The following is a 72,089-nucleotide window of genomic DNA, read 5'->3' on the forward strand; positions in this document are numbered from 1 at the left end:
TTTTAGCAAGTCTGTTTTAGAAAATGACAAACGTGCACAATAAATCCCCAACTATGGGCACTGGAGCGAACCTCTCCTGCTTCGTGGATGGAATCAGTAGACTGGAAACAACCCAAACTCTACTCTATATGGATGTGTTTTCCATCATGTATGGAGGGGAACCTCCTGCTGCAAAAAGGCAGAAGTTCTGCCTCTGGGGCATGCTTCTGCCTTCCCTAAAAAAGCCCCTCCATTGGAACTCCCTGGAGCTGGAGATTGTGGAGTCACAGGAGTTAGCCAGGCTCAGTCAGATTCTTCATCCATCCAGACACCAATGGTATAAAACACAGGGGGACCTGAAGCTGTAAGGACTTTGATTTTCCTCCCCACACCCACACCTTTGCATTTTGGAAAACCCACGTAGAAGGGAATCCACCCAGGCAGCCAGTCAAGCCAACCCAGAGGAACACAGACTGTATAGGGTTGGAAGACAAGTGACAGTCACACAGATGCTCATTGTCTCCCACAGATCTTAGTGGGCTGCTAGCTAAGGAAGTGGAGCCTCTAGATTCTTCCATGGTGGGAGATTGCCAGAATAGATCTTAGCCAAAAGGCTGAAATGATCAAGTGTTGACCGTGTATTAACTCTTTATCTATAGTTATAAGAGGACGCTGTGCTAAATAAAAGGGACACAATTAGCTCAGCAATACAGTCTAGTTATCAAGGCCAAAATATGTTATATAATTATTAACCACATGAAACTTACATCCTTTCACTAGGCAAGTTACTTACGAAAATCAAGAAAAAGTTACACTAACGATTCTCTATAGGTAAGCTCTCCACTGTTAATCTGCTGGAAGAAGGGGGTGGGGAAAATAAACTTCTTAATACATGCAATATGAATATCCAATCTCAATAGCTTAAGACAGTGGAGGTAATTGCATGTAATACTTATAAGGTACAAAACCCCCAACCCAACAGAATGGTTGCTTTAATAAATCTTGTGCCTAGAAAAACACCAGCACCACCTACCTCCTAAGTTCCTGGTATAGCACAGGGCTCTCTTGTCTCCTTCACAACATTTCTCCCGGTTTTATATTGGTGCCTCTTTACAATGTAAACCCCTCCACATTAGTTACATTGACTTACCCAGGTCAGTCTATTGAATCTTTAGCTCTTCCCTCTTTTTAAGTTAAAGGGAGCTCTGCATAATGCATTTTTTTATTTATACTATATTTCACTCTAGACATGAAATCTTTAAAGGCTTCTACTCTTTGGGCAGTTGCCAGCATTCTAGCTCCATGAGGGAAACAGATAAACCACTGCCATTGAAAGCAATCAGTGCTGAATATATGTAAAAGAAAGAACGGCTTCCAAACAGCAGAGAGACATAAAACAGAGGGCAAGGCTGCTTGTCAGTCATTCTGTAAAAAGAAGAAAACCAGCAAAGGTTTAATATTTCTTTCAAGGTCACTTAAGTCTCATTAGCAATCCTAAGTTTAACCCAGTCCAAAGGACATAGAACCCAAGTCAAGAACAGTATCTCGTTTCATGGAGACAAACATTTCTTCTCACAGTTCCTACAACAAGCTTATCTGGTTTCCTGCAGGACCATAAAAATGTAGGCTTGCCCTCTGTCATTCACCCACAAGCTGGCTGGATATAAAATGGCCACAGAAAAACCCATTAATTCCAGCTGGCACATGGGTTTAGCTAAGGCTTTTCTGGCCTGTCAACTGAAAGGAGAAGAGTCAGAAAAAAACCAATTGCTAATTCTCTGGGCATGTTTCAGAATTTGGTTTCCAGTTTAGAATATTTCTCAGTCCACTGGCACAGTTCTAGAGAAGCTTCCTGAAGTCCATTGCCTGCTTTCCTAAAGTTATTTGAGTTCAGCATGACACTCTGGAATCAGCCGGGTTAGAGACTCTTCTCTTCTTTGTGTAGATCCATCTGTCTGTTGGGTCCAGATGCTTCGGTGCAAAGTTTAAACTTAGCTGCTGCTCCAATAAATGGTGTAGTTATAAGATTAAGTTCTACTGGAGCTACAGATTCAGCTCCCTCTAGTCTCTCTACAAGGGCACATTCTGTGAGCGCTTTCAAAGAGCGCAGCTCTCCCAGATATGGGCTTTCATAGTACAGGAGGCCGTTCACTGAAAAAGAAAAGGAAGGCTTTGTGAAGAGCATGTGTTCTCCGGGTCAGAGTCCTCCAGACAAGATAGAGGAATAAATTATGCCTCATTGAAACTATGTATGAGCTCAACATTTCTCTGCCATCTTTAAACGGTGTGATAACTTTTCCAGAACAGATCCTGACAAGACATTTTTGTTTCCCTTTTAACTTTCCACTGTATTAGGTTTTTGAAAGGGAAATAGATATATCTTCATATTTTATAATTGTGATAATAATTTAATTATTGTGATATAATTGTGAAAATTTCGTATGACCTCTTGTATAACAGGCATAGGATTTGTCTGAATTAATTCCTTTTTGAGCATATCTTTTATAAAAATAGCCAATCTTGATTTTAAAATCACCAGTGATGGAGAATCCAGCACAACCCTTGGTCCGTTGTTTCGACGGACAACTACTCTAGCTGTTAAAAATTTGCCCCCTCTCCCCCCAAAAAGTCCCACAAATGTTTGAATTTTTTGCTTCCAGGTTTTCACCCCTTTTAGGTTGGTTTTCTACAAAAATTCAAATCTTCCACTTTATTGGCACAATTGGTTATGGCAGGTGAATAACCAAGCTTTGTGTTCTCACCAGAAGCAGCTACATGCTCATCCAAGTAAACTGAAACATCGACTTCTGACCAATCACAATTAACAATTAACAATAAAAAGACATAAAATTAAAGAATGCATACAATAAAGGAAATTACCATTTGGAGGGTAAGTTAGTCAGATGTTGTTTGCTACAATTTTTCCACTTCCATATAGCTCTAATAAGCAGCTTGCTGTATTTTGACCCTAAACTGGCCCATGTTCTAGGAGTAGCTTTTTACCAAAGTTTCTGTAAGTTGCAACCTCTCTTTTTGTAGGCCGATCTCATTATGGTGATCCATAGCGAGGTGACCTTTAATCACACCGGGTTGCTCAAGCTGTTGGCCATGATTGCCACCTTTCACTCAGGCTAAATGAGGCAACAATTAAATCCCTCTTTATTTAGTGATAGTTGAAATGATGGAAAACCACTGCCCAAGGATGAGACAACACACAAAGCTGGACAGTGGCTGAGCCATGTTGTCCAAGGGGTTTACCAGTGCAAGGGCTGGTTCCAGGCACCAGCGAACCAAGCAGGTGCCTGGGGCGGCAAGTGCAAAGGGGCAGCAATTAGCCCTTGGCGGCGGCGGGAATTTGGCAGCCGCTCCGTCACAGCGTGTTTCGCGCTCGGTGGCAATTCAGCGGTGGGGACGTGACTGTTCTTCGGCTGCACCATCACTCCGCCTCCTGCAAGTTTTTTTTTTTTGCCGCTTAGGGCGGCAAAAACGCTGGAGCAGACCAGTGCTCTGATAACAAGTGCTGGGGTGGGAGACTGATTTGATTTCAGCTAGGGGGGGAGAGAAGAAGTTACAGAAACACCACAGAAGCACACAGAGAAAACAGCAACAAAGCCAAGACACAGCCAGAGCCACAGTTATGGTGTGACTCTGAGAAAAGTTGAGCAAGCTTTTGTGCAGAGTGTTAGAGGGCTTTCCCTCCACCCTCCCACATCCCTGGTTCTTGTCAAGCAGACAGCGAGCAGAAAAAGACCAGAAGTCCGAAGTGCAGACAATGCGATGTTTATTGGGGTTAATTTCAAGCAAGCATGATTCCAGTTTTCCTACCTACTTCCTGTTTGATCCCATTTTATATAGTAATATTCTCAGCTATCCCTTAACCAATCATTTTACTGAAATCTATCTAACCAATCCTAACGTAACTTAATTCTCTAACCAATTATATCACACTACCCTAAATAAATTACATCTAGCAAAATTAATTATACAGCAGACAGAAACAATTAGAGAACCCGACAGATTAACAATAGAAAAGTGGGGGCCATAAAGATAAAACTATACAGAAATGAGGGTTTCACAACCACAACTATTGATAGGTGATTTCTTCCCAGACAGGTTTCTATCAAACTAAGTTTTCTTTAACCATCTTAAGATCTGTTTCTTTATCTGGGGGTGATGGGCACTATCAGGACAGGATCGTCTTCCAAATAGCCCAATAACACCTTATTTCAATGTGACTTGTTTGGAATGTGAGGATGTGACCATTCGCTTCCCAGTTTATGGCTTCCCCTGCTGCTTAGCCAAAGGCCTTAGCCTAAGAACAAGGCCTCAGCCTATCCTAGTGGGAGAAGGCCCATACACAGGCAGACTTGTGATTTTGCTTCTTTGTTTTATACCTCTGTAACTAGCTAAGTGATAAAAATACACCTAAGTTCTTAAAATATAGGCCTTTACAGGCAGGCCTGCATATCTATATTCTAACACAGATCATTGGTTAGAAAGAGCCTTGGAACTGTGGGCAAAAACCGTCCCCCCACTGTTTGATTCCTACTGTGTTCAGAAAATAGGACTTCAGAAAATACACAGGATTGCATCAAAGAAATACCTGACTCTTTCATCAATTTCTCCCAGCAGAAAAACGGCCAATTGCAAAGGGAATAACGCTTGGACCAGATTACTACAGTGTAGTTTTTATCTACGGCTACCTTTGAAACCCTGAGTGGAGACCATAGCAGAAGTGACTTGCCAAAAGTTTGCAACTGTGAGAGCTGGTGATGCCCGGGCTTCATGCATTGCTCTGGTTAGTCTGTACTTCAGCACGTGCATTTGCTAGGTTCAATTTGATAAAGCTGAATATAGGACTTCTCTATTTGAGGGGCCACCTGCTGCTCTGCCAGCTGCTGCAGGGTTGTCAACCCTTCTCCAAGATGCTATCTGAAGAATGAAAGGCAAAAGCTTCTGTCAAGGGTCTGTAATAGAGTTACTTTGCAGCATCCTTCTGCATGAAACAGGAGGCTGGAGGTCGAGGTGGCTGGAAAGCCTGAAGTGCTGCTTTAAGGGTCTATTCTGGCCTGGAAACACAGATTTTGCTCCCAGCTACTAAAGCTGCTCAGATACCACGGTGATGGGCAGTGTCAGAACCTATGTAGAACAGAACGATTGGCAGTTGGCTGTGGGAGTTTGTTTTGGGGCGCTGCCAAGTGATTTTTCCCATTAAACCTCCTTTGCACTAGTTCTACAATTTGAGGCTTTTCCTGTTAGTTACTGATTTTAAATGCAATTTGCTTAATAAGTCTATAAATGTCTAGAACATATATAAGCCGATGTTACAAATTAAATGGGCAAACAGCACGCCCTTCCCCTGCCCATTTTTTAAAATTACACAACACAGACCAGCCTTAATATTCTGTTCTTTTGGCCTGAGACAAAGAGCAAACCTTCACTCCCTTTGAAGGTTAAAAGTGGGGAAGAGCTGTCTGGAGCTGCTCCTGTCTGATGAGGGGAGGGGGTGGGGGTTGGGGGTGGGGGAACATCCATCCATTAACAGAAGCTATTATAAAACCCTAGATAAATACACTTCATTAAGTGCCTAGCGCTCTGTATAAATAATCAGCAAGAGGAACAATACGCAGTTTGCACAAAGCAATTTGGATCTTTGGGCTTTGGTCTGATGTGTTAGAACTCTGCCATTTACCTTGCTCGTTAAATCTCACCTATCTTTGTATCTATGGGAATCTGTATGTTGAAGCTTGATTAGGGGAATGTTTATCTGGATTTCCACCCATTGCTTCATGTTCTCTATGTATATAGATCTCCCCGCTGTATTTTCCACTGAATGCATCCGATGAAGTGAGCTGTAGCTCACGAAAGCTTATGCTCAAATAAATTGGTTAGTCTCTAAGGTGCCACAAGTCCTCCTTTTCTTTTTGCGAATACAGACTAACACGGCCGCTACTCTGAAACCTAGCTAAGTGTGTATTTCTTAGATAAGCCTCAGTGGCACGTGCTTGTAAATCAGACTGAATTGGGGTGATGCAATTCATTTGTTGTATTCTGAGACCTTTGGTTTCTTTTGACTTAAGAGTGAGAGTTCTAATGTCATGGGCTCCAGTTATGGCTTTTGCAGGACTAGATTAACATCAAGTGCCTGTCGCCCAGGTCCACCTTAACATGAGGTGATTAGAGAAGAGATTAGTTGAGAATGGGTGGAATGGGGAGAAGAAAATGAGAAGCCATTGCTGGAAGAATGTAAAAAGGGATAGGAAGGTGAAGATTGTAAAAAGGGATAGGAAGGTGAAGATAATAGCTGGCAGATAAGCACAAACTGCTCCAAGTGTAGAGAGCAGCACAGGAAGTAAGAAAGTTAGAATGGGAGGAGATGAAGGCAAAATAAGTCAAAAGTATTTGAAGAAGGAAGAGAGAAAGGAAGGAACGTGAAAATGAGAGCAGAGCTGTATGTGAAAGAGATTAAAAGGGTCTCAAGGGCAAGAGCAACGAGTTTGAGCATTGTCTGATAAAAGACAGGAAATAAATTTAAGGATTCAACAGAAGGAGACAGGTTATAGAGTCAGACTTTTGAGCTGAGCACTTATGATACAGAAATGAAATGCTCTTACGTTTCTATAGCCAGACTTCAAATGGTTCCAATGTTCATTTGTGTTAAAAATTCCATTCCTGGGAACCCTTATTCTATTCTATTGATAATTAAACTGCACAAGGTAGAAGAGAAAAAGCATCTCACTCCACAGACTCTTTTTTTCCTTTGTGCTTTTTCAAAAGCTTATGTGGCAGCTCTGGCACAGTTGCCAAGGAAAGCCCTAGAGACACTTCAGTAATGCTGATGATAGCATGGGATTGCTCTGGTGGGATGTGGAAAGCCAAGGATGGTGGGATCAGCATGATAGACACCTCATGATGTGGGATGATGGGACTTTATTTTAATGGTTGTTCCCCTGTTTGCATGAGGCCAGATGTAGACTGACAGGACCACAGGCCAGATTTGCATTCTATAAGCATAGCCCCAATAGACAATGCCTTCTCCTTAGTGCAGATCCTGCCCTTCCAGTCCTCAACCGGCTTCCTCCCTACTGCTGGTACCCAGCTGGCCGCTTCCACACACCCCAAAATTTCAAGTGACTAAAGTAGGATGCAGCGCCATTCAGGTTGGGCCCATCCACCCCTCCATAGATGGAAGCAGAGGGGTGGACAGGACAAATTTGATTAGTGTGAGACCCTGTGCACCAGATTGCAACAATGCCACTCAAATTTGGCCTGTCCGCCCCTCTTTAGCCAGACATGGAGGTGTGGCAGGCCAAACCTGAGTGGCACTGGCGACCCAGTGTGCCAGGTCACAAAGCCACTCAGTTTGAAGGCCCGCTCAGATGGGGCCCTTTTTCACCTCACACCCACCCTGGATGGCCCTGATTGCAAAAAATGAGTACTTCAACCAGGACGGGGGAGAAGACTGGGGGGGCAAAGTGGGACCGTCCTGTGAAACCCTGGACTGTTGGGATGCATGCTCTTCATCTGTCTTGTAAATGGTACCTATACTTTTGACTGGCTGGGCACATTTTTTAATTGTGCCCTGTGTATTTAGGCGTCCCTTTAAGGCTATCATCTTGTAACCGGAGAACCCCTGCCCTGCTGGCAGTGACTGTAGAGCATGAGCTGTTAGGGTATGGAGCAGACAACTGGAGCTCTGCTAATGAAAAAGCATTGATCTCCCAGTTGTGTGTGTGTGTGTAAGCATGGATTTGCTCCCATGTGCATTGCACCCCGCCACCAAATATACAAGCTCTATGCTATAGAGGCTTGGACACTCCCAGCGTCTGCAGAACCTTGGACCAGCCTGCCACTGTGTTAAGCAGAATGGCCTAGCAAACAGTGATGTGTGCTGGAGGTGCTAGAGGATGGAATTGTGATATTAGATGTATATTTGCCATTCTGAACTGATCTGGTAGAACTCCTATTGTACAGCTACTGAAGAAGACATACCGGGTATGTAGCAGTGCAAGGAGCTCTCAAGATTTATGTTATTTCCATGTGTGATGCATGGCTAGAAAGGGTTAAACATCCTGCAAAATAAATAACTCTCAAAAGACATGTGGGGAGATAATGTTTGTGTTTCAGTGTATTTACATATGTATGAGTAGGGTCAAGGATGTAATCAACAGTCCCTGTCTATGCTGTATTCTGATAATTCAGAGGTCAGAAGAACATCCTATCATTTAAATGAATTGTAAACATGGGATATCTCTATATTCATCTCTCTTTGAAATGTATAGCAAATAATCTGTGAATGGTGGAGGAACAAGCAAATTGCCTTATGTTAATTCTTTAGCTAAGTACCGGTGATGGACCTCCTTCAAAGTCATGCTAATTACCTGTTGAACTCCCAGCTTGTCAAAAGACCTGAAATTGTATGAAAGATCCTTGGGTCTGATTCTGTCATCTCAGATCTGCTTAGGCTTCATGGGGGGAAGTTTGAGTCACAAGACTGAGGTCCCAGTTATGCTGGTACACCCTGAATATAAGATTTGGACTTTGGACTATGACCTATGAACTATTTCTGAAAGAACTCTTTGCAGCTACAAAGCTCGCCATCTATGCTATGAATCTGAACCTCAATGAATTGAACTCATGTCTGGATGTATATTGATCTTTTAACCATATGCTCTCTCTCTGTTGTTTTTTAATAAATTTTAGTTTAGTTAATAAGAATTGGCTGTAGCATGTATTTGGGTAAGATCTGGAATATTCAATAAACTGAGAGGTCATGTGTGCAATCCTTTGGGATTGGTAGAAACTTTTCTTTTATATGATGAAATAATATTTACAGAAATTTTCATCATATTTGATGTGGATACCTGGAGGGATGCCTGAGGCTGAATCACTTTAAGGGAACAGTGTTGTTTGGACTTCTGAGTAACCAGTAAGGTAATAAAGAAGCTGTTTTATGCTGGCTTGGTAAATCTAAGTATTGAAATATCCACCAATTTTATGGGGATTACTCACCCTAATCTTTGCAGTTCACCCTAATTGAGTGACCATAGCTGGCTCTCCACTAGGACCCCGGTCACACAGTGTTACACAAAATAGCAAGACTTTGGGGGGGAAATAGCTGGCAATTGTAATAATGTGAGCCAGTAACCTGCTGCATGGCTGGCATGGCATAACACTGATAAACTGGTTCATGTGCATGTCTGATATGACCTTCTGTGAAGTATTGATTCATACATTGCAAGTCAAACTAGAATTCCATGGGATTTGTTTAGAACACTAATAAATCGTTCCTGTGTCTGAGAGTTTGACCTGCTGATCACTTGAGAAATTTAGAAAATTCCAGTCTCCGGCTGGACACTCCCACCTATCCATTATTTTTATCACTCTCTTCCAATCTGTTATTTTTCTTTCCTTATCTTTTGTTTTCCTTCTTGGATTATAATGTTTATTCTAGGTTTTAAGAGAGAAGGACCTACTAACAATTTAAAATGCAAACTGCAAGGCTGGATAAGGATATATTTTATGTCCTTATGTAATTCTGTATATAATATTATGGCAATAAAGTATTATTCTTTAGGTATACATATATATACACACATATATACTCCCCATACAAAACAGCACTCAATTTAAATGGTTTAGGTAGCAGCTCAGCAGTTGAATATAGAATTTATCACAAAAGTAGGTAACCTTCAAACAATGGCTAGCATATCTTTGCACATGTGTAATGTGTACATGAATCTAAATGACTGGGCATGAAAATATCTGGTGTACGAGTGCAAGGACACCTAGCTGGCCATGTTCTCCCTGCACAAAAACCTGAGACCAAAGTCTGCAGCCCTTAGACACTCTCACGTCAGCAAAGAAGAGTCTGCGATTGGCTTTCTGATTTGTTCTTGTCCACAGTGGTTTTGTGTATATAAATTGCTCATAGGTATGTATGCAATAGTGCATGACTTTTTTTGAAAATGGGTGGTTATGTGAGGTCCCACTGATCATTGCAGAATCCAATGATTCCTTTCACTTCTTGGGCACAAACTGTTTTACTTGTAATAAACAGAAGGGGAAGAAATCAAAGTCCATAGCTGAGCCTAGCTCACATACAGCAGCTCACACAACTACTGTTACATTCCTGGCTGGTGGAGTCTTTTGAGTAATTCTTTTGGCTTTCAAATGCCTTCCTTTTTTCTCCCCTTTGCACTTTGTGGAACAGCTTCTTTTCCCATGAAAGCTACAGGAATGCATAGATTATATATTTCTCTTGATAGGCGCTGCCCGCTTACAACACTGAGGCAGAATACAGAGTCTGTTTATCATCTTCTTCTGTGGCCATAAACTTTACAATGCCAAAGACCATAAAAACATAATAAATATAAAATAACAAATGGTCACACTAAATTTAATTCCATAAATTGCCTTCCGTAACATGTATTGTGAAATGCTTTACAGACTCAAAGATAACAAGATATTACATTATTAATGATAAAATAACAATGAATAATCCACTGTCAGCCACCACCTCCCACTTTCAAGCCCCTTATTTAGGTGCCGGAGTATGGGTGCAGAAAGCCTACTTATAGGCAGCCGCTTTATAAAAGAATCTCAGCCAGAGAAGGTAGAAAACATTCAGTGGTAATTGCCATTGTGCTCTCATAGGCTCTCTCTGCTTCACAGACCAGTGGAAGGATAGTACAGTGGGAAGGAAGGTGGGTCTAGTGGTTTAGGCACTAGCTTTGGCATTGGGAAACAGGGTTTCCATTCTTGATTTTGCCACATAACTCCTGTGTGACTTTCAGCAAGTCATCTAAGTCACAGATAAGTGCCTAAGTTAGATCAAGACTAGAAGCTGGATAAAAGGCTGTGATTCAGCTCACGCAGGGGCCACCTAGCCTCTGACGGAATGAGAGGAGACTATATTTATTTACCCTCTTGACTAAGCCGGCATACCCACCCTTGGCCAAAATCATTCGCCTTTCCAGGCTCGTAGAGCCATCCCCACTCCTAGATTCCTAAGGGCCCAATCCTGTAGGGGGCTGAGCATCTCCTTCAATGAGAGTTGAGGACATTCAGCACCTCGAAGGACTAAGTGCTTAAGCTGCACCAGTGGCTCCTAGTGCACTTTCCCAAGCGTGGCTTGCCAAAAGGTGGCCTTCCTTCAAGGTGAGCCTTTGTGTCGGCTCAGCCTGGAGCTATGTGCTCTGTTTCAGCTGCTGCAGATTTCTGCTACCCACTTCCTGGCTGAGGAGTTTGACTGCAAGCTCCTTAACACCAGTGTTCTGCACTGTCTATCCCTTTAGTTGTTGTGGGTGCAATCCAGGGTTACAAGCCAGGCATTCCTGAATGGTCCTGATCCCATTCATTGCCTGTCACCCTATATTCTCCCCCCTTCCCCAAAGGCCAAGTCCTGAGAGATGCTAAGCATGTGCAATTCCCACCAGAGTCACTGGGAGTTGCAAGGGTTTAGCACTTCTAAAATTTGTCCCTAAAACCGGGTGGTAGAGCATTTACACCACTTGCCCCTCTTGGTGCTTTAGATCCAGTTTGGTGGCCTTCAGGGCACACTGCACGGTGCATTTTTTTCCAACAGGCTGTGAAATGGGGTTTTAAATGTAAATCTTCCATATGGCAGAGATGGCTCCTTAAAATTGCTGGGGTTGCAGCTTTTGGGCATCAGGTAGTGAGGTCTGAGAGCCAAACTCCTGATGGACTTCAGCTGAGCTCTGCATAGGCCCAGAGTTGTGCCCATGGGGGAGGAGCTACAGTATCGGGGCCACCATCCCTGAACGTAGCTAGGAAAAACAAGTTCTTGCCCCCATTCACTCACGCTCACATCACCCACACTTGCTTTCTCTTTCACTCACCATCACATCCTCACTTGCTCTCTTTCACCCACTCACATACTCTCTTTTTTTCTCTCTCTCACACACACTCACTTCTTTCTGATGCCTTTCTTGTCCCTTTGTTCCCTGTTTCTTTGTTCTCTTTCCCGTTCATTTTTGTCAATCTCTGCTCTCAAGGAAGTGTTCTGTTTGCCTGCTTCAAAGCGCTGCCCCTCAGATTCCGGGTCAGAGTGCTGAAGCAGAGAGGAGCTTCTTTGTGAAATCCTGCTGGTTAGCGCAGGCCCTCACGGCCACCTCCGCTAGATGTCAACTACACAGAAAGATGGCAAATTACCTACCAGAGTATAAAGGCCCGGACAGTTAAGATAGAATGCATGCCTCCCCTCCCCTCAGCTATATCTTTCTCTCACTGCATCAAGTCCAAATAGCTGAGCTTGGAGCAAGGGCTTGCCTTTATTATGATTTCTATTACAGTAGAGCACACAGGCCCTAACTGAGTTCAGGACCCCATTGTGCTATGGGCTGTACATACACATAGTAGGAGACAGCCCCTACCCAGAAGAGTCACACTCTAAGTAGACAAGCCACACGAAAGGAGAGGAATCAGAAGCACAGCGAGATGAGGTGACTGGCTCAGCATCACACAGCAGGTAGTGGCAGAGTCAGGGTAAACCCCAGGTCTTTTGAGTCCTGACCTAGGGTCCTATCCATGAATGAATGCTCCCCAAGATGATCAACCATTCACTTAAATTGTGACCATGCAACTCCCATGGACTTCAATGGGAGCTGTGCACAATAAATATTAACAACAAGGGGGAAGGAATACAATCCAAAATAGGGAAAGAACAGGCTAAAGAACATTTAGATAAGTCCGCTGTATTCAGGTTGACAGGGCCTGATGAAATTCATCCTTGGGTACTTGAGGAACTAGTTGAAGCAATCCTGGAACTGCTACTGATTATCTGTGAGAACTCATGGAGGATAGATGAGGTTCCAGAGAACTGGAGAAGGACAAACGGTACCTATCTATAAAAAGGGAAACAAAGAGGACACAGGGAAGTATAGACCAGTCAGCCCAACTTCAAAATCTGAAAAGAACTGGAACATATAATTAAATAATCAATTTCTAAGCACCTAGATGACCATGGGGTTATAAGGAATATGGAATATATAAGGAATATATGGATTTATCAAGAACAAATCATGCCAAACCAACCTAAATTGGTTCTTTGACAGGGTTACTGGCCTAATCGATGGGGAAAGCAGTAGATGTGATTTACCTTCATTTTAGTAAGACTTTTGACACTCGGGACAGTCACATGGGCAAACTTGGGAAATGTGGTCTGGATGAAACTACTGTAAAGTGGGTGCAAAACTGGTTGAAAAACCACACCCAAAGAATAGTTATCAATGGTTCGCTGTCAAACTGAGAAGACATATCTAATGGGGTCCCGCAGGGGTCAGTCATGGGTCTGGTACAGTTCACTAGTTCCATTAATGACTTGGATAATGAGGTGGAGAGTATGATTATGAGATCTGCAGAGGGACTGCTAGCACTTTGGAGGACAGAATTAGAATTCAAAAAATCATGGTAAATTAGAGAATTGCACTGAAATCGATGAAATTCAGTAAAGACAAGTGCAAAGTACTACACCTAGGAAGGAAAAATCAAGTGCATAACTAACCAATGGGGAATAACCGAGTAGGTGGTAATACTGCTGAAATGATCTGGAGGTTACAGTGGATCGCAAATTGAATCTGAGGTGACAAAGTGATGCAGCTGGAAAAAAGCATGTATTCTAGGATGTATTAAAGGAGAGTCATATCTAAGACATGGGAAGTAACTGCACTGGTGAGGCCTCAGCTGGAGTAGTGAGTCCAGGTTTTGGTGCCACACTTCAGGAAAGATGTAGACAAACTGGAGAGAGTCCAAAGGAGAGCAACAAAAATGCTAAGTTTAGAAAACCTGACCGATGAGGAAAGGTTAAAAAGAGTGGGCATGTTTAGTCTTGAGAAGAGAAGACTGAGGGGGGACCTGATAACAGTCTTCCAATATGTCGAGGTCTGTTATAAAAAGGATGGTGATCAGCTGTTCTTCATGGCCGCTGAATTTAGGAAAAGAAGCAACTGGATTAATCTGCAGCCAGGGAGATTTAGGTGAGATAATAGGAAAAACTTCTCAACTATAAGGATAGTTACATGCAGGCACAGGCTTCTAAGGGTAAGGGAGGTTGTGGAATCCCCATCACTGGAAGTTTTTAAGAACAGGTTGGACAGACACCTGTCAGGGATGGTCTAGGTACACTTGGTCCTGCCTCATTGCAGAGAGTTGGACTAGGTGCCCTCTTAAGGTGCCTTCTAGCCCTACATTTCTATAATTCAATGCTGCCCACAGAACAACCTGACCCCCTAGAAAAATAGCAGGGCAATGCATGGCTGCTACTGACCCTTAAGACTGTTATAGCCCCTGTTAATTCTGCTACCCCTATCTCCAGGGGGCAGTAGCGGGTGAATCAACATAGCTGCTAGATCTGCACTGCCTCCCTCCTAAAATGTGTGCTGATATGGGGAGAATAACCCCACCATCTATCAAAGATGCTTATGATGCTGTAGTAGCTGAGCACCTCACAATCTCTTCTAATATGTTTACCCTCACCACACCCGTGGTGGCAAGGTGACTTGCCCAGGCTCCCGCTGGATATCTATGGCAGAGTAGGGAATTAAACCCACATATTTGATTAGTGTTCTAACTACTTGATCATCCTTTCTGGCTAGGGCTAGGTACCTCATTCTGTGGTCTTTAAAGTTATTGGGACTCTTTAAGTGACATCAGGGGCAACTGGATTGAACTCCAGTTGTGCTGCCCTCTCTGGAGATGGAGAAGCAGGCAGGATTTGTCTCTGTCCTTCCCACCTCCCCACGGTTTGTGAAGGTAAAGGTCTCTTTCTGTCTCTGTCTGCAGCACCCTGCACATTAAACCATTGGCCATGGTTTCAGCATTCACAGAGCCATGCATCTCACGCTTCCCGTGTTTTGGAGCCACTCTCCAGCCATGATCTATTTACAGGTTCATCTCCACTTCCTGTGATTAGCTGCATTGCAGCAGCTCACATGCCTGTATTTCAGCAGGGGATTAACAGGAGTTGTGAAAGGTGGAACTCGGGCTCAGTCTGTTCCATTACTTGTGTCAAGTCAGCATGCCGCCACCTCGATCTTTCAGATTGCTCTGTAACGGCAATGCATCATGATTATCTAGGCAACTGAACTGTGGCAAATGCTATTAGGTTCTCTCTTCTTAATGGGAGCTGTGTGTAATTAATTCCCCACGTGCCATCTGGGGAGAACACAATTTCCCCCTTCTATCACATTTCCTATTCAAAAGAAGGATGGTTACGTGTTTAGTGCACAGCACTGGGATTTAGGAGATCTGGATTTGTTTCATGGGTGGGCCAAATTTCTTATATTGTGTTTGTCATATAGAGCCAGAATTTCAAAACTATTTAGGTGCCTAAAGATGCTTCACAGGTGCCTCGTGGTTTTTTTAAAAGCACCTATACAGGTTAAGTGCCTAACTCCCATTGATTTCAGTGGGCAGCTCTCTGCATCTTTAGGAGTCTAAATAGCTTTGAAAATAGCTTTGAAAATTTGGCCCTGAACTTCTCTGTGCCTCAGTTTTCCACCTATAAAATGGGATAATCCAATCCAATCCATAGTAGTAAGCCCTTTAGCTGAGAGGAAAGAACTCTCTACTCTTTCCATTGCTGAAAAGGGTAAAAGTGATGCCACAGAGATGGTCATTTGCATAAGCTACCTACCCACAATTCCACTTGTGACCCTTGGAGGTCACCGGATCTATACATGAACTTGGATTTTGGGTGATAGAGGGCTCCAAGAGAGGCTTGAAGCAGGGGAGAAACCCTGTCTGTTGGTAAAGAACTCATTTCCACATTGTCAGGATTCTGTTCAAGGGTCTGAAGTACTCTTGGTTCCCTTTCTCTAAGAATTTTGTGGTGAGACAGCAGCCATAGAGGACAGTAGCAGAGCTGAGTGGGCTCTACCTGTCCAGCACCTTAATGAAGCTGAATTGCTAACTGGGGCTATGTGATGGTGTCTCTAGATTGGACCAGGCAAGGAGCTCCCTTGGGACTCTTGGACTGCTGCTATGAACTGAGGGTGGGATTTGGGGAAGGGTGAGGCCAAGGGACATTGTTCCTGGTGGGTGGGAAGGGAGTTAGAGGGACTGCTGCTAAAGTTACTGGGGGTGTTTGGGATATTTTATTCTTTATTTGCATATCTGTACCATTTCTGGGTTTTCCCACATTTGTGGCCGTGTTCCCTTTCCCTTAGCAAAGATTCCCTAGTTTGTTCACAGACTTGGAGTGCTTGTGAGTGGGGGAGTCCTGACTGCTAAGGGCACCCAGTGAGGGTGCATTAGCTCTCCCAGGTTTCTGGGTCAGGGCTTGAGCCGGTTTTGTTCTTTGTCAAGTGGGACCCTAGATCTATTGAACCCGGCTGAGGCGACTAGTGGGAGGGACACAAAGGGGGCACCAGCTAAAGGGGGGCATGTGATCTCCCCATGTGACTCGTCCCCACCCCCCACATGACCTCATCATGTGACACCCCCGCTCCCCACGTGACTCCCCCCACGTGACTCGTCCCCGCCCCCAGCCCAGAGGCCCCGTGCGCTCCCCGTCCCCTCTCCGTCCCACGTTACCTGGCAGGGTGGGGGTGGGGGCTCTGCTCCAGTCCCCCTGGCATGTGTGGAGCCACTAATGCATTCTCCCAGGGAGCCTCCAGCCACGCTGGCCACTGGGAATGCTGCCCGTGGTGTGGCACGCAGCGGCTGCTTTCTCCCAGGCAGCCTCCGGCCACGCTGCCCGCGGGGGACGCTGCCCGTGGTGCGGCATGCAGCGGCTGCTCTCTATGGACTGTCCCAGGCAGGCAGCGTGGCCAGAAGAGGAGGCCAGAAAAAGAGAGACTCTGGCCCCCCTCTTCCTTTCCAGCTGTGGCCCTGCTCCTTCATCTCCCCGGTTGCCAGCTTTGCTCCCCCACCCCTTGGCATTTTGAGGAGGGTCTTGTGACCCTCCCTCCCCACGGGTCACCATTGGCTGTTGTTAACGCCCTGGCAAGAGGGTTAGACCGGTAGAGACTGCCTTCTCCTAGGTGTAGGAACAGTGCCTGGCACAGTGGGCTCCCAGTCTCAGTAGATGCTACCATAACACAAATAGTTTCAGAAATGAATTAAGAGTTTGTCTACAAATGAAAGTAAATCCACAATTAAGTAGGGTATGAATTTAAAGCGGATTAAGTATTCCTGATTAACTCTGCGTGCTCGCTCTTGTTCTGGAAAAGAGCATCCACACAGGGAGATAATCAGGAATAACTCCCGGTGTAGGCAAGCCCTTAAGCAGCAGGAATCCAGCCCACCTGCGAGGGTTGTATAAATCCCATAGGGTTGTATAAATCCCATCTGGTATTTACGTACCATTAGCTTACGGTAACTGCAGTGCACATAACGGTGTTAATATGGGAAGTGTGAACAATGACTACTTAAGGTGAGGTGGATTTTGATCCAGGAAGCCAGAAACCATGAGCTGGCTGGTTGTCAGAAGCCGTGGTGGCAGAGAAGATGACACCTGAAAGTGGAGAGGCAAAACTTACTTGCAGGCACAGGACTGATTTATAGCAGCAGTAAAGAGCATTTTGGTTTGACTCAAACAGGGGCCTCCCCTGAAGTGAACCACATCTGATCTCTGGGGAATGCAGACTGTGTCATCCAGAGTTGTTGGTTTTGGTGGCTAAACTGAAGCATCCATTGGCTGATCTAAATAAACAGCTACAGAGCCTAATTCTCTGGTGCCCTGCACTTCGTGTTGTCATTTACTCCAATGTAAGGTGTGTGTCAAACTCTGTCATTCTGATTGGATAGCATTTTAGATTCTCTTTGCACTGATGCAATGGAGAATTGCACCCCAGTCTCCTCCCTGCTTCTCTTAACCCTCTATCTGTGCTACAAATACAGGGCTTGTCTACATGGGCACAGTCAGGGAAATTAAACTGAATTAACTTTCCAAGTGGATTAGTTAAACTGCATTAAAACCATTATCAGAGGGGTAGCCATGTTAGTCTGTAGCCACAAAAACAATGAGGAGTCCAGTGGCACCTTAAAGACTAACAGATTTATTTGGGCATAAGCTTTTGTGGGTAAAAAACCCCACTTCTTCAGATGCATGTATGCACACTCTTGTTCAAAATTCATAAACTGGCATTGTGAATTAAGCTAAACCAAATTTAGACCACTTTAATTCTCAATAAGTATCCATATGGGTTCAATGTGGTTTAACGAATCCATTTTAAATGCCCATCCTTTAGTTAATTTGAATTAACTTTCCTGAGTGTCCCCTTGTAGACAAACCCAGTGGTGACAGCCATCTGGTTACAACATGGTTGCCTTAATGATAGGAAGCAGAAGGAGGGTCTTGGGGTTAAGGCACTGAACCTTGACTCAGGTGATCTGGATTCCCTTTCTGACTTTGGATCTATCCTGCTATTATAGAAGCCAATTGGAGAAAGCCGGTATCAAACAAGGATCATGCTAACGCCTCATCAAATGAGCCAGAAATAAATTATGACTTGTCAATAAAACACATTTCATCCAGCTGCCAGCGCAGCTGTTGGCTGGAATCAGGCTGATGTGCCCATGGGGCAGAACAGTCCTGTTAAAATGCCCCTGGGGGCACAGAAGAAGTGGCTCAGACCACACATCAATCTGCCTTGCAGTTGTTCTGAGTTGTTCAGTACCTGGGTGAATCACTGAGAATGCCATGTCTCCTAAGTTACCCCCAACCTGTCAATTGAGCACATTCATTTAGCAGCAGCCACTCATGGGAATGCCAAAGAATTCAAACAAGCCTATGGAAGGCTATTGCAAGAGTAAATAATACGAAATCAGTGGTGAGAATTTTTGTCTTTCTTGCCAGGAAAAGGAGAGGCCGATTTTGCTGTCACCACAGTTAGCCCAAGGTTTGCCGCTGAGCTCAGTGGTTACAGGAGTGGCCCCTATCTGTAACTCTCCACCCCAAGTCAACTTGGGGCTGAACTGATAACACCAGATCTGTTTTGGGAGGTTTTATCACCACATGGACTGACTCGTTTGCCAGTGCATTTCAGGGAGTGATTTTTCAGATGCCCTTCTGTATCTGCCTCAGCATCTGGTTACTTTAACATGACAATGAATAAAAAAACCAAATAAACCCAAACCAAAGTCCTATGGTCCAGCCTGATATGCCAGAACTCTGATCTGGTCAGGTTCTGATCAGGGAGTGATAACTAAACCCACAGAAGACTGTGTGCTTATTCAATCTTGGACTCAGAAGAAAACCACAAGGGAGAATTGTCTCAGGATGGAACACAGGTAATTCTTTTCCAGAGGTGTTCAGAAAATACCACTGACGTAACATTTAATCTCTGCAAGATCATTTCAATGGGGATACCAATGGCATTGCCCAGTGAAAGCAGAGCAGCTACTGCCTGAGGACAGCTACTGCCAGATACACAGTCACTTGATGTCTGTCCTGTAGTTTCCAGTGGGAGTGATGGAGGGGGGTGACGGCATGGCCAGTGCGGAAATGCTGCTGAAGCTTGGAGGTCTCATGGGTAGGAGTAGCTCAAGGTATATGGGGATTGTTTTTTAACTGTACATTTTACAGGGTCTCCTCAGCAGCTCCCAGCTGATGGATTGAGCAGGCAAAATACAAATGTGTTAATTGTACCTTTAGGCACAGCCTTGAGCAAGGGTGGGTGTGAAATCCACATCACTCCCCTTCCCTCCACCCCAGTAGCCCTGAGAATCACCGTGCCAAAGAGTCAGGGACACTCCATTGAGGAACAATTCCCTCCCTGCTTCCTCCTTGCTTTGGCAGGGTAATTTTGTGCAGCCAACTGCTGACCTAAACCAGCAGCAAATTACAACACCCACTGCACACACCAGCTCAGTTGTGCTGGCCTGAGAGTTGGGAGCGAGGGGAGCTGCCTAGGTCATCCATTCCTTGCCCACCCATTCCAGGGCAAGTGAGCAGGCATGCAGCGCCTGTGTACTCCAACTCACCTAAACCCAAGCAGAGTAGCCTGCTCACACGGGTTTGGGGAGTTCTTATTGCCTTGCTGAGACGTGCAGGCCAACTCACAACCTGACCCCGTAGTTCTTAGGCCTGGTCTACACACAGTTCTTTTGCTAATTGAACAGTGTGTGTTAGGGGTGTGATTTTTTTTTAAATTTACTAGTACATTTAAACTGGTACACTGGTAATTTACTAGTCATACAGTTATACCTGGTATAAGCACCTTTATTTCAGTACAACTGCGTCTACACTGGAGGGGTTGAACCGATTTAACTGTTGTTTTTCTAAACTGATAGTCAAAGTGGTACAAAAACTGGGTGTAAACCAGTGGTTCTCAACTTATTACACATTGTGGGCTGCGTGTGCGGCTCACAATGTGTTACCTGGGCTGCAGGGGTCGGGTGGCAGGGCAGCGGCAGCCCGGACCCCAACCCCGGACCCCTGCTGTGCGGGGCCAGACAGCTGCCCGCACTAGACTCCTGCCGCGTGGCTCCCCCAGACCCCAGAGCTCGCTGGAGCCAGGTGGCTGCCCCGGACCCCGCAGGGCAGGCTGGCAGCCCCAGACGCTGCAGGGCGGGCTGGTTGTCCCAACCCCAGACTCCCACCACATCAGGTGGGCTGTACCCCTGCCATGCAGCTGCCCCGGACCCCAGAGCTTGCAGGTGGCTGCCCCGGACACCAGGCCCCCGATGCCAGCAGCCCCGACCCTAGACTCCTGCTATGCAGGGCGGGCCAGCAGCCCTGACCCGGACCCTGGACTCCTGCATGCCGGGCGGCCAGGAACCTGGCAGACTCCGGTACGCGAGCCGGCCTTTAGCACACAGCTGAGCTGGGCCACAGCTGCGTGCTACCTGGGCCACATGTGGCCCATGGGCCATGGGTTGAGAACTGCTGGTGTAGACCATTCCTCAGCCTGAAATACAAAGGCAGATTGGGGCTCGATTGTAAGTTTATTTGACTCAAGCTTCAGTGTGACCCTGAAAGTCACTCTTCTTTCCCTGGCTCATGCTTGCTCCAGGGGAGAAGTGGCCTATGGCTGGTCACAGATTACTTCCCTCTCTGCACTGGCTTTGCTGCACACACGGGCACTTTGTGGGCATGGCACGAAGACTCTGCCCATTCCCTACACACCCACTTGCTGACCACCTGCCTGGGAAGAGAAGTGGCCCCGCTGAGGCTGCTTTCCCCCATGCTAAAACCTTCTGGGTGCACCGCACACACGTAGCCCTTACTCCTCTGCTTGGGGAAAAGAGCCAGTCTTGCCTTTAGGTTGTAACTGGGGCTAGGCATGAGCCAAAGCCCAAGATCTGAACACTCCCAGACCTTGTTTTCAGAAAGAGTGCAAGTGAAAACCTACGGCTAAAGCCTGAGGTTTGTGTTTTGATATCACTGTCCTTACTGAGGCAAAACTGCCATCGAAGGGTTAGGCGAAAAGGGAGCGAGGGACAAAGCATTTTCCCCTGTGTTTGTGTTTTCTGAGTAAGGTGTGAGTTAAGTAATTCAGAATTTAGTCTGTAGCGTACAAAATATAGACTGCAGAATATTTCATGCTATAAAACATGGCTTATATCAATTTCAAGTTAAGTGGATATTAGACAACGTTTAATTGATTTCAGGGTGTCCACACTGCCTTTTGCACTGGTTTAACTAAATGGGTTTAAAATCACACCTTTATTTAATCCAGTGCCAGTTTGAATATAGACAGGGCCTAGCTCTCCCACAACAATGAACCAAAAGGGAATGGGGAGAAGGGGAGCAGAGATAAGGATCCATCTCATGTATAAAGTGCTCAGGCAGTTCAATGATGGGTGTGGATATAAAGGCCTGAAATGGACTGGAAGATTCATAGATTCCAACAAGCACAGGTGCTGACTTTCCAAAGTGCCGGGAGGTGCTAGACCCCCAGCTCTGCCTTCGGCCCCGCCCCCACTCCACCCCTTCCACCAAGGCCTTGCCCCCACTCTAACCCTTCCCTTCAAGGCCTCAACCCGCCCCACCTCTTCCCACCCTACCCCGCCTCTTTCTGCCCAGTCCTGCCCCCTCCCTCAAGCGCGTCGCGTTCTTGCTCCTCCTCACTCCCCCCAGAGCCTTCTGAATGCCGCGAAACCGCTGATTGCAGCGGGCGGGAGGCATGGGAGGGAGGGGGAAGTGCTGATGTGCAGGGCCCACAGTCGGGCGGGAGGCACAGGAGGGTGGGGGGCTAATTTCCCTCTAAACTGTGCAGCCACGCAGCTGCCTGTTGAATGCCACAGTGGGGAGGATGTCCAGAACCTGCCACGGCACCCCTCCCCCGGCTCCGACCCAGCCCAGCCCCGGACCTGCCACAGCCAGGAGACAGGCGCCCCTCCCCCAGCTCCGACCCAGCCCAGCCCCGGACCTGCCACGGCCAGGAGACAGGCGCCCCTCCCCCAGCTCCGACCCAGCCCAGCCCCGGACCTGCCACGGCCAGGAGACAGGCGCCCCTCCCCCAGCTCCGACCCAGCCCAGCCCCGGACCTGCCACGGCCAGGAGACAAGCGCCCCTCCCCCGGCTCCGACGCAGCCTAGCCCCGGACCTGCCACGGCCAGGAGACAGGCGCCCCTCTTCCGGCCCCGAACCCAGCATAGAATCATAGAATCATAGAATATCAGGGTTGGAAGGGACCTCAGGAGGTCATCTAGTTCAACCCCTGCTCAAAGCCGGACTGCTCCCCGACTAAATCATCCCAGCCCCTCTTCCAGCCCTGACCCAGCACAGCCCCAAACCTGCTGCGGCCAGGGGACAGGTGTCCCTCCCCCGGCCATGACCCAGCACAGTCTGACCTCCTGTATAGCACAGGCCACAGAATTTCCCCAAAATGATTCCTAGAACAGATCTTTTAGAAAAATATCCAAACTTGGTTTAAAAATGATCTGTGACATAGAATCTACCACGATCCGTGATAAATTGTTCTAATGGTTAATTATCTGCTGTCAAAAATTAACACTTTATTTCCAGTCTGATTTTGTCTAGCTTCAACTTCCAGCCATTGGATCGTGTTAGACCTTTCTCTGTTAGATTGAAGAGCCCATTATTAAATATTTGTTCCCCATGCTGTAGCTCACGAAAGCTTATGCTCAAATAAATTGGTTAGTCTCTAAGGTGCCACAGGTCCTCCTTTTCTTTTCATGTAGATACTGTAATCAAGTCACCTCTTAATCTTCTCTTTGTTAAGCTTAGCTAGAGTCAAAGTGCTCTTTATGCATCCAAGGATCATGTTATCTCTTTTGTCCACAGCATCATGTTGAGAGCTCATGTTCAGCTGATTATCCACCATGACCCCCAAATCTTTTTCAGATTCAATGCTGCCCATCCTGTAAGTATGGCCACAGTCTTGGTTCCTAAGAGAAACGTAGTTAACCAAAATAGAGACATATGCTAGATAAAGCTCTCAAAGGGCATCTTTCAGAGAATAGTTCTTCAAATGGTAGACAGAGCATCGCTGAGTCACAGCGCAAACAAAAATATCACACCGGCGGCTGCAGCCACCATCATTGCTAACATTAAATTTGCTGCTGTGAAATGTGTGTGATTGCAAATAACAAAAATTTGCTTAAAAGCTAAAAAGCTGATGACTCATTTAGCTGTTAATATGATCACGATTTGCAGTCATACTTGTGGGAATAGTGTGCATTAGTTACAGTAACTGCTGCTTTGGTGCCTGCAGAACAGTGGCTATTTCTCTGACTCTAATTACAAATCACATTTAACTCATTATGTGCAATTGCTCGCTCTACACAATTTGCATTTGCTTTTACAATGATGGTGATTTGCAGAAGCATTTTAGTTAATGGCTGCTTCAGACAGTAGAATAGCTAGTCTTTGTCTGATTCAAGGGCAACTGTTTTATCTAAACAAAAGTTATGCATTTTAATGATGTCTCTTGATATGGTTCAATGTCGGAAAGAGGAGAATCTTCTTTTAGATCAAGGCTTTCTCTGTGTCATGGACCCAGACAGGTTATTTATTTTTTTAATTAACTGTTAATTTATTTTAAAGCAAAACCTCAACTTAAAAAACCTCACATTTCTGTCTGAAATAGTTTTTCCTATGATTTTTTACAAGAAACACCTCAAATCAGCATAATTCTCAGTAGAGAAATAAAATAGTTCCTCTAATTTTTCCAGTTTGTGTTCATTTGACAACTCTGTGTGCAGTCAACTTCACTCTTGACAGTTTATAGTCAATCAGTTTCCCCTGTTATCTGTGTGAAGCTTTCACATAGCAACAGAGGAGAGAAAACTATTATAAAAAATTGATTGGTGAGAGGACGCCAGGATATTTTAGCAGCTGAAACTCTGAACAATTTTTATTTTTAAAATAGTGACTGGAATTCAAGCTGATGGGTGTCCCTTTAAATATGCAAGACAGGAAAAGTGTAGTGTCTCCCTTTTTGCGATGCAGTGATTCTTTTACACTAGCCACAGACATGTGCCTAATTAGCTTTATAATAATTATTAAATAGGTGTGCATGGTGCTTTCCAGATAAATTAAAAGACAAGCCTCGTGGCTTTGCCATTGGACCTGGATAACATAATGAGAACTGACCATACACTAGAGTGGAAGGGAATCAGTATTTTAACAAAAGGATTGGCAGAATTTTCCCTACACATCTTGTGATAAACCCTATAGTGAAAGCCTTGTCTATATACACACTTACACTGGCCTACCTAAAGGTGTGTTTTTAAACCTATTTAATTAAACTGGTTCGAGTTTGTGTGTGGATACTCTTATTTTGGTTTAAGAGTGACTTATTTAAATTTAGCCTAATCTGTTTTTAAAAAGTGGATGAAACTAAACTAAAATAATAAAAGCATTTCTTAAATCTAAATAAGAGTGTCTGCGTAGGGCTCTGCACCACTTAAATAAATTTAAAAACAGATGTAAGGCCTTGTCTACACAAGTTGCACTAGTTTAACTTCAATCGCTTTTTTAAACCAATATAGTTAAATTGATGCAAACCCCTGTATTGTCATGGACAGGTCATAGGCAGCCAGACCTAGTAGTCAGAGCCAGAGTCGGAGCTTTAGTAGGGCCAGGTAAACAGGATGACCCAGGTAGTTATAGGCCTGGCAGCCTGAGATCAATCCTGGGCAAGATAGTGGAGTGGCTGACACTGGACTCAATTCATCAAGAACAAAAGGAGGGAAATGTAACTAATGCATATCAACATGGGTTAAGGGGTGACTTGATTACAGTCTATAAGTATCTACATGAGGAACAAATATTTAATAATGGGCTCTGCAGTCTAGCAGAGAAAGGTCTAACACAGTCTAATGGCTGGAAGCGGAAGCTATACAAATTTAAACAGGAAATAAGGTCTAAATTTTTGGCAGTGAGAGTATTTAACCATTGGAACAATTTAGCTCCATCACTGACAATTTTTAAATTAAGATTGGATGTTTTTCAAAAAGCTCTGCTCTAGGAGTTTTGCTGGGGAAGTTCTCTGGCCTATGTTAGACGGGAGGTCAGACTAGATGATCACAATGGTCCCATCTGGCCTTAGAATCTATGAATCGATGTGTGTTGTTTTGTGAGCACCTGGTTTTTCCTTTACACATTGTATATATTTTTAAATGTTGCAATTTTTTATTATTGTTATTTAATTGCCATTAGTAATAAGATAGAGAGATCAGATAGTGTCCAAGCTGGAATTAGCAGTGGACAGCAAGCTGAAAGAGGAAAGTTTTGAAGGGGAATGTGGAATGTGTTTGGTACCCAGGAAGAAGAAAGCATCTCTTGGCACTGGGTTTGGGGTGAAAGAAAGTAAAAATGAAGGAAACATTACAGTGAAAGCATGTGGAGAGTATATGGCCCAAGAAGGCAACTAGGAATTAACAAAAGCTGAGATACAATCGGCAGAGTTATGTAGCACTAGAATGTTAAAGGATGAGCTTGAACATGATGCAGAAGCAGTGAGGGAGCCAGGTGCGTCGTCAGTGTGGTGGGAAATGATGGTACCCTAGGGATAACTTTGCGCCAAAGTCTTTATTCAGTGAACTTAAAGTCAAACTGTTCATTGCGGGAGAAAAGCGTCCACTTGGAAAAGGAAATGACAGAGATGCCACGGGAAAGAATTTGATGCATACATAATGATTACCCAAACAGGGGCTCATTTTATTATCTTTGTAGAATTCCACCACTGCTAGAATTAGTGAATTAGTGGGGGAAGCAAAAGTGGATGGGAATCTGGGAGGCAGTGACCATGAGTTGGTTGAGTTCAGGATCCTGACGCAGGGAAGAAAGGTAAGCAGCAGGATACGGACCCTGGACTTCAGGAAAGCAGACTTCGACTCCCTCAGGGAACGGATGGCCAGGATCCCCTGGGGGACTAAATTGAAGGGGAAAGGAGTCCAGGAGAGCTGGCTGTATTTCAAGGAATCCCTGTTGAGGTTACAGGGACAAACCATCCCAATGAGTCGAAAGAATAGTAAATATGGCAGGCGACCAGCTTGGCTTAATGGTGAAATCCTAGCGGATCTTAAACATAAAAAAGAAGCTTACAAGAAGTGGAAGGTTGGACATATGACCAGGGAAGAGTATAAAAATATTGCTCGGGCATGTAGGAATGAAATCAGGAGGGCCAAATCGCACCTGGAGCTGCAGCTAGCAAGAGATGTCAAGAGTAACAAGAAGGGTTTCTTCAGGTATGTTGGCAACAAGAAGAAAGCCAAGGAAAGTGTGGGCCCCTTACTGAATGAGGGAGGCAACCTAGTGACAGAGGATGTGGAAAAAGCTAATGTACTCAATGCTTTTTTTGCCTCTGTTTTCACTAACAAGGTCAGCTCCCAGACTGCTGCGCTGGGCATCACAAAATGGGGAAGAGATGGCCAGCCCTCGGTGGAGATAGAGGTGGTTAGGGACTATTTAGAAAAGCTGGACGTGCACAAGTCCATGGGGCCGGACGAGTTGCATCCGAGAGTGCTGAAGGAATTGGCGGCTGTGATTGCAGAGCCATTGGCCATTATCTTTGAAAACTCGTGGCGAACCGGGGAAGTCGCGGATGACTGGAAAAAGGCTAATGTAGTGCCAATCTTTAAAAAAGGGAAGAAGGAGGATCCTGGGAACTACAGGCCAGTCAACCTCACCTCAGTCCCTGGAAAAATCATGGAGCAGGTCCTCAAAGAATCAATCCTGATGCACTTGCATGAGAGGAAAGTGATCAGGAACAGCCAGCATGGATTCACCAAGGGAAGGTCATGCCTGACTAATCTAATCGCCTTTTATGATGAGATTACTGGTTCTGTGGATGAAGGGAAAGCAGTGGATGTATTGTTTCTTGACTTTAGCAAAGCTTTTGACACAGTCTCCCACAGTATTCTTGTCAGCAAGTTAAGGAAGTATGGGCTGGATGAATGCACTATAAGGTGGGCAGAAAGCTGGCTAGATTGTCGGGCTCAACGGGTAGTGATCAATGGCTCCATGTCTAGTTGGCAGCCAGTATCAAGTGGAGTGCCCCAAGGGTCGGTCCTGGGGCCGGTTTTGTTCAATATCTTCATAAATGATCTGGAGGATGGTGTGGATTGCACTCTCAGCAAATTTGCGGATGATACTAAACTGGGAGGAGTGGTAGATACGCTGGAGGGGAGGGATAGGATACAGAAGGACCTAGACAAATTGGAGGATTGGGCCAAAAGAAATCTGATGAGGTTCAATAAGGATAAGTGCAGGGTCCTGCACTTAGGACGGAAGAATCCAATGCACCGCTACAGACTAGGGACCGAATGGCTAGGCAGCAGTTCTGCGGAAAAGGACCTAGGGGTGACAGTGGACGAGAAGCTGGATATGAGTCAGCAGTGTGCCCTTGTTGCCAAGAAGGCCAATGGCATTTTGGGATGTATAAGTAGGGGCATAGCAAGCAGATCGAGGGACGTGATCGTTCCCCTCTATTCGACATTGGTGAGGCCTCATCTGGAGTACTGTGTCCAGTTTTGGGCCCACACTACAAGAAGGATTTGGATAAATTGGAGAGAGTCCAGCGAAGGGCAACAAAAATGATTAGGGGTCTAGAACACATGACTTATGAGGAGAGGCTGAGGGAGCTGGGATTGTTTAGCCTGCAGAAGAGAAGAATGAGGGGGGATTTGATAGCTGCTTTCAACTACCTGAAAGGGGGTTCCAAAGAGGATGGCTCTAGACTGTTCTCAATGGTAACAGATGACAGAACGAGGAGTAATGGTCTCAAGTTGCAGTGGGGGAGGTTTAGATTGGATATTAGGAAAAACTTTTTCACTAAGAGGGTGGTGAAACACTGGAATGCGTTACCTAGGGAGGTGGTAGAATCTCCTTCCTTAGAGGTTTTTAAGGTCAGGCTTGACAAAGCCCTGGCTGGGATGATTTAACTGGGAATTGGTCCTGCTTCGAGCAAGGGGTTGGACTAGATGACCTTCTGGGGTCCCTTCCAACCCTGATATTCTATGATTCTATGATTCCTCAGGGCATGGACTTCGCATTTTAATGAAACCCTATCTCCATCTTGAAAATCGTTTATTTACATTTGTTTGATGGGGCAATGACAGCATCTGATATGAGTGGCTGCAATTAAGAAACCTGATTGCCTTTCCTAACCTTTGTCATGTTCCAAACAATCATTGAACCAGTGCTTTCCCCACCCAACATTTCTGTTTTGCAGTATTTCAGATGGTGATATCTTTGCAGGCTTTGCATTTGTATTGTCTGCATACACAATATTTCTGCCCTGGCAACAGCTTTTGTTTTCACTGTATTCTGGTTGGTACATTTCTGCCCTGCATTGTTTTTTCTTGCTAGGTATTGGCATGGAGCCCTCAGAGTCACCACCCACACATGCCTAGCTGAGCTGTCCTGCCACTCCTCCAGAGCCTTACGCCAGCTCAGAGCGCTGGCAGAATGCCCCCAACTGAGAAATCCAGCAAAGAAAAGTGCATCGTGATGTGTTATCTCGCTGTGTTAACAATGAGAGCAGCCTGCAAAGAAGCTGACTGTGCTGCAAAGAACACCTGGTTGTATTTCACAGCTGTATGGAAATGGACTCTAACCTTGACAGAGATCAGGACTCCAAGTCAATTTCGTTTTCCAAAAGGCCACAAGTGTGGATATTATGAGAAGAGACATCACAGTCTTTCTTTCCTCAATGCACCAGATGGGATTCCTGGATTGAAATGTTTAGCAATTGCATTAGCATGGTGACAACCCAGCAATGGCAACAATAATCAGCCACAATTCAGACAGTGACACTTAAAAAGCAGGAGTCTTTTCCTGCCGATTTCAGGTCTGGATGCATGCAAAATATGCAGGCTTACATACTGAATCCTTGCTCTGTGGTCTTCTATGAGCATTTGATCCCTGGAAATTTTATCCAAATACAGATCTAATCAAGGGGAAGGGGCATACTTTAAACCAGTATGTGCTCCCGGGGTCTCTGGTGCTATGAGTCTTGGTGATATTGTAAAGGCAACTCTGCTCCTCTTTTATCCCTGCCATCTTTCAAAGGTTCTGCTTGGCCACAGCTGCCAGTGCCAGAGATGCCAGCTGGAGTTGTGGCTGCTCAATAACTTGTCTCCGTGTACATCTGTGCGGCCATCTCCTCCTGCTCCTCACACGCTGCCCAAGCTTCTTGCCTTAGGGCCCAAGCCAACTCCCATTCAAATCAATGACAGTCTCTCCACTGACTGAAAGGGAACTGGATCATGTATTTTCTTCCTATTTGGCCCCCTTTGCCATGCCACTCTCCTCACACCCTGCTCTAGTGCACACCAATCTCCTTCCATCCCCACCTTCAGGGCACTGCTGAAAACTCATCTCTTCCAGGATGCGCTCGAGCTGTGGCAGCCCCATCCCCACTTTGGGGTGGTCTGTCTTGTTTGTTCTGTAGGGGCCAAATTATGAGGTCAGTTGCACTGGCATAAATCCAGAATAACTCTGTTAGCTTCCATGGACGCTGCTACATGCGAAGCCTGTTTCAAAATCAGGCCACTTACGAAGTTGCTTATATTTGGGGTTAGGAGCCTGTCTTAATTCTCCCAAGTCTGAAAATCTTGCCCTTCGATTGCATGTCTTCCGAGTCAGGGTCCTGGTGTTTGTTTGGCACTGACCAATTGCTGTACAGTGATGTGGACATTTATGATGCTATAGAAATGATGAATAATCATATTTCATGTAGCATTTTTCACATGCAGTTATTTCTTTGGACTTAATTCTCGTCAGCTACTTAATTCTTTCCTAAATGAAGGATTTCTGCAAAAATGAAGTATACTTTGTGCTCTCCAGCAGTCCTAACTGCATCCAATCTATCACAGAGAAAATGGTTCCTACAGCTACTTCAGTTTCTCCTTATTTAGTTCTTCTCACCACTGTAGACAATTCCATATGATCAATTATTTTGTTTACTTACTAGAACTGGTAGAAAATTGTCTCTTATTTTCCAAGAAAAAATTGGAAGGAAATAACTTTTTTTTGTTTTCCTCAACATTTTTTAATGGGATGTTTCAGATTTTTGTCAAAAAAAAAATCCCCCAAACTGAGCATTTTTCAGTTGTTGAAAACTGAAATAAAGAAAAAAACGAAGAAAAAATAAATAGGATTTTTTGGTGAACCCCTCCCCCCCCGAATTAATCACAAAGCCATTTGTTATTTAAAAAACAAGTTGAAATTTTTTCATCCAGCTCTATTATCATTCTTTAAGGCCTAACAGTGTTTACACTTATCAGAAAAGTGAGCCTGTGGCTGTACAATGTACAACTGGTAAAGTTACATGTTGTTAAACCAAAATGCAAGGTTTTTGTTTTATCAGCCTTCCTCTGTTATTCATGCACCTTGTTACAGCATTACAAGAACAGAAAGAAAGCCCTGAAGAACTCTGTGTAGCTTTCAGAGTAGCAGCCGTGTTAGTCTCTATTCGCGAAAGGAAAAGGAGGACTTGTGGCACCTTAGAGACTAACCCATTTATTTGAGCATGAGCTTTTGTGAGCTACAGCTCACTTCATCGGATACATTCAGTCAGCTTCATCGGATGTGTAGCTTGAAATCTTGTCTCTGTCACCACCAGAAGTTGGTCCAATAAAAGGTATTACCTCACCCACCTTGTCTCTCGAATGTCCTGGGACCAGCATGGCTACTACAACTCTTCAGGCAAGAACAGTTCTGTGAGAAGAATCAAGACTGCTGTTTTTCTGACACTCTTTAGAAATTTCCACTCATTAATTTCCACTCTGTAATCTCAGTCTCTCTACACACAGACATCACTAAAGCACTGACTTTTGAACCCCAGCAACATTCCTCAGTGATTTTGCTGCCATGACTGACAAACCAACTTTGATTAAGGGAAATCTGAGGATGGTGAAGAGGCCCATTGAGGAAATTAAAATCCTGAGAGTCAGCATGGAGGCTACTTAAGCAACCCTGAGCTCTTAGAGAAGACAGACATACTTCCTAAACTGGAAAGGAAGCAAGATGAGAAGTAACAAAATAAATTAGATGGTTCAATGGCAAAGTCTGAGATGTTATTCAAGCCAAAGATACATCCTCCAGAAATAAAGGCAAACACATAGTTGAGCTCCCAATTGCAAGTGTGCATGCAAATTAGACAGGCAATTGCACTCGAGCTTCTTTCAAGTAAATGACTACGCAATCGACTAAAGATCGAAGCACAAAATTGGGAATCAGAGTCTTTTGGTTCTACTCCTGGCATTACCATCGCCTCACTGTGCGATCATAGGCAAGTCTCTTAACCTCTCTCTGCCTCAAGTCCCCCATCAGTAAAATGAAGATAACACTTTACCTCATAGATGTGTTCCACGGCTAAATTAATCAGTGTTGGCAAGCGCTTTGGGATCCACAATTGGCAGGTGGCATAGAAGCGCAGAGTGCTGTATTGTTATTAAATGGGAAGCTGTTCACTTTGCAAGTATAGGAGCTTTGCAGAGATCAAGTGGGGGTGAAAGAAGAGAAAATGAACCATGGAAGAGCAGCAATGATGATGGACACTTAAAGGCACCAACTGAAAAATCAAAGGAGCACTGAATTCAACAAGGCAGCTGTAGTCCTTTCATGAAGCCCAAAGCCTCTAGATCTACGCTCATAAAGTTACATTAGATTGTATTTCTTTATATGTACATGTTCTCAGCCAAATGCCATGTTCAAACAGACTTTCAGCTGTAGGTATCCCTGCTAGTTACCATACCTCTGACTGCATCCTCATCTCCAGCACCTGGTGGGAGCTCCCCAATACAAATAACAATAATTAGCAGGGGTCCCGTGCAGTGGTACTTATTGCTACAGAGGCAAATGCGATCACCAAGCATAACCCCCATGCAAGGACTAATGTCACACTAACATATGGTCAGTTCCGAGGGGGTTGTGCCATTTGTTTTCTACTTTTTGTCTTGGAACTTTGAGATATTAAAGCAGCTGTTTATAAACAATGGCGTTGCGAATCCTAGATTTGGAGGGGAAAAGCATGAGAGTAAAGTCCCAGCTTCTAGCCCTGACCACCATCGAATAATCCAACAGTATCGTCCCACTCAGCAACCCAACAGTCAACTTCTGTCTCTTATTCCTCCTTCTTATTCAGCATGAGTGAGCATATAGGGTGGGCCACAGACCTGCAGAAGCAAACTAACGATTGCACAGTCTTTTGACAGGTTTTTGGTCACAATCGCTATGTTACTCAAAGATTTGTTACTGAATTTGATCGGATGGTGTCTCTGGTTGATCAGCCTCTTCCCCTGCTGCTTTCAGTAGTCCCTTGCCATGTGGGGCAGTAGCCCCACAACCTTGGGATTAAATCTATAAAGTAAGGAGGGTTACCCTGGTCAGTCCTTGGATGGGAGCCTTACAAAGAGATCTCAGGCTTCTCAGAAAGTACTGCTGGTAATTCAGTACGTGCCCACCCTCTCCATTAAGTCAATACGGAACCATACTTCAGACAAGTGCCAGGGATGTTGCACTTAGCAGGTTAGGTGCAGAACTCCCTGTGACAGGGTGCTGAGGCCTAACAGATGGGTCAGCAAGCCCAAGGAAGGTAGTGCTTTTCCTTCCAGAGCCCTGACAAACAGGGGCTGAAGGTAACAAGGTCATAGGTACTAGGGTTGTTCTAGTTCGCTCTACAGGTGTTGGGGCAGGGGACTTGAATAAATTACATGAAGTGAACACTAAAAGAAGAGAGTCTCAGTGGTTTCTGTGGTGAACAAGGCTGGAAGGAGACTCACACCCTGTGAAATTCCCATTTTAAATCAATGGGAGTTAGGCGCTTAACTCAGAGAGGTACTTTTGTAAATCCCGTAGGCATGTTTGCAGATCTGGCCCATTGTGTGTTTAGAGTTGTCCTCTTTTGGATAAGACATAGAACTAATCTCCTGTTCCCCACTTGTGACCCTTAAAGAGTCCATGTCCCTTTTTGCAAGCGTGGAGGTGTTAGCCAAATTCTAGTTTGGGCAATTACATCCTCCCTCCTCACATTTGCCCTGCAGTTTCAAGTAGACAGGGTGTTCTTCATTTCCTGCACTAGACTGTTGCATAGAGATGTTGTGTGCTGTTGAACGGCTGCCACATTCTGTCCTACACGTGACTGTATTTCAGTTGTGAGTGAATAGATACTCGTCTATGGAAAGGTTCTGGGGGCTGTATAAGTGTGAGAGACTATTTCCATAAATGTTTGACTAAGAGACAGCAAAAAGTAAAGAATGACAGCAATCCGAAGAATATGCAAAACTGAGCACTCCCATTTATTATCCACACCAGCTATCCTAGCACAGATTACAGATTACACAAACTCAAACAGCCTCAGCTGGTATAGCCTTTCTCAGGAGGCATTGGTTACTGCCTTCCCACTGTCTACATGCAGAGTCACAGAAGCATCCAATTACATTTAATGAGCAAAGCTATCGGAGCAGTCCCTGCTGAAAGTAACATCCACATCCACACTATTTTATCAAGCAATAAATACCCTATAAAGATACTCACATCCATTTATTGGCCATTACAATGCTGCACAGAGGGCTGAGGATGTAGGCGCCTTGCACTGGCCAGCCAAAGTTGCAACGCCTGTACTCATGTGGAGCCCCCGGACCTAAAGCCCATTGAGGGCAATGGAAAGATTCCAGACCATGAGCTGATGTCTACACCAAACCCTGGGACATGGGTCCATACTCATCTTCATGGCGATGGATCACAGCAAATAAAGAATAGAGGCAGCGTTATCCTCCTGCATGGGACTTTTCATTTCTCTGGCTGGAATGCAGCTGTATTTTAATGTGCTTGTACTGGATCCTCTTGTGAGGAGGGCTGTGCCGCAAGTACCCCAGTGTCAGAACTGTAATGATGTATTTACTTGCAATATGAGATTCAGTGACTGAAGCAGGAGATTGCAGCAGCCTAATAAGCCTCGACTGATCATGGTGTATGCTTGAGCAACTCATGAATTCCATATGTAGGCACGGACAAGGCAGACAAAGCAGGTTCACTAATCTCTGCATGTTAGAACCTGATCTCCAATTCTTCTGGCACTCTATCTTTTTAAGAAGCTAAATCATGATGACGACAGTCCGTGCTGAAACTGTGCAGCCCAGATTAAAGCCAGTTGCTCTAGTATATTTAGGCAATTAAAAGAGCCAAGTTTCAAGACAAAGAGGAGAGCTAAGGTAATTAGCCTTATCTGGTTCCACCCTCAGAAAGGCCTATGCAGATCCCATAAAAATCAGTGGCAGCCATGCATGAATTTTTGAGTGAAGAACATCTGAGAGTGAAGGCTTGTGGGTCACATATTGTACATAAACTCTTAATGACAACACAGCTTTATTTTATAATGCTCACAGTGTATTAAGCACCTCACACATGATACACAGAGCGAGGATAGGGCCCTCCCTCTAGGAGTTTACAATCACAGGGCCTGTCATGGGCTGTATGGCCCTTTGAGGTGTAAGCAGAGTCAGGATGAGCTCCACCCTGACATCTGGTGGTGAGGTGTGGCAAGTTGTGGAAAAGAACTTCAGGGGCTGATCTCATTTGCATAGGCACACCCACCCTGCCTAGAATGAGGCCATAGTTGCCCAAATGGTCACTTTGGCTGCTGTGGGATCCCCAGTGTCTCTGTTATTGGGGCAGGAAGAATAAATTGTTATTATCCTGATTATGGGAATCAAGGACAGTGGAACTGTACTTGGCCTTTTGTTATGATGGAGGGACTCGCCATCAACTAAGTAACACTCGCTAGGCAAGGGACATGGGTTCCAAAACTCTGTGAAAGGAGAGAGGCTGGGGACAGGTATTAATACTCAGTGGCATTGGCCCCCTGGTGAGGGCCTTACATGCTAATTGCACTTCCTCCTCTCTCCACTGTGGAATATCAGAGCTAATTTTGATTCCCTTAGGAGTCTAGTTACAGGCTGCTGAGCTGAATTCACTTGGGGCTGATGGTGGACCAGCACTGAGGCTCCCCTACTACAAGCTGAAATCACCAAAGAGCTGAAATCACTGAGTGTTGTGTTAAGTAGTGGGGGAAACTGAAGATACATGGTGGAGCAGTTTGCGGGATGGTGAGCGGAGCGGCTGATGGAGCAGAGCAGTTTGCGGGATGGTGAGCGGAGCGGCTGGTGGAGGAAAGCAGTTTGTTGGATGCCTAGAGCAGCTCATGGGGCAGCTGGCAGAGCGGAGAGGTGTGGCCATCAGCTTTGGACCACGTAAGGTGCCCCTTAACCCCCCCCCCGAATCTTCACCCAGGTTGGGAGGTAGAACTCTGCAGTTAAACTTTTGAACTCTGAGGCTGCCCTGACCAGGGACAGAGACTTTTGGGTCGTTGGACTTTTGGGACTTTGAGTGATTTTGGGTTGCTGGACTCAAGAACCAAAGGGAAAGGACATGCCCCAATTTGCTTGGGGTGGGTTTTTGCTCATGGGTTGTGTTATGAATCCTGTTGGTGGTGTTTCCCCAACATAATGCCACGTTGTTTCTCTCTGTTGTTAAAAGGCTTTTTGCTACACTCAGACTATGTGCTTGCGAGAGGGGAAGTATTGCCTCTTGGAGGCGCCCAGCGGGGGTGGTATATATTTGTCCCAGGTCACTGGGTGGGGGCTCGAGCCGGTTTTGCACTGTGTTATTGGAATGGAACCCCTAGATACTGAACCCGGCCCTTGTTGCTGCCAACTCTGACAGGCAGAAGGGTTACAGAAGCAAACTGGGCTCAGCCTTGCTTGTGAGTAAGCAGCTAGCCCTCAGCCTCAGTGATTAGCTGGCAACATATAGGTTAATTAGTGACCTTCACTGGGTGTAACAGGGCTTAATTCGAAACTGTCTCCAGCTGTGGTGATGAAGCAGGGAGCACTTAAATAGAGCTGGGGAACTTAGTAGAGAAAGGAAAACCCTGGAGGGAGAAGCAAGGGGAGTTCCCTCTGCAGCAGGCCCCAGGCAGGTAGACTGACTGAGACTCTCTGGGGATCCTACTGGAATCCAGAAAGTGGGTGGGCTACTAAAGGACCTCCCCCACAGCCTAAGGGGAGTATCCACAGGTCTGGGATTCCAAGTGAGTTCTGTGGGATGGGAGGCAGCAAGGGAATCCTGCTGGAGAAAAAGCAAGATGAGACAAGCTCTGCAGGGACAAAGGGAATGGGCCAAGAAGCAGAGGGCTTTGGTGGAGCCTGAGAAGAGCAGAAGGATTATTAGTTTGGGTATTTGATTTTGGACTTTGAGTTGAACCTTTAGTTACCCCCAGAGGGGGGTTGAACTGCATGTGACTTGGCTGGAGAGCTAAGCTGCAGAAGATTTGGAATCAGGGGTTGATGGCCAGCTGGAGGCACCGGATCTGAGGATACCGGCCACATTATGTGTGGGTGTTTCAAGGGTGAGTGTGCCCCATCAAAAGGCTGATCCAACTCCCTCTGGATCCTTCCATTGGCTTAATGGGAACTGGATCAGGCCCTAAGTATGAACTGGTGATGAAGTATGGACATATAACCAACCTTGGAGTGGAGGGGCAATGAAGGAAAGGTGGTTACGTAAATTGACTCAGCCCTTGAGCAAGTTACCTGATCTATTGGCATTATTCCTCACCGATAATAATATTTAACAGGGCTTGGGGAGGATCAATTAGGTACTGTTTGTACAGTGCCTTTGAAGGTGAAAGGGGCTAGGTATTGCTAAGGAGCAGTGCTCGCTGCCCTGGCCCAGAATTCTAAATTCCCGGATTACTCTAATTTCTGGGCATCAAAAACTCTCTATACTCTAACTGTACTAGGGCTGCGGAAAAGTTTGGGAACTCAAATCCCAACCCCTTCCGCAAAAAGGGATTCTATTTAGAAAATAGCTTCTTTGCCTTTCATTCTTATGCACCAAATACACTTCACTGAAGTGTTTCCATCCTGCCCAGCTTTATGCTATTGTAATGGGCATTTTCCTTTTGACAGGTGAGTGGCCTTTTAATTAATTAATTTAATTTGGCCTTTTAATTAACTGCAATGTGTCTTGGTAGTGATTGGCATGATTAGATTCTTCCCCACTGCTGCACATGGTTCTATACAAACCTCACTCTGTGTAAAGTGACATCCATGTGTTTTGTGTGGAGAACCCAAATAGCAACACAACAAATCCATGTTATCTGACACTCCATTCATAAAAGTATTGGCCCTGCCTCAGAATCAGCCACGTTTCTCCTATCACAGACCAAAGGTCAGCACTATTACCATGGTGTCTCAGAGAAAACACAAGTGGTTCATCCTTTCCCAGTTTAAGTTAAGTTTAATGGAACTTTGGGTGCCATGAAACGTAAATTCGTAAATGAGCACTCCGATGATTGGGACCTAGTGTTGCAGCAGTTGCTCTTTGCCTACAGAGCTGTACCACATCCCAGTTTAGGGTTTTCACCATTTGAACTTGTATATGGCCTCGAGGTTAAGGGGCCATTACAGTTGGTGAAGCAGCAATGGGAGGGATTTACACCTTCTCCAGGAACTAACATTCTGGACTTTGTAACCAACCTACAAAACACCCTCCGAAACTCTCTAGCCCTTGCTAAAGAGAGCCTACAGGATGCTCAAAAAGTGCAAAAAGCCTGGTATGATAAACATGCCAGAAAGCGTTCCTTCAAAGTAGGAGACCAGGTCATGGTCTTAAAGGCGCTCCAGGCCCATAAAATGGAAGCATCGTGGGAAGGGCCATTCACGGTCCAGGAATGCTATTATCTCATAGCATTCCCCACCTCCAACTGAAAGCCTCAGGTGTACCATATTAATTCTCTAAAGCCCTTTTATTCCAGAGCATTAAGGGTTTGTCAGTTTACAGCCCAGGAGAAGATGATGCTGAGTGGCCTGAAGGTGTCTACTACAAAGGGAAAAGAGATGGTGGTGTGGAAGAGGTGAACCTCTCCATGACCCTTGGGCATATGCAGCGACTGCAGATCAAGGAGCTGTGCACTAGCTATGTGCCAACATTCTCAGCCACCCCAGGACTGACTGAACGGGCATACCACTCCATTGACACAGGTAATGCTCACCCAATTAGAGTCCAACCTTACCTGGTGTCTCCTCAAGCTAAAAGTGCTACAGAATGGGAGATCTAGGATATGCTACAGATGGGTGTAATCCACCCCTCTGGCAGTGCATGGGCATCTCCAGTGGTTCTAGTTCCCAAACCAGATGGGGAGATACATTTTTGTGTGGACTACTGTGAGCTAAATGCTGTAACTCGCCCAGACAACTATCCAATGCCATGCACAGATGAACTATTAGAGAAACTGGGACGAGCCCAGTTCATCTCTACCTTGGATTTAACCAAGGGCTACTGGCAGGTACCGCTGGATGAATCCGCCAAGGAAAGGTCAGCCTTCACCACCCATGTCAGGCTGTATGAATTTAATGTGCTCCCTTTTGGGCTGCGGAATGCACCTGCCACCTTCCAAAGACTTGTAGATGGTCTCCTAGTGGGATTAGGAGAATATGCAGTCGCCTACCTTGACGAGGTGGCCATATTTTCAGATTCCTGGGCAGAACACCTGGAACATCTACAAAAAGTCTTCAAGCGCATAAGGGAGGCAGGACTAACTGTTTAGGCCTATTTGACACTTCTCAGCCTTAACAGAGTGACTTACCTTGGACACCAGGTGGGTCAAGGAACTATCAACCCCCTACAGGCCAAAGTGGATGCTATCCAAAAGTGGCCTGTCCCAAGGTCAAAGAAACAGGTTCAATCCTTCTTAGGCTTGGCTGGTTATTACAGGTGATTTGTACCACAATACAGCCAAATCGCCGCCCCACTGACAGACCTAACCAAAAAGAAACAGCCAAATGCCATTCAGTGGACCGAAGAGTGTCAGAAGGCCTTTAACCAGCTTAAAGCGACACTCATGTCTGACCCTGTGCTAAGGGCTCCAGACTTTGACACACCGTTCCTAGTAACCACCGATGCATCCGAGCATGGTGTGGGAGCAGTTTTAATGCAGGAAGGACCGGATCAAAAATTCCACCCTGTAGTGTTTCTCAGCAAGAAACTGTCTGAGAGGGAAAACAACTGGTCAGTCACTGAAAAAGAATGTTACGCTATTGTCTACACCCTGGAAAAGCTATGCCCATATGTTTGGGGACGGTGTTTCCACCTGCAAACCAACCATGCTGCACTACAGTGGCTTCATACCGCCACGGGAAATAACAAACTTCTTTGGTGGAGTTTAGCTCTCCAAGATTTTGATTTTGACATCCAACACATCTCAGGAGCTTCTAACAAAGTGGCTGATGCACTCTCCCGTGAAAGTTTCCCAGAATCAACTGGTTAAAATCGTCCTTGAGATGTGGAAAATATTGTTAGTCTTTATATACTTGGTAGTATATTTAGAGGTGCATGTGTCTTATTAACTCTGTTTTTCCTAGAGCTCCAGGAAGAAATCCCAGCCAGAGTTCCACCCTATCTGTGATTTGGGGGGGCGTGTCATAAATATAAAGGGAAGGGTAAACACCTTTAAAATCCCTCCTGGCCAGAGGAAAAACCCTTTCACCTGTAAAGGGTTAAGAAGCTAGGATAACCTTGCTGGCACCTGACCACAATGACCAATGAGGAGATAAGATACTTTCAAAGCTGGAGGGGGGGAGAAACAAAGGGTCTGGGTCTGTCTGGGTGATGCTTTTTGCCAGGGACAGAACAAGAATGGAGTCTTAGAACTTATTAAGTAAGCTAGGTAGATATGCGTTAGATTATGATTTCTTTAAATGGCTGAGAAAATAAGCTGTGCTGAATGGAATGGATATTCCTGTTTTTTTGTGTCTTTTTTTGTGTAACTTAAGGTTTTGCCTAGAGGGATTCTCTATGTTTTGAATCTAATTACCCTGTAAGGTATTTACCATCCTGATTTTACAGAGGTGATTCTTCTTACTTTTTCTTCTATTAAAATTCTTCTTTTAAGAAACTGAATGCGCTTTTCATTTGTTCTTAAGATCCAAGGGTTTGGGTCTGTGGTCACCTATGCAAATTGGTAAGGATTTTTACCAAACTTTCCCCAGGAAGTGCGGTGCAAGGGTTGGGAGGATTTTGGGGGGGAAAGACTTTTCCAAACTAACTCTTTCCCAGTAACTGGTGTTAAACGTTTGGTGGTGGCAGCAAAAGTCCAAGGGCAAAGGGTAAAATAGTTTCTACCTTGGGGAAGTTTTAACCTAAGCTGGTAAAAATAAGCTTAGGAGGTTTTCATGCAGGTCCCCACATCTGTACCCTAGAGTTCAGAGTGGGGAAGGAACCTTGACACCCTACGTGCCATGAGAGCCTGCTCCTCCCTTGGCAGTGTGCCCAGGGCAGTGCTGGGCCACAGGAAAGACTTGTATCGTTGGGCGATCCCAAGTTATTAAACAAGCATGTAGACAGGTGCAGGGCATCGTTTCAGAGGTGTGTAATAAATACACACGCTGGAGCAGGCTCAAGTAAAGAGTGAGTTACATCACCATGTATAAACATTTATCTTTAAGGAGCAAACACTCAGCACTCATTCCCTTAGTCCTGTATGAATGTAATTAGAGATGGGTGAACTCAGTGACGCAGCATGGACTGTCTTCTTCATGATTTAGCATCTTAAAAAGATAGTGCCAGAAGAATTGGAGATCAGGTTCTAACATGCAGAGATTAGTAAACCTGCTTTGTTTGCCTTGTCCATGCCTACATATGGAATTCATGAGTCACTCAAGCATACACCATCATCAGTCAAGGCTTATTAGGCTGCTGCAATTTCCCGCTTCAGCGGCTGCTGTGCCAAGGTGTTTCAGTGATGAAGTGCTGAGTCAAATAAATTTCCCCCCCAAAATTTGTCAGGCGTGCTAAAGCAGCCACCAATCTGCCAATATTCCAGTCAATGGCAGAAGATTTCAGACAAGTGGGGAGTGAATCTATACTGGGAGCCTGCAAATGGGATACAGCAGTACCAGCTTTAGTAACTCGTCCAGAAGTGATATTCTCCGTCATGACCAAGGAAGAGGAGATGTTCCAGAAATAACACTTACTACTGGAGTGAGTGGTTACTGAACTCTGCCATGTGACGGAGCATGGATCTCTGTAACACTGACTCAGGTCAGTTACCTAAGGCAAGAAAATAAAGCTTTGTCTATCACTGCACTGCTGTGTTACACTGGATATTTGGATACCTCCGAGTAGGGGAGTACTCAAGGTCCCATAGGGCAGGCTGGATATTTTGTTAACACAAAGCTTCAGACAGTACAAATTCCCCTTAAAAGTGGTGCCAAGAAGAGAAACGTTGAGCAAGTTTAAAATGATAATAGCAGATTAGCTGGTATTGTGATACGCTTCCTGGATGTGCTGTGTTTGGGCACTGGTAGTAACATTACAACACATGAGGCAAGGAGTCAAGATAAGGGATACCTGAAAACTTTGACAAGGAGTAGGTGTCTCTGTGGTGGTCAGTTTACCTAGTAGCAGCCTGACTTCATTGTTAATTATCATGGTGCAGAGAACATGATAATGACATTGCATTTATGTGGCACTATCCCAAAGATTCCCTAATGAAGTGGATAAAGCCTGAGTAGGTAAAGAGCCTCTTTACCTTTCCTCTTAAGCCACACGCTTCCCTTGGTAGTGTTTCTGATTATATGTGGAATCGCTGCCATCTTAAAAGGCAGGCGTTTATTAAAGAAAACTGCCACAAACAAATAGGCTTCCACTCAGCTTGAGTTCCAGCTTTGTCTCTGTTATTTACCAGACACACCACACTTGGATCTCTAACCATGACAAAGAGACATCTGGTCACTGAATCTCATATGGGGGGGGAGGCGGGGGGAGCTGGCTTTGCAAAGCTGATGTAGTTTTGCTTCTCATTTTGTCTAACCCCCAAACTTCAGGGAGTTCATAAACTCCAAGGCTTTAAGAGACCATTATGATCGTCTAGTCTGACTGCCTTGTTAGCACAGGCAATAGAACTTCCCCAAAATAATATCTAGAGCAGATTTTTTTTCTTAAAAAAAAAAAATCCAATTGTGATTTAAAACCTGTCAGTGATGGAGAATCTATCACAACCCTTGGTTCTGTTCTGGGCAGTTAGCAAAGCTGGTCAAAGGTGGGTTTGTTTGGCAAAAGCAAACCTCAGATAATTCAGTTCTGGGTCTTCATTTTAGCTGAATCCTCAAGTTTCCCCCTTGCACTTGGTTAATTTCCAGGAGAGAGGACTGGAAGGCTATGGGCTTCCTGCATGGGGCACAAGTGGGTTGGCCTCCTTGCATGTGTGATAGAGGGGACAGTACGCACTATGACTATGTGCAGCTTGCCCCTGCCTCTTATCTCTGTGTTGCCAGGGCCTGCAATACTGTACTGTCCCCTCCCCTATGTGTCTCACGTCTACCCTTTCTCTTCATTCAAATGCCTCTTGAAAGCTTCTTTATCCTGTGTGGTCCACAAGCGCCAGCTGGCCATGCCAGTAAAACATGGCCACATGTAACAAAGAGTTAGCTCTCAGACCCTGATACTGTAATCGGATGTGTGTGCGTAGGCCCTTATTCCCAAGCAGAGTCCACTGAAATCCATGGTCTCCACATGAACACAGGGATCCACAAGCAGGTTTGGAGCCTAAATTAGAACCATCCACTTGGTCTCCCAGTGTGTTCTTGCATTGTTCATCTATTTAAAATTTAAGCTGCTCAGGGCAGAGACCATGAGTGAAATCCTATCTCCACCGAAGTCAATGGGAGCTTTGACATTTACTTAAAAGGGTGCAGGATTTCACCTCATAACTTTATGCATTATATGGGGCCAAGCACAGTCTCAGAGCTTAATAAATAAATCATAGTTATCGTCATTATTTATAATAATACATAAGACTCTGGAATTCTCTTTTGAGAACACTCGTGACTTTCATTACTATACCCTTGAATATGACACAGCAACCTGAAACCCAAAAGAAAGACAATGGAGGCCTTGTAAAAGTCCCACATAGCTTGGCTTTATTGAAAAGGCAGCGAAAAATAAATAAGCAGGCCGCTGTACACATAGGAGAGGCTTGTAGGATAGAAGAACTGAGCTCCGTGTACAAATCCTAAAGCTTCTGAGCGGCCCATTTGTTTCAGTGTACCTTTTTAAATCTGATCCTTCTGTTAGTCGCTTAGGGAATTTCCTACACATGGCAAAAATGTGTGTATGTTTGTTCCTATGTGAGCAGCCTTTTAGATTCTGAACTCTTTCACCCCTCTGGCCTTTCCAAAGAGAGCAAAATCGACAAAGAAGAAAGAAGTTCGTTTCCTCTGTTCATTCACAGTCCGTTGTTTCTAAAACTAGCACAAATGCAGAGCTTGCTCTGAGACCCAAAAGCAATGTTAGATCTAGATGGGGTTTAGATTGAGGAAAGCTGGCTGAATGATTCATTTCCAAAATCCCCACATATTATTTGTATTTATATTTTCAAATAGTTTTTTTCATTATAAAATCAGATCTTCTTTAAAAATAGACTTACACCAGATGAAATAAAATATTAGATACCAAAATAATTACAGTAAAATATATTCAGGAGAACCATTAGGTCATTGTTTTATGGTTTGGTACCTGCTCTGGGTCAGGTATCAGATACCCTTGAGTGATATTTCAAAAGCCAACATTTGGCTGCTTTATCCAGCACTTGGATATTAGGGTTATGGTTGCTCTGGAAAGATGGATGGAAAAATGTAAGGGTATTTTAAATTTACTTTTTAAAGTAACCCATTAAAATGACCTGTTGATCTGAAAAGTGCAGTGATCAGTTTCCATATCACTTATTTCTTTCTCATAGAAGATCGCCAGTTCCTTTCTGGTTACTTTTGTTTTGTGGATCTCTACCAGGTACGATAGCTACGGTGATAGTGCACACAGGAGAGCAGTGTTAGGCCATCGGTGAATCTTCATCATGTGAATCCAAAGAAGTGGATGAAAACTCTTCTGATAATGGGAGCTGGCTGACATAGCTCATCACATGATGTGGCAAATTCCAGTTTTCTCTCCCAGTACTGGGAGGCTGTGTTGATGGTGAGAGTGACCTTCTCATCCCCTTGTGATCTTTAGTCCTGGGTGGGGAGTGCCTCACAGGGTATCTGGTACCTGACCCAATCTGTGTGCTGTGTCTCGTGCCCATTCACTATGTGCCACCCCGTGAATGAGTGAGACATTGTGTGTAAGTGAGAGCATGAGAATCTAGGCCAGAGAGTGTCTCTGATGGAGATATGGAGAATCCTGGGGGCAGCCCTTGTTGCAACATTTCCTAGGCAATGGTTTTTGTAATTGAAAAATGGCCTTTATTTGGGGGGGGGGGATGGAAAATGCAATAATCATTTCACTAATGTTTTCAACAAAATGTATTTAAAAATAGAAAAAGATCGTGAATTCTTAAAAAAATATTAAAATTGGGTCTTGTGAAACACTTAAAAAAAACCTTTCACGTTTAAAAAAAATGCATAAATTATTTTACATTTTTCAACTAATTCTCCTCTGGTGTAAATAACTGAAAGACAGCAAGCGTGTGTGTGTGGGGGGGGGGGGCAACTTCTCAGCAGGTGAAAATCAGTGTAACTCTATTGATTTCAGTGGAGCTGCACTGATTTACACCAGCTGAGGATCTGACCCAAAGACCTGAAATGTGTGTGCAAGTGAGGACATGCAGGCAGGAGGCTGTGGGGAAATCACTCCAGAAATAAGGACAGTGCTGCTTTTCTACCGGATCAGTGGCTTTGGGTCATGTGGAGCCTGTGGATTTATGTTATGATGAGGGCATCAAATGTGGGAAATGATGCTCCGTGTACATGGACAGATCGTCTTTCATGCGGTGGTGTAATTTTATGCTTCTGAGTTATGAAGACGGGGGAAGAGCAGCAGCAGCATACCATAATGGGCTTTCTGCCACTGCCAGGATTTACAATCAGCTCCTTGTTTCATGGCAGGATTCCTGCAGCCTTCCCTGACTTAACATACGCAGCTACTCTTTAAATGACTTAGAAAAGGACCAGGTGGCTGACAACAATCCATCACTTTCTCCTCTTGCAAAGAGAGGGGATCTCGGCAGAGTTTTCCTGTGCTATTCTCTATCTGAGCTGGGCTGAGCGTGAGGTGAGAACAGGGCAATCGAGGCAAAGGGCACAATTATGGGACAGCAGAGAGCATTCTGGGAAAGGTCTGTCGCAGAAAGTGTTCTTCTGATTCCTCAGCAGTGCAGAGGGACCACAGGGATGGGGCATCTTTAGGATGGAGTGTTCCAAAGGAACAGGACCATTTCTGGGGGGAGATGCTCTGCACCTGCATCCCACTGGGATAAACCACCCACTTCCTCCCAAACAAATCAGCACATTTTATCATAAAAGAGATGTGAAAATGGGGCTGCCCTCAAGAGCACTCAGAAACGAGGAGCAACATAGACAACCAGAACTGCACATGGCATCCCTGGGTACCCTCCACAAACACCCCTTTACACGGAAAACAACCAGCCCCTGCCAGCATTGCCTAAGCCCTTCACATGAGTTTCATGCTGTGGTGATGGAGCTCTGGCCTTCTAAATCCCTGGTTGTAGTGGCTGGCAAATGGGTGATGTTAACAATCTCTTTGCTCACTGGTATCACAGGAGCTTCTGCTGGGGCATCTGCTCTGTGAAGTCCTAATCTTTCAGTTCATTGGTAAAAATCTTTCCTATGCCATGCAACACTGTAGTTTACTCTTTCTCAGGGCACCAGATTGGCTGCTCCTTTGTTGAGAAGCGTAAGAGGAGCACGGAGAGTTGGAATCCAAGTTATATTTATATGAAATGACAAATATTATGAAATGAAAATATTTGCCATTAAAACATACATGGGGGATTTGTTTAAATCACTCTGACATGGTATGTAAATAATGCCCACAGAAGCCCAAGTAAATTAACTTGGTTCCCATGCATGGGGAATTCAAGAGAAAGCTGGGCTTTTGCCCAGAGCCAGATGTCTCCAGAGTGGCAATATAAAATAATAATACAGTCTCACACGCTTTATGTCCATAGCCTGGGCCCACCATATTTTGACATTACATGGGGCTGCCTTAAACTGAAACTGATGTGGCCCAAATAATGACTGATGGGCAATTCTTAGGGTAAGGGACTGGGTCATGTTACTACTTGCATTTGTACAAGGCTCGCACAATGAAGCTCCAGTCCTGACAGGGGCCCTTTCTCGCTTCCACCTAACTAATAAACCAGTATGTGATTATTACTGAGTGATGGTGACAGAGGTGGTGGTGGTGAGTTGAGTCTTATTTGCATATCAGTTAATTAATTGCGCCTCTCACACAAATCAGAATGGAAACCGACACGCAGCCAGTGCCTGCTGCATGCAATACCCCGTGCATGTTTCTGGCCGTTATCAGCCAAAACGCTTTCGCTCGGCCCAGCAACACCACTGCAGCAGAAGAGGTTGCAATTCAGGGCATGTCTACACAGCAAAAGCTGCACATTGGCTAGCGCAGGAAACAATTATGGTGAAGACAGTACAGCCTGGGCCTCAGGGTGGGCCTGCCAGCCAAGTGCACACCAGGGGCCATGACGCGCTGACCTCCATGCAGCGCTGTCCTCACCACTATTGTCACCTGAGCCGTCTCCGTTCCGACGGCGTAGCTTTTGCTACGTGGACATCTGCTCAGGTTCTCGATCTTAATTTACTGTTCCTGCTGGGGCCAGGAGTGCCATGGAGGCAGTTTGCTCGGGCTCTGCGGGCAGGAAGGCGTGCCCAAGGTGAGGGATTATGGCCGGCTCTCTCTTTCGGAATGAGGATTGTGCCAGCACGTATAGTGTTTTGCTTTGTACTGCCCATCGTCCTGATAATGACGAAGGTTTCAGTTGGCAGCATGAGCACACCCGGCGGCCTTTGCGGTACGCTTTTCAGAGACTGTCTTTTAATCTGTGCTGGTACTGTTCCTAGAACAACTGGGCCCCAATCTAGGTTGGGGACATCTTGGCACTACTGTAATATGAACACTCAATCTTTCAGACACGTACCGAGACCTCTGCGTGTCAAAATTCTCATAGACAAACTTTGGGAAACATCCATGTAACCAAGGAGAACTGAAGAAGTGATCAGTAACAGGCTGCATGAGTGGCACCCCAGCTTTCTTCCTTTTCCTTGTGTGGTAAGTTGTCCATACACGAATGGGCCTGATCCTGCTCTCAATCAGGTCTTTCCATTGCTTGCTGTGGGAACATAAGCTGGCCATAATACTTTGCTCTAACACTTTTCATCTGAATATTTCGCAGCACTTCTGTGACATGCAAATTTTATTACCCACTTTTTAGAGAAGGGGAAACTGGGACAGAGAGGAACTATTAATCAACGAGAGCAGAGCAAATGGGCAGCAGAGCTGAGAAAAGAATCCTAAACCTTGACTTCAGGTCTCGTGCTCTAGCCACTAATACAGCGTTCTTGCTGTATTTCACATTTTTGTAATAACTCCTCACACTGCTCTATCACCTGTCAGCCAAGTGTCACCAGGGAAAGGGACCGACAGTTATTCAGAGCTAATGCTTGACCACTCTGTTGCTCTGAATTCACCTGCAGAGGAATTTCTTATGTAAGCGTGGAATGGCTGTCATGCCTCTGTGTAGAGCTAGTATTTGTCTTTCAAGATCAGTGTTAGTTTATCCTTGGTAGAACGTAACATTCTCTTTCTCTCATTTGGCCATGTACTGAACTTGCAAGTGCTCATAATGTTGTGTTTCACTACTCAGATTAATAACTAGGCAGGTGTCTCTCTGGGAGCTGTGGAAACAGACCCCAAAGAAAGCTAAATGTTGATAGAGGGAGGGAAAGACCAGCAATCTTTGTAATGCTGTCATTGGTCATTTTCCGTGCAATTGTTTCCGCAGCGAGTCAGCTTATTTGAATGTTTCTTCCTCCATTCAGCCAATCATGTATCCTGGGATAGAGATACATCATGAGGACAAATCTGATCTAATGACGCTAAATATTTAGACATATGTCTCCATATACACACTGGATTAAAAAACAAATCCTTTTGCCATTAATACACAGACTTACGAGTTTCTTCCTGACAGAGATTTCTTAGTACTTTATGGGCCCCTTTTCCAGTCATGGGCATGATGGTATTTTCCTGTTCATAAGGTAGGCTGGGCTGAAAAAACTCCAAGGCCTATTAATAGCAACAAGACTGAGGAGTTTATTAGCTCATGAAATGCTTAATACCAAGTCAACAGGAAGGACTTAACTTGATTTTACAAATCTATTTTAGTTTTTATTCCAAGGCTCTTGTTCCTGAGCTAAGGCCCTTGAGCTATTATTATGCTGAGATTTACAAATCATAATTGGGAAAAACAGAAGAGGAAGGGCTGAAAAGGGAAATGCTTTAAAACCCCTTTTGTCCCTTTCCCCCCACATCATCTCACTTTCTCTGCCTTCTCGTTTTCCTTCTACCTTCCCTATTTACTTCTTTTCCTACCTCTTACTGTCTCGCCCACATACACTCATCTTCTCTCCCAGAATAACGACAAGATATTTGTTACGATGTTGTGTTTCAAAGCTGAATCAGGAGGGAGGGGCTTGGATTTTCCCAGGGCAGCTACCCTAGGCTGGCCTCCAGGGAGAGACGAGAGGAAGCTAGGGACATAAATCATTCAGGGTTTTAAATTCCTTTCAGTGGTTTCACAGCCCCACTTTCTTTGCTTTTTGATCTCCTGGGGTTTTTCTTTCCCTTTCATGTTCATTTGGGAGATTTTCTGCTTACCCTGAAGGGCATGAGAAGTGGAGGTTTTCAGAGGGCTAGAACGACCTCGGTACAGGAGCCAATCAGAGCAATGATAGTAGCCAGCTAGAATAGAGAGATCTGCATTGTTTGAAACATGGTTATTGGGAAATAACTGTACAGTGATTGTGCATTTCCCTGTCATCTGATTGGCTAACAAAGCTGTCAGTCATTTAGAGTACAGAGCATTGTAAACTGAGTAATAACTGAAGTGCCACTAAGTAAATCGATCCCCAAGAGAGACTATATAAGAGGGAAAACCAGCGACTGGGCAGTGTCCCTAGAGTTCCTAGAACAGAAACCACATTTGCTGACAATCAAAGCATTGCTCAAGTTCTTTAGGAGGCTATTTGAGAGGCTTTGAAGGCCTCTCTTTTCTGGGTAGGTTGAGTCCATCCTTGTTTGACACTCTGGTGATAGAATCATAGAAGATTAGGGTTGGAAGAGACCTCAGGAGGTCATCTAGTTGAACCCCCTGCTCAAAGCAGGACCAACCCCAAATAAATCATCCCAGCCAGGGCTTTGTCAAAATGGGCCTTGAAAACCTCTAAGGAAGGAGATTCCACCCCCTCCCTAGGGAGCCCATTCCAGTGCTTCACCACCCTCCTAGTGAAATAGTTTTTCCTAATATCCAACCTAGACCTCCCCCATTGCAACTTGAGACCATTACTCCTTGTTCTGTCATCTGCCACCACCCAGAACAGCCTACTTCCATCCTCTTTGGAAACCCCCTTCAGGTAGTTGAAGGCTGCTATCAAATCTCCCCTCACTCTTCTCTTCTGCAGACTAACTAAGCGCAGTTCCCTCAGCCTCTCCTTGTAAGTCTTGTGCCTCAGCCCCCTAATCATTTTCATTTCCCTTTGCTGGACTCTCTCCAATTTGTCCACATCATTTCTGTAGTGGGGGGCCCAAAACGACGCAATACTCCAGATGTGGCCTCACCAGTGCTGAATAGAGGGGAATGATCACGTCCCTCAGTCTGCTGGCAATGCTCCTCCTAATACAGCGCAATATGCTGTTAGCCTTCTTGGCACCAAGGGCACACTGCTGACTCCTATCCAGCTTCTCATCCACTGTAATCCCCAGGTCCTTTTCTGCAGAACTGCCGCTTAGCCAGTCGGTCCCCAGCCTGTAGCAGTACATGGGATTCTTCCATCCTAAGTGAAGGACTCTGTACTTGTCCTTGTTGAATCTTATCAGATTTCTTTTGGTCCAATCCTCCAATTAGTCTAGGTCACTCTTGACCCTATCCCTACCCTCCAGCATATCTATCTCTCCCCACAACTTAGCCTCATCCGCGAACTTACTGAGGGTGCAATCCATCCCATCATCCAGATCACTAATGAAGATGTTAAACAAAACTGGCTGCAGGACCGACCCCGGGGACTCTGCTGCCAACTAGATATTGAGCCGCTGATCACTACCTATTGAGTCTGACAAGCTAGCCATCTTTCTATCCACCTTATAGTCCATTCATCCAATCCATACTTCTTTAACTTGCTGGCAAGAATACTGTGGGAGACCATATCAAAATCTTTGCTAAAGTCAAGGTATATCACGTCCACTGCTTTCCCCATATCCACAGAGCCAGTTATCTCAACATAGAAGGCAACCAGGTTGGTCAGGCAAGACTTGCCCGTGGTGAATCCATGTTGACTGTTCCTGATCACCTTCCTCTCCTCCAAGTGCTTCAAAATGGATTCCTTGAGGACCTGCTCCATGATTTTTCCAGGGACTGAGGTGAGGCTGACCGGTTTGTAGTTCCCCAGATTCTCCTTCTTCCCATTTTTAAAGATGGGAACTATATTTGCCTTTTTCCAATTGTCCAGGACCTCCCCCAATTGCCACGAGCTTTAAAAGATAATGGCCAATGGCTCTGCAATCACATCTGCCAACTCCCTCAGCACCCCCGGATGCATTAGATCTGGATGCATGGACTTTGGCACGTCCAGCTTTTCAAAATAGTCCTTAACCTGTTCTTTCGCCACTGAGGGCTGCTCACCTCCTCCCCATACTGTGTGGCCCAGTGCAGCAGTCTGGGAGCTGACCTTGTCTGTGAAGACCGAGGCAAAAAAAGCATTGGGTACTTCAGCTTTTTCCACATCACCCGTCACTAGGTTGCCTCCCCCCATTCAGTAAGGGTCCCACACTTTCCCTGACCTTCTTGTTGCTAACATACCTGTAGAAACCCTTCTTGTTACCCTTCACATCCCTTGCTAGCTGCAACTCCAATTGTGCTTTGGCTTTCCTGATTATACCCCTGCATGCTCGAGCAATATTTTTATACTCCTCCCTAGTCATCTGTCCAAGTTTCTACTCCTTTTTGTGTTTAAGCTCACCGAAGATTTCTCTGTTAAGTCAAGCTGGTCGCCTGCTATATTTGCTATTCTTTCTGCACATTGAGATGGTTTGTTCCTGTGCCTTCAGTAAGGCTTCTTTAAGATACAGTCAATTCTTCTGGACTCCTTTCCCCCTCAATTAGCCTCCCAGGGGATCCTGCCCATCAGCTCCCTGAGGGAGTCAAAGTCTGCTTTTCTGAAGTCCAGGGTCTGTATTCTGCTCTCCTTTCTTCCTTTTGTGAGGATCCTGAATTTGACAATCTGATGATCACTGCTGCCCAGGTTGCCACCCACTTCTACTTCCCCTACCAATTCTTCCCTGTTTGTGAGCAGCAGGTCAAGAGGAGCATGGCCCCTCGCTGGTTCCTCTAGCACTTGCACCAGGAAGTTGTCCCCAACACTCTCCAAAACCTTCCTGGATTGTCTGTGCACTGCTGTATTGCTCTCCCAGCAGATGTCAGGGTGATTGAAGTTCTGCATGAGAATCAGGGCCTATGATCTGGAAACTTCTCTTAGTTGTCTGAAGAAAGCCTTGTCTACCTCATCCTCCTCATCTGGTGGTCTATAGTAGACACCCACCATGACATCACTCTTGTTGCTCTTGCCTCAAAACTTTGGTCCATGCTTGAGTTGCTTAGTGTATATTTTACCATTCTGTGTGCACCAAGGAAGTTTTTCTGCTGGGCCCATTTTTATACATCTACAGGTTGTTGGCCCCATTTCAGCACAGATGGACAGAAGGGTGCTCACCCACAACAGGAGAGTTGATGATCTGAAGGGATTTGTTGTATCAGACAAACACAGCTTTGAGCGAAACCAAACTGTTCCCAGGGCGAGGATATCAAGAGGCAGGTCCCTCCCTCTCCTAGCTCTCCACTGGGCAGGCTGAATCTGGGATGGTGAAGGCTGCTCCTCCAGGTGTGGCTGGCCCATTGTCTGGGCTGCTGTGTGTGTGGGGGGGGGGGTTGGAACCATTATCCTGCCTCCTCCACATCCCCCCTGCCCCTCTTGGAGTGAAGTTTATCAAGGAGGACACATGGGTGGGGAAGCATTTGAAATTCCCAAGCACGGGGACTTCAAAGATGACCAGCCTTTATGTGTGGAGTAAAATTGGAGGGAAGGGTCTTTGCAAGGCTCGAACCAGCCCTAAATGTCAAACTCAATAGGCTTGATTCTTGTCCCATGTGCACTGGTGTAAAATGGAAGCAATTCTGTTGGACGCAGTGCAGTTACACACATATAAAACTGGCGTGAGCAAGAGGAGAATCAGGCCTAACAGAGTTATAGAAGAGGTGGAGGTGGAAAGGACTTGTTTGAGTAGACGTGCCCTGGTAAAAACCTCTCTCTCCAGACCTTTGTACCATACTCATCACCAGAGAAGGGGATGGAGGGGAGAGGAAGAAGAGCCAGGCAGTGGAAATGGACGGGAAAGAGGACCAGAGTGGATGGAGAAAGGGATGGGAAGCTGGCAATAGAGGGGAGACATTGGGACATGAAGGTGAAAGGAGGAGAAAACACCGAAGATAACAGTATTATATTATATATTCACACTATATTCACAGGCCAGCTGTTTAACTTGTATCTGTTCCTGCTACTCAGAAATGTTTTAAAATCCCGGAATGAATCTGGTTCTCCTTTGTGCGTACACCCTGTATCCCCCACACATGGGGGCTTCCGCATAGCAGTGGGGGAGCATAACAGGCCAGGTGGCAGAAGATGGGTTTCAAAGAGACCAAGCCTTATTTTACTGCAAGTGGGAGGCCTGGCTTAGGGAAGCGGCTGCCAACCCAGTTTCCTCCATAGAGCTCATCCCCTTTCTTAATGCCCAGCACCTTGCACCAGTTCGGTCAACCAGTGCTGATGAGGTTACTCTAAAGTCTGGTTGCAGTGTCATTGTGTGACAGGAAAACTCCTTAAGGGTTGAACCTGTTTGGGACCTGCTCCTGCTCCCACCGAAGCCATAAAGAGACTTGCCATTGATTTCTGTGGGAGCAGAGGAGCATTTTGTTTCTGCAAGGTGCCCATCTAAAGATGTAAGAAAGCCTGTGCTTGGTCAGGCCCATGGCATGGTGGGCCACAGCCTCAGCTAGTGATAAAATTACCCCAGTTTACCCCAGCTGAGGATATGGCCCATAGCTTTTAATTTTCAGGGGGACATTATTTCATTTGGAGGTGACATCTGCACATTCGCTGTTGAAAACCAGGGTAAGAAGATGATGCAGATGGGGAGGGGACCAAAGGCCAGAGGGAATGAAGAGAAGAGAGGATCAGACTGGGAAGGATGAGTGGCAGCAGGAAAGGACTAAAATGGAGACTGGTTGGAAGGAGAATAAGGGGTGATGGAGTAAAAATAGAGGGGAGAGAGAAAGCGAGGGAGGAGAAAGAGGAGGGAGACAGGCAATAGCGACATTAGGACACAATGCAAAAGAGGGGAGGAAGAAAACAGTGACTGCTTGTTGTGGTTTCACATTCCAAAGCCTTCAGCCATCCCTTCCCCGTGCGCACGCGGCCTGTCCTGCTCAGACCACGCGTGATTGCTGGCAGTCGCTGCTCTTCCAAACAGCACATCTCGAAGGGGCATTCATCCCAAAAGAAAGGGCTGATTGATTAACAAATGCAACAAGGACTCACTTAACGGGACCATCTGGGGAACCCAAATGGTGGTGCAATTAGCAGTGCGCTGAATATATGAGGAGCTGGGCTGAGTAAACATGATGCGGACACTTCCATCATTACCCAGCTGGCTGGAGCTGCTTTCAGGAGAGATGGGGCTGTAGGTTGTGACAACTGATGCTTATGCAATAAAGACTCCCTCTCTCCAGTGCTCTCTTGATTGTATACTGCTGTAGCTAAGGCCATCAGCATGCAGGCACAGGGCAAACAGAGAAATACTGCCAACGCGTTATTTTCCAAATAGGGTGGGATCCTTTGCAGTCCACCCTTGCCCTCCAGTGACTCAACATTCCAACCATTATACAGCCCTGTCCTGGGGTTGAGTGTTGCCGATGTGGCAAAGTTCATGGCAATTATAAGGAAAATGTCATGTCCTAAGGAGCGCTCTCAGGGGCCTTTAGCCAGCTACAGTCCGACACAGTGTGGCATTATCCAGAGGCAAGAGTTTCAAATGGGACTCCTTGCCTCAGTTTCCTTATGAGGATAATACTCTTCTTTGTGAAGCACTTTGAGATCTATGGAGAATGTGCTATATAGCATCATTATCTCTTTAAGGTTACATTTTTGACTTGAAATCCAGCTGAGTAAGGACCACTGCCAAAGGAGGACAGTGATATCTGAAAATAAGTAAGCGGTGCTGACATGTAAAGTTATGTGCAAATCCAGCTTACAGCAGTGCATAGAGGTCAATATGGTCGTGGTTTCAAATCAGTCTAGGCAAGGTAACTCTGCCTACCCATCGCCAATGACTGCAGGATCAGAGCCTCTGAGTATATCTACACTGCACCTGGGAACGAGCCTTCCAACCCGGGTCCACAGACTTGTGTTTGCAGGGCTTGCTCTAGCATGCTGCCAACAGCTGTACCAATCGTGCAGCTGGGGCTTTCAAGCTCTGCCTCGCTCCAGCCTGAGCTGCAACATCTACCCGGCTATTTTTGGCACGCTACTGCAAGCCCGGCCAGCACAAGTCTGTGGACTCAGGCTAGGAAGCTTGCTCCCAGAGGAAAGTCTCTTGCAAGTGAAACATGGATGAAAGCCACAGCAACAACCAGTCAGAAGCAATACCCATGAAAGCACTTTCCTTTATCTTTACTCTATTTGCTCAGCTGAGGCAGTGAGTCAGATTCTCCAGCTACTGCTCTGTGATAAACGTTCCCTCCTTATGGAAGGTCTCAGGCGAGATTAGTGATGTCCCCAGTTTGCTTACACTGTAAACAAAACTCAGGAGGGATCTCAGTGCAAAAGTAGCTACTGCAACACCCTTAAAGGAACATATGAGTCTAATAAGAAAGGTAACGTGGACCAACCAATGCACATAAAAGGCTAGATTCTTAGTCAGTGTAAACAGGCGTGGCTTCAGTGGAGTCAATGGATTTGTGACACCGCACCCCATATTTGTGACAGTAATATTATTATAATATGGTTATGGCACAATTATGATGCATTTTGTAGAGGATAAATCATGTGAGGAGTCATTGGGAAAGTTATGATTTGCTGAATATGATTACTCTATTTGTATGCTGGAAAACACCCAGAGCCAACCTTTCACGTACAACAATGAAGAAACTGGACGGGGCTGCTAGCCCATCAGCAAAGACAATGGACTGTGTAATAGCTTAATCTTCCTGTGAGCATTCTGGCCAGCATGTAAGCAATGGCTGCTATAACACCGCATGTGACCAGACCATGTGTCTCTGGACTCCATCTTGGGATGTCAGTATTTTTCCACAAACTGGTCTGGGAACCAAGTGTTGAAACCAAGGGTTCCCACCATATGCTAAAGCTATATAAGGCAGGGAGTGACATCGTCAGGTGTTCTTCGCTCCCCACACAAGAAGACTCCTGGAAACACCTGAGGAACAAAGACTGAATTGGGGGAAGTGCTGAACCCAGGCTAAAGGGATTTCTAGGCTGTGTATGAAAGATTTGGGATTCCAAGCTGTAAAGTAAGTGCAAGTTGTCCCTTAAGAATCTGCAAACTGCTTGTATCATCAGCCAGGGTGAGAATTTGCTAATTCATATCCTATCTTTCTAGTATGTTAGACTTAGTTGGCGTTTTTGTTTATTTACTAGGTAATCTGCTTTGATCTGTTTGCTATCACTTAAAAACTATGTTTTGTAGTTGTTAAACTTGTTTTTGCTTTATCTAAACCAGTGAGCTGGAGTTAAGTGCGTGGGAAATCGTAGCTCAAGCGGCAAAGACTGTTGCAGATTACTCTCCACACTGGGTGGTGGGGGCGGGGGCGAACTCTATGAGTTTACACTGTACAGTCCCCTGTGCAACACAAGACAGTATAATTTTGGGTTTATTCTCCAGAGGGGGTGCATGCCTGGGGAGCTGAGAGTTACCTTGGCTTTAACTTTTCTACTGTTGGTTCGTGCAGGGGCTAGTAAGAGAGCCTGCATGTAACTGCAGCTGGGTGTGTCCCTACCTGTGTGAATGCTGGCGGAACTGTAGGACCAGGAGCGGGTCTGCAGCTGGTCACAGCAGCACAGTGAGAGAGGGAGCCCAGGCTGGTACCCCAGTTTCAGTTGGCACCCAGCAGGGGGAAGAGACCTGTCACAGGACGTACACTGATTTACACCAACTGATGAGCTGGGGTGAAATACTGGGTCCATTGAAGTTAATTGCGAAACCCCCATTGCCTTCACTGGGGCTACGATTTCACCGCTTTAAAATATTTCATAAGCAAATATATTACATGTTAAATTTATTAATACAGACAAATATGATCGGTAGCATTCCCTCTGAATGATCAAGCTACTGATGTCTGATATTGCCAGTGAACAATGGTTAATGGTTATATTTATTTATTGTTAATTCTTGTTTATTTGTTTAACTCATTTTAATCACTGGGAGTTTAGCTCCTGAATTCAGTGAAAGCTGGGCTCATGTATCCAGTACTGACAGAACTGGTCCAAATTCTGCTTTGAGTTGCACTTGTGTAAATCCAGAATAACTCCATTTGGCCCTGATTCACACCTCATGTAAGCAGGCTATATGTTTGGGAAATATTTTGTATCAGATGCATTTAGGTGAAGTTACATTTAAAGTTTGTTGAGTCTCTGTAGCTGTTGAGGCTAGTTTATTTTCACTGAAGCTTTTACTCATTACAGCTGCTGGCTGTAATGGGTGGCCCTGGGGAAGGAAATCCTCAGTTTAGACTCAAAACAAATGTATTGTGGGTAGTGACAACCCAAGCTTCCCCAACGTGCCCACACCAATCTGAGAGAGAAGGTGGGTGAGATAATATCTTCTATTGGACTGGTGCAAAAAAGGAGCTTTCAAGCTACATAGAGCTGCTTCTTGAGGTCATGTGAAGACCAGGCACTTCAGCTTTACCATGAGGTAAATGTGTCAAGATCAGTCCCATTTGGGAGGCACAGAGCTGTTTACCTCGTGGCAAAACAAAACTGCCTTGTCTTCACTGTGTATTTACCTCAGGGTAGCTCATGCACGTTAGTTATGCTAGAGTAAAAATGGCACCATTTTTAGCAGTGAAGACAAGACTGAGGAACAAACTCTAGAGGAGAGAAGGTCACCTTTCAGCAAGATATTTAAGCAAGTGCTTAACTTTAAGCCTGTGAGTTACCCCTCTGACGTCAATGGGACTACTCATGGGCTTAACGTCACCATATGCTTAAGTACCTTGATGAATCGGGGCCTTAGTTTCCATGGTGGATTCAACCTTTGGCTTCTTTGCTGGGACTGACAAGTGTGTTTTTGTGCTGTGGACTCACTTGACTGAGGCAACCAATAGGGATGTTCCTGTTGGTAACATCCTAAACACTAACCTGGCCATGCTACAGTTTCTGAGCACTGCCCTGCCCCTTTGCCCTCTCCCCTCCTTTGCCCTAGTTACTTGCTTCCTTGGCTGATTTTTGCACTCGCTATGTTACTTACTTCACAGACAGATTTGAAGGCTCACACTTTCAGCACTGCTGGCACAACGGGGATGTCGGTGCCGAATGCTCTGTTTTCTGCCACCCCAATCCAGTTCCCTTGCGGGGGATCTCAGGGGCTGAGTTCTCGCCAAGTGGGCAAAGTTTATACTTGTATCTCTGCTTGCATCTAAGTACCGTTCTGGGTGGTGATGGTGGGGGTAAGATACGCAAAGGAGCTACCTCCAGCTGAGACAAAGCACAGCTGCTGTTTGCTCGGTTGCTAAGGCTGCCTCCTAGCTTCAGCTGAAAAGCTGCTGCTTATGCACATCCGGGGTTCTGGGTTGACTCTCATGAATGGTACCCGGGAGGGGACACGCAATGGGCCAAATTCACCACAAATATAACCAGGTGCAACTCCACTAACTTCAGTGGACTTGTACTTGGTTACGTGAATTGAATACAATGAGTTTGACATGCCAGCGCTGGGCACGCCACTAATAGATTAAGTCAGTTTTACCAGCTGGGAGACTCAACAGTCTGAACAATTAGAAGATATGATTGCAATCAGATATTATAGTTACAATTAAGTTTTCTTGGCTTATAATACTGCAAGGGTTTTAAAAAATGTCGGTATATTTCAACAGATTTAATTGGAATTCCATCAATGCACCATTAACTTAGTGACCCCACTGAAATTTCAGCCCTTGAACTGGTGAAAAATAGACGTAAAATATTGACAAACGGCATGGAAAAATCTCTGCCTTTTTTTGAGTGGGACTGCAGATGGTTTATGCTGGAAAATAGCAGCTAAGTAAGGACAATGCAGGCTGTTTCTGCACCATGAGTCTGTAAATCCCACAGGGCAGTGCTGCAGAAAGGGAAGTTGCTGTCTTGCTCTTAGGTGACTCCAGAGGGAAAAGAATGGCTCAGAGGATTGGTAATGGGCTACTAAGCCCTTCTTCTCTGGATCAGCGCTTCAAATCCTGCCCAGATAAGTTATCAGTGAAAATTGCTTCTTTCAGGTGCCTAAGTGAAATGAGTTTGATAATGTAAGTGTGGTTCCTAGAGTCTGGGTCACAGGAGTCTATACCTTCCAGGTTAATGGTTTCAGCAGCGAGGCCAGAGACAGGGATACAGGAATACAGTTGGCCTGCTAAGACAGGGCACTTAGGCACTGTACTGTGCCACCTGACTGCATGCATACTGCTAAGGGATCAGCACTCACATAGAAAAACGTCCTGGAGAGCCAAAGGAAACTTCCAAGGGCCAAAAACAACAAGGAGTCTGGTGGCACCTGAAAGACTAACAGATGTATTTGGGCATAAGCTTTTCTGGGTAAAAAACCACTTCTTCACTTCACTTCAGTTGCATCTGAAGAAGTGGTTTTTTACCCACGAAAGCTAATGCCCAAATACAGCTGTTAGTCTTTAAGGTGCCACCGGACTCCTTGTTGTTTTGTGGATACAGACTAACACGGCTACCCCCTGATACTTGACACCTTCTAAGGGCCAGCGTCTCATCCATAGAAGTAGCTCTAAACGTAAATGTACAGATCTAATTGGACATATACACAGCAGGGGCATTTTGCCGTCAGCTGCCTACCAGTGCACCTCTGGCCCTGGCAGAATACTGAATCTGGTCAATAGAGAAGGTGAACATGTGCAAAGAGCTGACATTTAATACACTAGGAGCTGAGGAATCAGCTGGCTTTGGGAAGTTTGCACTTTCTTCCAGAGATGCCAGCTGTTCACGGTGTTCAAGATTCATATTTCGTACTGAACTTCCAGTAGCACTTGCGACAGCCTGAAGGACTCGGAGTGCAGACAGCTCTGGAAATCAGCCCAGCCTTGTCAGTATAAAATGAACAGGACTTGTGGTTGCTGAGTAGGGCTGTTCATTTGGGTTCTGAGGGAATCCAAATGAAGCTGAATCTCTTGGTATTTAGTTAATCCAACATCCCAATATTTATCATTGTGTTTTTGCATGGAACAATTTTTTTTTCAACATCAGGACTCATTTATGGGACTGAAGTAATGACAGATGTGATCTTCTTATTTTATTTCCACTTTCACAGCTGTGGCTGAAACATAAATTCCCCCAAACCAAGGCCCAATTGGACTCATGAGACTGGGCAGCTAAGGACTAGATTTTCAAAGGGGCTCAGGGGGTCAGATTGGCAAGTACTCAGCACACACAGCTAGGGTCAGATTTTCAAAATTGCTCAGCTCCCAATGTGCAGAAAATCTGGCCACTTATCTGGGTATCTGAGCAGGAAGTGGGTTCTTTTGAAAATCTGGCATTAAGATGCTGCCCAGTTGGCAAGAGGGCCAATAAAAATAAGAACAGCCATCCTGGGTCAGACCAGTGATCCATCTAGCCCAGTATCCTGTCTTCCGACAGTGGCCAATGCCAGTTGCTTTAGAGGGAATAAACAGAACAGGACAATTATCAAGTGATCCATCCTCTGTCATCCAGTTCCAGTTTCTGGTAGTGGGAGGTTTAGGGAAACCCAGAGCATGGGGTTGTGTCTCTGACCATCTTGGCTAATAGCCATTGATAGCCCAAATATCCATGAACTTATTTAATTATTTTTTTAACCCAGTGCTACTTTTGGCCTTCACAACATCCCCTGGCAATGAGTTCCACAAGTTGACTGTGTTGTGTGAAGAATTACTTTCTTCTGTTTGTTTTAAACCTGCTACATATTTGTTTATTTGTCAGACACCATAAGTATCAAACCCAGGCCCGCAGAGTGGGAGCCTTACCCTCTGCAATGTGGAGCTGCAGCCTCTGGTACATTTACTTACAGCACATACTGTCACTGGGTTTTTGTTTTTTTCATTTATATGGTTTTCTGAAACCATATTAGACTACATTTTTGATGCTTTGTGTTACCATCAGTCATGATTTATTCATGTGTCTCATGCTATTTGATATTTTACTTAAAACACCAGCTCCTGGAGTCATGTGAATATGTGAGAATCTCATTTTTATAAAAAGTAAGTTTCTAGCCTTCATGGCAGTGTAGAATAACTTGAAAATATGATTTGAGTCCATCCTAAAGGCTCAAAAACCAGAAGGCAAATAAAAACCAAAGTATTATGATTATATAAAATCTCATGATTTTGGGGACAGGGGATTTTTGAATGTTTGAGGTTGGCAATACTGGATGCCCATATACCTGATAAGTTCACTGTTTTTTAAATCATGAACTTGGTATATTTGGTCCTGTCTCAGCACAGAGCCTTTCTCAGCACAAAAGTGGGAAGCAGATCAGAGGATGAGCCCAGGACTGTCCACTGAGGGACAGCCAGCCACTGGGAGGCTGAGATCATCAGACAGAGACTGCCCCCAACCTGCAGCTTAGGGCAGGATCCAGTCACGAGTAGAACAACCAGTCAGCAAGAAGTCTCAGCCATCCAGCCCTAACTGTAAGGAGAGATCCAGCTACAAAGGGAACTTGGACACTAGAGCAGCTAGTCCAGTGGGAGACAAGGACCTGGCAGCCAGGAAAACCCAATCAGTGGGAGCTATAGCAGGAAGGGAACCACATACCAGGGCATTTGGGGTCAAGCCAGCAAAGGGAGATCAAAGAGCCAACTTGTAGTGGGGATCCATAGCGTGGCCAAACCGGAACAAATTGACCGGCCTGGTCTAACCAGGAACCAAACCGGGACTGGGCAGCCCTGTGAGAAACCAGGTCAGTGGGGCATGTCCAGGACCAGACGTGTACAGGTTAGAATTTTGCCTCCATGCTGGGAAACACCCATATGCCTCCTCTGTAAGAAAATAGAGTATTTTATATGTGCACTAGTAATAGATCTGTAAGCTGCAAAGAGGTGGCCTGGCTTGGGGCAGAGGTGTCTGTCAGCCTGGTGAGTATGCTGAGTCTTTGGGCTAAAAGGGGTCGGCAAGTTTTTCAAATTGTTTCGAAATAATGTATTATACCTGCTGTTCAAATAATGCTAATATTAATGTGCTGATACCGTACAGTATATCTGACACTTCATACTGTAAGGAACTAACATGACGGATAATAGTAACAACGGTGAACCTTGACAGAGGTTGTATAACATCAGTGGGACCATATTCCATCCGTGAGAATAAATCAAGAAAAACTAGTTCACATTGGGTAACATTTTCAGAAGCGCCTAGGTCCCATTTTCAAGAGAGACTCAGGCCTGGTCTACACCTAAACCGTAGGTCTATTTCACTACATTGCTCAGGGCTGTGAAAAATGTCAAGCCTTCTGCAGTTGTAATTAGGTCAACCTAACCACTAGTGTAGATGCAGCTAAGGTGGTGGAACAATTCTTCGGTCAACCTAGCTACCGTCTCTTGTGGGAAGAATGCTTTCCATTTCTGTAGTATTTGTGTACTGCAGCGCTGCATCTGTACCACTGTAACACTTAACCTAAGAACGGCCTTACTGGGTCAGACCAAACGTCCATCTAACCCAGTATCCTGTCTTCCGACAGTGGCCAGTGGTAGGTACCCCAGAGGGAATGAACGGAACAGGTCATCATCAAGTGATCCATTCCCTGTTGCCCATTCCCAGCTTCTGGCAAACAGAGACTAGGGACACCATCCCTGCCCACCCCTGACTAATAGCCATTGATGGACCTATCCTCCATGAATGTATCTAGTTCTTTTTTGAACCCTGTTATAGTCTTGGCCTCCACAACGTCCTCTGGCAAAGAGTTCCACAGGTTGACTGTGCGTTGTGTGAAAAAATACTTCTTTTTGTTTGTTTTAAACCTGCTGCCCATTAATTTCATTTGTTCTAGTGTTCTGAGAAGGACGGTGACCATATTTACCAAGGGAAAAACGGGACACCACCTGGGGTAGCTAAGGATCCCGGCGCTGCACAGGACTGGCCCGAGCTGCTCGCCTGAGCTCCCACCCTCCTGCACAGGGCAGGCATCACTGCCCACCCAAGGCCCCCCTTCTCCCCACGTGGGGCTGGCATCACTGCTTGCCCAAGCACTGCCTGCCCCCCTGACTGAGTCCTGCCTGCATAGGGCTGGCATTGCTGCTCCCTGCCACCCCCAGACCTTCCTCCACACCCCACTTTTTTGACAAAAGTGGACCTTTGTCCCGGTTGCTCTTGTCAATTGATCAAGTCAGCAAGAGCAAACGGGAGAAATGCCCCCTTTTGCCAGAAAAGTCGGGATGGCTGGGACAGGATTCAAAAAAGGGATTGTCCTGACCAAAACTGGACACATGGTCACCTTTCCTTATTGACTTTCTCCACACCAGTCATGATATTATGGACCTCAATCATATCCCCCCTTAGTCGTCTCTTTTCCAAGCTGAAAAGTTCCAGTCTTATTAATTTCTCCTCACACGGAAGCTGTTCCATACCCCCAATCATTTTTGTTGACCTTTTCTGAACCTTTTCCAATTCCAATATCTTTTTGAGATGGGGAAACCACATCTCCACACAGTCTTATTATCTATCCCTTTCTTAATGATTCTCAATGTTCTGTTCACTTTTCTGACTGCTGCTGCACATTGAGTGGATGTGTTCAAAGAACTCTCCACAATGACTCTGAGATCTCTTTTTTTGAGTGGTCACAGCTAATTTAGACCCCATCATTTTATATGTATAGTTGAGATTGTTTTCCAATGTGTATTACTTTGCATTTATCAACACTGAATTTCATCTGCCATTTTCTTGCCCAGTCACCCAGTTTTGTGAGATCTCTTTGTAACTCTTCACAGTCTGCTTTGGACTTAACTGTCTTGAGTAGTTTTGTATTGTCTGCAAATTTTGCCACCTCACTGTTTACACCTTTTTCCAGATCATTTATGAATATGTTGACTAGGGCCGGCCCCAGTACAGAGCCCTGGTGGACACTGCTCTGAGGAAGCTCATAGTAGGAAGGTGATATGGAAGGGGGGGGTTCAGCTGTTGTGACCTGCACTGGATGTGCCATGTTTGTCTTTCTTCCACAGGACAGAAGCGACTTTGTCTGTACAAAGTGCAAGCTGGTCTCCATATTGGAAGAGAAGATTGAAGGTCTGGAGCAACAGATAACAACCCTGCGTTGCATACGGGAAACTGAGGATTTCCTGGACGAAACTCAGGATAGGCTTCTAGGGGCACAAAGCTCTACAGATATAGAGCAGGTTGCACAGAGGAGCCAAGAGACCAGTGAAGAAGTTTGGCAACATGTGACCTCCAGAAGAGGTAAGCGGAATGTCCGGGTTCCAGTAACACAGACACAGGTAACTAACCGCTTTCATGTTCTCTCCACAGGTATCGTTGCGGAGAGTGGACCAGATGATATGTCTGGGGCGAGAAAGCAGAAGGAGACTCCGCTGGTTGGAAGGCATGAGATGCGCTGTCCTGAGGTTGGGGGTTCCACGACCACCACCCCCAAGAGGAGAAGGCGGGTGGTGGTGGTCGGGGACTCTCTCCTCCGGGGGACTGAGTCATCTATCTGCCGCCCTGACCGGGAAAACCGAGAAGTCTGCTGCTTGCCAGGGGCTAAGATTCGTGATGTGACGGAGAGACTGCCGAGACTCATCAAGCCCTCGGATCGCTACCCCTTCCTGCTTCTCCACGTGGGCACCAATGATACTGCCAAGAATGACCTTGAGCGGATCACTGCGGACTATGTGGCTCTAGGAAGAAGAATAAAGGAGTTGGAGGCGCAAGTGGTGTTCTCGTCCATCCTCCCCGTGGAAGGAAAAGGCCTAGGTAGGGAGCGTCGAATCGTGGAAGTCAACGAATGGCTACGCAGATGGTGTCGGAGAGAAGGCTTTGGTTTCTTTGACCATGGGATGGTGTTCCATGAAGGAGGAGTGCTGGGTAGAGACGGGCTCCATCTTACGAAGAGAGGGAAGAGCATCTTTGCCAGCAGGCTGGCTAACCTAGTGAGGAGGGCTTTAAACTAGGTTCACCGGGGGAAGGAGACCAAAGCCCTGAGGTAAGTGGGAAAGCGGGATACCGGGAGGAAGCACAGGCAGGATTGTCTGTGAGGGGAGGGCTCCTGCCTCATACTGGCAATGAGGGGCGATCAACAGGTTATCTCAAGTGCTTATATACAAATGCACAAAGCCTTGGAAACAAGCAGGGAGAACTGGAGGTCCTGGTGATGTCAAGGAACTATGACGTGATCGGAATAACAGAGACTTGGTGGGATAACTCATATGACTGGAGTACTGTCATGGATGGTTATAAACTGTTCAGGAAGGACAGGCAGGGCAGAAAAGGTGAGGGAGTAGCACTGTATGTAAGGGAGCAGTATGACTGCTCAGAGCTCCGGTACGAAACTGCAGAAAAACCTGAGTGTCTCTGGATTAAGTTTAGAAGTGTGTGCAACAAGAGTGATGTAGTGGTGGGAGTCTGCTATAGACCACCGGACCAGGGGGATGAGGTGGATGAGGCTTTCTTCCGGCAGCTCACGGAAGCTACTAGATCGCATGCCCTGATTCTCATGGGTGACTTTAATTTTCCTGATATCTGCTGGGAGAGCAATACAGCGGTGCATAGACAATCCAGGAAGTTTTTGGAAAGCGTAGGGGACAATTTCCTGGCGCAAGTGCTAGAGGAGCCAACTAGGGGGGGTGCTTTTCTTGACCTGCTGCTCACAAACCGGGTAGAATTAGTGGGGGAAGCAAAAGTGGATGGGAATCTGGGAGGCAGTGACCATGAGTTGGTTGAGTTCAGGATCCTGACGCAGGGAACAAAGGTAAGCAGCAGGATACGGACCCTGGACTTCAGGAAAGCAGACTTCGACTCCCTCAGGGAACGGATGGGTAGGATCTCCTGGGGGACTAACACGAAGGGGAAAGGAGTCCAGGAGAGCTGGCTGTATTTCAAGGAATCCCTGTTGAGGTTACAGGGACAAACCATCCCGATGAGTCGAAAGAATAGTAAATATGGCAGGCGACCAACTTGGCTTAATGGTGAAATCCTAGCGGATCTTAAACATAAAAAAGAAGCTTACAAGAAGTGGAAGGTTGGACATATGACCAGGGAAGAGTATAAAAATATTGCTCGGGCATGTAGGAATGTTATCAGGAGGGCCAAATCGCACCTGGAGCTGCAGCTAGCCAGAGATGTCAAGAGTAACAAGAAGGGTTTCTTCAGGTATGTTGGCAACAAGAAGAAAGCCAAGGAATGTGTGGGCCCCTTACTGAATGAGGGAGGCAACCTAGTGACAGAGGATGTGGAAAAAGCTAATGTACTCAATGCTTTTTTTGCCTCTGTTTTCACTAACAAGGTCAGCTCCCAGACTGCTGCGCTGGGCATCACAAAATGCGGAAGAGATGGCCAGCCCTCTGTGGAGATAGAGGCGGTTAGGGACTATTTAGAAAAGCTGGACGTGCACAAGTCCATGGGGCCGGACGAGTTGCATCCGAGAGTGCTGAAGGAATTGGCGGCTGTGATTGCAGAGCCACTGGCCATTATCTTTGAAAACTCGTGGCGAACCGGGGAAGTCCCGGATGACTGGAAAAAGGCTAATGTAGTGCCAATCTTTAAAAAAGGGAAGAAGGAAGATCCTGGGAACTACAGGCCAGTCAGCCTCACCTCAGTCCCTGGAAAAATCATGGAGCAGGTCCTCAAAGAATCAATCCTGAAGCACTTGCATGAGAGGAAAGTGATCAGGAACAGCCAGCATGGATTCACCAAGGGAAGGTCATGCCTGACTAATCTAATCGCCTTTTATGATGAGATTACTGGTTCTGTGGATGAAGGGAAAGCAGTGGATGTATTGTTTCTTGACTTTAGCAAAGCTTTTGACACGGTCTCCCATAGTATTCTTGTCAGCAAGTTAAGGAAGTATGGGCTGGATGAATGCACTATAAGGTGGGTAGAAAGCTGGCTAAATTGTCGGGCTCAACGGGTAGTGATCAATGGCTCCATGTCTAGTTGGCAGCCGGTATCAAGTGGAGTGCCCCAAGGGTCGGTCCTGGGGCCGGTTTTATTCAATATCTTCATAAATGATCTGGAGGATGGTGTGGATTGCACTCTCAGCAAATTTGCGGATGATACTAAACTGGGAGGAGTGGTAGATACGCTGGAGGGGAGGGATAGGATACAGAAGGACCTAGACCAATTGGAAGATTGGGCCAAAAGGAATCTGATGAGGTTCAATAAGGATAAGTGCAGGGTCCTGCACTTAGGACGGAAGAACCCAATTCACAGCTACAGACTAGGGACCGAATGGCTAGGCAGCAGTTCTGCAGAAAAGGACCTAGGGGTGACCGTGGACGAGAAGCTGGATATGAGTCAGCAGTGTGCCCTTGTTTCCAAGAAGGCCAATGGCATTTTGGGATGTATAAGTAGGGGCATAGCGAGCAGATCGAGGGACGTGATCGTTCCCCTCTATTCGACATTGGAGAGGCCTCATCTGGAGTACTGTGTCCAGTTTTGGGCCCCACACTTCAAGAAGGATGTGGATAAATTGGAGAGAGTCCAGCGAAGGGCAACAAAAATGATTAGGGGACTGGAACACATGAGTTATGAGGAGAGGCTGAGGGAGCTGGGATTGTTTAGCCTGCAGAAGAGAAGAATGAGGGGGGATTTGATAGCTGCTTTCAACTACCTGAAAGGGGGTTCCAAAGAGGATGGCTCTAGACTGTTCTCAATGGTAGCAGATGACAGAACGAGGAGTAATGGTCTCAAGTTGCAGTGGGGGAGGTTTAGATTGGATATTAGGAAAAACTTTTTCACTAAGAGGGTGGTGAAACACTGGAATGCGTTACCTAGGGAGGTGGTAGAATCTCCTTCCTTAGAGGTTTTTAAGGTCAGGCTTGACAAAGCCCTGGCAGGGATGATTTAACTGGGAATTGGTCCTGCTTTGAGCAGGGGGTTGGACTAGATGACCTTCTGGGGTCCCTTCCAACCCTGATATTCTATGATTCTATGATTCTATGATTCTATGACACCACTATTTACCTCTCTCTGTTATGAAAATTGACCATTTATTCCTGCCCTTTATTTCCTATCTTTTAACCAGTTACTGATCCAGGAGAGAACCTTCCCTCTTATCCCATGACAGCTTACTTTGCTTAAGAGCCTTTGCTGAGGGACCTTGTCAAAGGCTTTCTGAAAATCTAAGAACACTATATCCACAGGATTCCCCCTTGCCCACATGCTTGTTGACCTCCTCAAAGAATTCTAGTAGATTGGTGAGGCATGATTTCCCTTTACAAATGCCATGTTGACTCTTCCCCAACAAATTATGTTCATCTATGTGTCTGACAATTCTGTTATTTACTATTGTTTCAACCAGTTTGCCCTGTCAGCCTTGTACTGAAGTCAGGCTTACTGGTCTGTAATTGCTGGGATCACCTCTGGAGCCCTTTTTAAAAATTGGCATCACATTAGCTATCCTCCAGTCATTGTAGTATAAGACATTGCCTTAGGCACTTGGGCACCCATGGCTCATTTATTTTAAATGAAATTTAGGCTCCTAAGTCTCTACTGAAAGTGAGACTTTGGTTCCTAAGTCATGTAGGTAGTTCTGAAATGTTATCCATTGTGACTGTCTTCTGCGTTTCTTTTCACACTTGGCATGGCAAGCTGTAAAGTTGCTATCATGTAGTCGACAAGCAATAGATAAAGAGACCTTCACATATTATTATTCATATTACAGTGGACTTGCAGTACCCAACCAAGATAGGGGCCTGGTCCATTGTGCTAGATGCTATGATACAAATAGTAAGGGACAGCCCTGGCCCTAAGGTGCTTGCATCCAAAACAGACAAAGGAAGTATTATTATCATCCCTCTTTTACAGATGGAAGATGGCGGCACAGAGAGATTCACTGACTTGCCCAAAGTCTCACAGGAAGTCTGTGGCAAAGCTAAGAAATGAGCTTGGATCCCCTAAGTCCTAGTTTGATGCCTTAATCACAAGACCACCCATCCTCTCTACCAAAGCCTTCTTTAGAGCCTCATTCTACCACCCTTCCTCTCCTTAAGTGGTATTTGCTGTCAGGAGTAGTTCCACGGAACTCAGTCCTACAGAATGATTACTGATAGTTTTGCGTGTGAGAGAAAGGACTTCACAGAAAAGCACCCGTATAATTAAGGGGTTTAACTACAGGAATACACTGAGCAAAATATTTTTAGAATATATAAACTGATCTAGATAGATGTACATTGATTTGACTATAAAATACACTGATTTGAATATATTTAGTTTTTCTTTGACATGTTATTTCCTTGCCCTAGGACAATTTTTAGTTTGTCTGTTTTTCTTCCAGTGTATTGCTAGGTTGCTTTGGTTCTTATGCATACTAAGTGTTAATGTTTCCTTTACTTACTATGCAATTGAGCGCATACAAATATAAGAAGGCAAAAGAACATGGGAATTAAAGGATAATAAGCCTACATAAAAAGACACATTTTGAGAAACATCCTCCCTTAAACAAGAGGCAAGTTTTGAGTAACTCCTTGTACATGATAGCATGTATGGACTGTAAATGGTAAATATGGGCCTGCTTCTACATTCCATACTCAAGTTGTCCTGTGCCCGTAATCAGATCTACACTGACAGACCCTTGCACCAGGACAGAGCCCATTTGGCTTCAGTAGAACTCAATGCAAGCATAAGGGTCCACCTGTGCAGATCTGACTAAAAGTAATCTCAGGAACATAAGAATTGCCATTCTGGATGAGTGGTCTATCTAGTCCAGTACTTACACATATCAGTTGGAGCTTAGCTTATGTCATGAAACATGAAAATTGATGTCTTCCAAAATTCTAGGGCTTTTTGTTTGTTTTTGTGGTTATTTTAATCCTGACTATTACTGTACCTCTGGATGTTCTCTCTATGCATAGATATGTCCAATTGTCTTCCTTTTTTGGTCTTTTTTTTTTATGCCTGCTAAGCTCCTGGTCTCAGTACTATATTGTGGCAATGAGTTCCACAGTCTAACTGTTTATTGTGTGAAAAAGTATTGAATGAATGCTACAGAAAGCTTGCTAGTTTGATATGTGTTAGAAGTAATTTCACAGGTGAAGCCTCAATGTAACTTTATGGAGGATGTTTCTTAAAATGTATCTTTTTATGTAGATTGACTATGATTTGTGGAATCCCCATACTCTTTTGCTGTCTCATATTTATTGGCTCTCAACTGCATAACAAGTACAGGAAATATCAACACCTAATATGCATAAGAACCGAAGCAATCAAGCAAGCCAGATGAAACATTGCCCAAGGGTAAGGAGCTAACACTTCAAAAAAGAATTAAATATAAATATATTTTATATTCAAATCAATGTACATATATCCAGATGAGTTTATATATGCCAAGCTAATATTTTGCTCAATGCACTTTTGTAGTTAAACTCCTTAAGTTATACTGATACTGCATCTGAGGACATGTCTACGCTGCCCTACAGTTTGGACTACAGGGATCTGAATACAGCACAGTACTTTGGTGCGTGCTGCTAACGTGTCGACCCTGCTTGCATGAACGAAAAGATTCTTAGTTTGCATTAAGAAAAGGAGGACTTGTAGCACCTTAGAGACTAACAAATTTATTTGAGCATAAGCTTTCGTGAGCTATAGCTCACTTCATCGGATGCATGCAGTGGAACATACAGTGGGAAGATTTTATAGACACAGAGAACATGAAACAATGGGTGTTACCATACACTGTAACGAGAGTGATCACTTAAGGTGAGCTATTACCAGCAGGGGAGCGGGGTGGAGGGGTGGGGGAAAACCTTTTGTAGTGATAATCAAGGTGGGCCATTTCCAGCAGTTGACAAGAATGTGTGAGGAACAGCAGGGGGGGAAATAAGCATGGGGAAATAGTTTTACTTTGTGTAATGACACATTCACTCCCAGTCTTTATTGAAGCCTAAGTTAATTGTAACCAGTTTGCAAATTAATTCCAATTCAGCCGTCTCTCGTTGGAGTCTGTTTTTGAAGTTTTCTTGTTGAAGAAGTGCCACTTTTAGGTCTGTAATCGAGTGACCAAAGAGATTGAAGTGTTCTCCGACTGGTTTTTTAATGTTATAATTCCTGACGTCTGATTTGTGTCCATTTATTTTTTTATGTAGAGACTGTCCAGTTTGGCCAATGTACATGGCAGAGGGGCATTGCTGGCACATGATGGCATATATCACATTGGTAGATGTGCAGGTGAACGAGCCTCTGATAGTGTGGCTGATGTGATTAGGCCCTGTGATGGTGTCCCCTGAATAGATATGTGGACACAGTTGGCAACGGGCTTTGTCGCAAGGATAGGTTCCTGGGTTGGTGTTTTTGTTGTGTGGTGTGTAGTTGCTGGTGACTATTTGCTTCAGGTTGGGGGGCTGTCTGTAAGCAAGGACTGGCCTGTCTCCCAAGATCTGTGAGAGTGATGGGTCGTCCTTCAGGTTAGGTTGTAGATCCTTGATGATGCGTTGGAGAGGTTTTAGTTGGGGGCTGAAAGTGATGGATAGTGGCGTTCTGTTATTTTCTTTGTTGGGCCTGTCCTGTAGTAGGTGACTTCTGGGTACTCTTCTGGCTCTGTCAATCTGTTTCTTCACTTCAGCAGGTGGGTATTGTAGTTGTAAGAATGCTTGATAGAGATCTTGTAGGTGTTTGTCTCTGTCTGAGGGGTTGGAGAAAATGCGGTTGTATTGTAGAGCTTGGCTATAGACAATGGATCGTGTGGTGTGGTCTGGATGAAAGCTGGAGGCATGTAGGTAGGAATAGCGGTCAGTAGGTTTCCGGTATAGGGTGGTGTTTATGTGACCATTGCTTATTAGCGCTGTAGTGTCCAGGAAGTGGATCTCTTGTGTGGACTGGTCCAGGCTGAGGTTGATGGTGGGATGGAAATTGTTTTTGCAATAACACTCACCCCTGTAGTCCCACTCACTGCTGTAGTCCCACTTGCAGGGCAGTTTAGACGTGCCCCGAGAAGTTTTTTCATATAAGTTTCATATAAGTTTTATATATATATATAACACAAAAAATCAGCAAACATTCTATAGGGATGGAGGATAGCTTTATTTCCTTGCTGTTTGCTTTGATTAGGGCTAACTAATGTGATTAGCTTTGTTGGTAAGGTTCTGGACTAGAATCTAGAAGACTTGAGTTCAGGT

At 45.3% G+C, this 72,089-nt stretch overlaps 1 long non-coding RNA gene across 1 annotated transcript; it reads right to left on the minus strand.

Moving 5' to 3' along the window:
• Positions 1-1,425: 1,425 nt before the first annotated feature.
• Positions 1,426-34,260, minus strand: LOC311521039. Its single transcript, XR_014711763.1, has 3 exons — positions 33,899-34,260; positions 17,305-17,455; positions 1,426-2,130 (listed from the first exon to the last, which is right to left on the minus strand). It is a non-coding gene; the product is annotated as an uncharacterized lncRNA (long non-coding RNA).
• Between the last annotated feature and the right edge of the window lie 37,829 nt (positions 34,261-72,089).

The sequence above is a fragment of the Lepidochelys olivacea genome (assembly GCF_965140295.1).
Source record: "Lepidochelys olivacea isolate rLepOli2 genome assembly, chromosome: 5".
NCBI lineage: Eukaryota > Metazoa > Chordata > Testudines > Cheloniidae > Lepidochelys > Lepidochelys olivacea.